Raw genomic sequence first — 72,089 nt, 5'->3', positions numbered from 1 at the left:
TAGCATACAATAGTTCCATTAATAGGTCCATGGCATGAGTCCATTTGAGGTTGTGCATGGCTACAAACCTAGGAAGCCTGTAGATTTCATATCTATGTTTGTGTCCCATAAGCCATTTGAGTTCGCACATGAGTTTGCATGTCATATACATGAGTTGCATAGTGAGGTCAAGAAGCGAATTAATGTTAAGTAATGAAAAATACATAGCATTTGCTGATTCCCATTGCAGGTTTCATGAATTCCAACTAGGAGATTATGTCATGGTTCGTATGAGGCTTGAACAGTTCCCACATGGGCCCATTAAAAAGTTACAAGCGCGTAGCACAGAGCCATACAAAATAATGTAGAAACTGGGTCCTAATGTGTATGTAGTAGACATTCCACATACAGTTCAATGTGGAAGATCTAGTACAATACAAGGGTCCTGTTACTTCACCTTTTGATCCATCCACAGACCCTCCCACAGACCATGACCTAGTCCCAAATTCATGGCCCTTACTTGACCAATCATCCGAGCCATTACTACCTTGACCTTCCTTGCCTGCTCGAAGCGAACAGATAGAAGACATACTGGATACATGATGGGGACATCATGCGCACGCCCCCCACCCTACGCATGTATTCAAGGAGGAGGCGGACCCTAATTTTGATTTGGATCTACGACGATATCTTTGGAGGGCCTTACAGTTAGGGGCTGCGCTATGGAGTATTGAAGTGGACCTGATCATCATATTGATTCTACCATCGGATCTCATGATCGTGGCCCACTACCTTAGATGATCTAGGATTTTGAGGTTTGATTATTCTCGTCATTAGAAACATCATAAATGGCTTTGATTACTTAGATTAGTTATTATTTTATTTACTTCAGCTTTAGGTATTAGTGCGCACACATGACGCAATGATAAAATTGTCTTTTGGGGTTTAGGGTTTTCTTATAAATAAGCAACCCCATGTAGGTATTCTCAATGAAGTTTATGAATAAAAAAATTTTACATTTTTTTTCTTCTCTATCTCTTTGGGTTAAAGAATCGAATTGGGTGCGAAACCCTCCCTTCATCGAAGGGCTAACTACCGTGGTACGAAGCCATAACTATCGCAAATCATCCCCATTTCATTACGGCCCACATCCATCATCCTCTACATCCCTTCCTCCTTCAGATTCACCCTCTTTCATATCCAAGTTCTATCTTATAACAGTACACGAACAGATTTTCAGATTCTGGCCCATCTGAGGGGCTAAAACTTCGATGGAGCACCACGCACACGCCTTGCGATTGATCGATGTAAAATTTAGCATGGAAGTAGTCTTACCTTGGCCGATCCAAGCCTAGGAGTCAATTTTCGACTTTGTAGACCCCACACACGTGCGGACGAGTGGTCACGCATGTGCGCCTAGGGCCAGCTACTGTCCACGGACGTGGTTCATTGCAGGTTCTATTTTTCCTCTATTTTCCTCCTCTTTAGACTTAAATCCAAATCCTTAACCCTAAAGAATCCTAAATCCCAATTATCCCCAAATTTGAGCCCTAGATTTTCTCCCAAATTGAAACATGGAGAATATCTTGAATTGGGGAACAATTCTTTGCAAGAATGAATGAATCTTACACTCCTTTGGGCTTGTTTGGTTTATAATTTTATTTGATCCCTCCCTAAACTTGTATAGGCTTGGACCCCTATAGATTTCCTTTTTTTAAATGTTTGATAGTATGTAGGATGTGGAATTTTGTGACTGTTTAAATTTGTATAATCATGAACTTGATTTCTTGCATTCCACATTTAATTTCATGTCCTGCATCAAATTTGGTATCAGAGCTTAGGTTTTTATAGGGGAATGCATTGCATATTTAAGGTTCAGTTTATTTATGCCCATTATGCATTAAGTCTCCTCATATAGGGCTATTTAGGACCCATAATTCATAATATTGGCTGCTGAATTTTTTGTTGTCAGAAAATCCACAAAATTCATGACCGAGTTTTCTGTTAACAAATTATTTGGGCAGTTATATTACTGGAATTTTAGTAACGTTGTGTAGTTTCCTTCATATGAAGTCCTATAAGGTCATTTAGTCCCACTTTTATTTTATTATTATTTTATTATTTTTTATACACACGCACACACACCACCACACACTCACGCCGTAGTGGGATTTCACAACCTATGGGTACTCGAACGCTTGACCAGGTGTTGAAACTCCTGGGAGCCTACCACCGGAGCAAGAGTAAGGACTCACTTAGACCCATATAGTTACATTAGAGGGTCTTTGAGTTAAGTGAGTGGTTGTATGCACACACGTACTGGTCGTGGTTTTGGTTTGCACCCTATGCTAAACGTGAAGCAATTGCAAGAGTCCATGAACAACGCAACCAGATAGTTTGAGTTTTTGGGTAGGCGCTTGTAACAACGTATTGATCAATGCTTTGATCAGTTTAATGTGCGCGTTACCCAACTAGAGACCACCCGGGCAAACCCCGTCATTGGAGAAGATGCCCAATCTCAGGCAGGTGGTCAGGAGGATGGACAAGGGAATGAGGGTGGCTAAGGAAATGATTAACGGTATGCACCCGTGCACTCACCCCGCGAGGGGCATTATGATTATTATGACTTAGATGCGCAACTCCTCAAGGGAGTTAGAGTAGAGGCTCCTACATTTAATGGTCACTTGGACCTTAAATCTTTTTTAGATTGGTTGGCGGATATGAACCACTATTGTGGGCCAAGCAAAGAGGTTTTGGGCTACTGTGGAGCGAAAGAAAGAAATGTTAAGGGAGCCCCAAATAGTCCATTGAGGAGAAATGAAAGAAATTATAAAGGAGAAGTACCTCTCTTTCTCTTATCACTTGAGGTTGGTTGAAGATTGGCGATCTCTTCGATAGGGTTCCATGAGTGTGGTTGAATATATTGAGAAGTTCGAAGAGTACTTGACTTAGTGTGAGGTTGAGGAGGATCCCATACTCACACTTGCTCGATTTAAGACGGGCCTCCGTTATGGGATTAGGAGAGAGTTGCTCGCCAAAGACATACACACTTTTGAACAAATGTATCAAGTAGTGTTGGAGGTCAAGCAATACTTCAAGGCATCTGTGGAGAGGCGGTTTGAGTCCTGTGATTCTGGCGCCAAGGCTGGCCCTTCAGGGGCTAAGCTTGACACTGGATATCAATACAAGCCTTCTAGTAGTTCTCAGTTTAGGCCCAATGATGATAAGGGTAAGGCTTTGTTGGGTCTAGCTTGCGTAGAGGCGATGTGACTAGGTGTTTTAAATGTTAGGGGTTTGGTCATCTTGCCCATTAGTGTGACACGAAAGAGGGCACCAAAATGTTCCTTATTGATGGACAAGTAGAAGTAGTGCCCCCAAGAAAGTGATGGTGAGGAGGAAGAATATGAGCCAGTAGAGATCCCTAGTGATGAGGAAGAAGGAGTGCAAGAGTCTGCGACCCTTGCAGTTGTACATTGCACCTTTGCCTAAGAAAAGAATATCAACGATTAACACCGCAACACGATCTTCTATACCTACGCAAAATGTGGTGATAAGAGTTGCAAGATGATCGTGGATAGTGGTAGTTGTACCAATGTGACATCAACTAGCACTGTGAGCCGTTCATGCTTTAAACTTGAAGCCCACCCTCAACCTTATAAAGTGTCTTGGGTTGATGAAACTTTCATTCCAGTTTCGCACCGTTGTCTTGTTCCTATTTGGTTTGAATCGTATAAAGACACACTCTAGTGTGATGTTGTTCTCATGGATGTTGGCCACATCATTTTGGGTAGGCCCTGACTCTATGACAGAGATGTCACCATATTTGGTCGTTCAAATGTGTGTACATTCTAGTTTGAGGGTAAGAAAGTTGAGCTAAATCCTATCCCTCTCAAGAACACAACTGGAAAGGAGTCCACTACAAAGACTGGTGTGAGTGGCTTGAAGGAAGTGAAGGAATCGAAGTCTAAGTCTAAATCTCTCCATATTCTAAATATCAAAGACTTTGAGCGAGAGACTGAGTTGGACTCGATGGTGTACGCACTTGTGGCTAGGGAAAGTGCAACAGATACTAGTGTAGAGTTACCCATTGAGGCCATTCTGGTAGTGGATGAATTTTGTGATGTCTTTCTTGATGATCTACCAGATGAGCTTCCTCCTATGAGGGATATACAGCACGCCGTTGATTTAGTCTTTAGGACGACTCTACCAAACCTCCCTCATTACAGAATGAACCCAAAGGAGCATGTAGAGTTGAAGAGGCAGGTTGATTAGCTCATGGAAAAGGGTTTCATTCGAGAGAGCATGAGCCCGTGTGCCGTGCCTGTGCTTCTTACACCTAAGAAGGATGATACATGGAGGATGTGCGTTGATAGTAGGGTCATTAACAAAATCATAATCAAGTATCGGTTTCCTATACTGCGTCTTAATGACATGTTGGACATGATGACCAATGCTACTATCTTCTCAAAAATTGACTTCAAAAGTGGTTATTGCCAAATCCGTATACGCCCTAGTAACAAGTGAAAGATGACCTTCAAGACGAAGGATGGGCTATACGAGTGACTAGTTATGTCCTTTGGCTAATTAATGCACCGAGCACTTTCATGCGTGTGATGACCCAAGTGTTGAGGCCCTTCATGGGGAAGTTCTTAGTCGTCTACTTTGATGATATCCTAATTTATAGCATGACTAAGGAACAACACCTCAACTATTTGAGGCAAGTTTGTGTGATTCTTAGATCTGAAAAGTTGTACACCAATCTAAAGAAGTGTGCGTTTATGTTTAACAATGTTATCTTCTTAGGCTTTGTTGTGTCATCTGAGGGAATGTCGGCGGATCCCGAAAAGGTCAATGTCATCGTCAAGTGGCCTGAACTGCACAATATTCATGAGGTGCGCAGCTTTCATGGCTCGACCACCTTCTATAAGCGGTTTATTTGAGGCTTCAGTTCCATTATGGCCCCCATCACAAATTGCATAGAAAAAGGGGAGTTTTAATGGACGAAGGTAGCCTCGAAGGCTTTCAAGGAAATAAAGGTCAAGATGGCCGAGGCTCCAGTCACGTGACTTCCGGATTTTTTGAAAGTTTTTGAAGTCGCATGCGACGCGTTAGGAATTGGCACAGGAGGAGTACTTAGTCAGGAAGGGCACCCCGTCGCCTTTTTTAATGAGAAATTGAATGAGGCGAAACAAAAATACTCCACTTATGACAAAAAATTCTATGTGGTAGTGCAGTCGTTGGGCCATTGGCATCATTATCTATTGCCGCAAGAATTCATCTTGTTCTCAGATCACGAGGCCTTGAGGTATATGAACTCTTAGAAGAAATTAAACTTTAGGCACGCCAAGTGGGTTAAGTTCAAGAGTATACTTTTATGCTTAAGCACAAGGCTAGTGTAGATAATAAGCCTTTGACGCGTTGAGTCGTCGAGTTGCGTTACTCAATTCTATGAGTGTCAAAGTCACGGAGCTCGAGCATATCAGAGAGGATTATTCTAAGTGCCCAGATTTTGGAATTGTATATGCATCGTTGTTAGGGAGTCCGTTAGGAGCTAGCAGTGAGTACTTGATATTAAACGAATATTTGTTTAGGAGTGACCGTTTGTGCATACCTCGCACATCCCTCCGCGATTTTCTTGTCTAGGAGTTACATTCAGGAGGGGTCGGGGTCGTTTTGGTCGAGACAAGACCATTGTCCTAGTGGAGGATAGATTCTATTAGTCAAGCCTCAAGCGAAACGTGACCAAAATTATAGGGCAGTGTTGTAGTTGTCAACTGGCAAAGCAGAAAAGCAGAATACGGGGCTATACATACCTTTGCCAGTTCCATTCACCCATTGGCAGGACATCAGTATAGACTTCGTGCTTGGGCTTCCCAAGACTATTCGAAAACACGATTTCATATTTGTTGTCGTGGATCGTTTTTCTAAAATGCCCCATTTCATCCCTTATTCGAAGACCTCTGATGCATCTCATGTTGCCAAGTTGTTCTTTAGTGAGGTTGTCAATCTTCATGGGTTACCTAAAACCATAGTGTCTGACTATGATGTGCAATTCATGAGTTATTTTTGGAAGATAATATGACATATGTGAGTACTAGGCTTAAATTTTCTTCTACCTACCACCCTTAGACCGATGGTCAGACTGAGGTAGTTAATAGGAGCTTAGGAAATTTGCTGAGGTGTTTAGTGGGGCAGCATACTAGGACGTGGGACAATGCACTACCTATCGTCGAGTTTGCATACAATAGTTCTGTCAATAGATCCACAGGTTTAAGTTCTTTTGAAGTCGTTACTAGTTATAAACCTAAAAAGCCCATTGATCTTGTCCGTATGTCCCTGTCCTATAGGCCCTCAGAGTCTGTAGAGTCCTTTGCAGATCGTATCATTCCTTGCATCAAGAAATCAGGCGAAAGATCAATACTAGTAATGAACATTACAAAATTTCTGCAGACCAATATAAAAGATTCAAGAAATTTAATGTAGGGGACTCTATGATGGTTCGCATCAAGCCAGAGCGGTACCCTCAGGGAGCCGTTCCAAAATTACACACGCGTCGCGCTAGACTATTCAAAATTATAAAATGAAACGGTCCCAATGTTTATGTGGTAGATCTTCCACCTTCCATGGGAATTAGTTTCACATTCAATATGGAGTATGTAGTTGCATTTGAGAGGACCACTGATATATTGTTAAGCCTTTCACCTAACCATCCTGATTCCTCAGACCTTTCCCTTGACCCATGGCCCCTTCCCGACCCATCTTCCCAGCCTCTACCCCCATACCTATCCTTCCCACACCCAGAGAGGAGATAAAAGATATTCTAGACATTCAGATAGTATTGACGTTGGATGGCGGGTTTCAAAAGTTCCTTGTCAAGTGGAAGTCACGTTCAGCTTCAGACAGTCCGTGGCTCACTGAGGAGGAGCTTCAGAGACTTAATCCAGACATCTTAGAGCGGTTCAGGAGCTTTGTTTCGCCGTTGGCGAAACCTTCGCAGCCGGGGAGAGTTGACGAGGACATCTTGTGCACACCCCCCACTCTACGCACATATTCAAGGAGTAGGCGGGCCCTAATTTCGATTTGGATCGAATACGACATCTTTGGAGGGCCTTACAGTTAGGGGCTACACTATGGAGCATTGGAGTGGACACGATCATCATATAGATTCTACTATCGGATCTCATTATCGTGACCCACTACCTTAGATGATATAGGATTTTGAGTTTTAACTATTCTCGTTATTAGAAACATCATGAACGGCTTTGATTGCTTAGGTTAATTATTATTTTATTTACTTCAGCTTTAAGTATTAGTGCGCGCACATGGCGCAATGATAAAATTATCTTTTGGGGTTTAGGATTTTCTTATAAATAAGTAACCCCATGTAGGTATTCTTAATGAAGTTTATGAATAAAAAAATTCTGCATTTTTTTCTTCTCTATCTTTTTGGGTTGAAAAATTGAATTGGGTGTGAAACACTCCCTTCCTCAAAGGGCTAACTACCCTGGTGCAAAGCCACAACTATCCCAAATCATCCCCACTTCATTACGGCCCACATCTATCATCCTCTACATCCTTTCCTCCTTCAGATTCACCCTCTTTCATATCTAAGTTCTATCTTATAATAGTACACAAATAGATTTTCAGATTCTGGCCCATCTGAGGGGCTGAAACTTCAGCGTAGCACCATGCACACGCCTTGCGATTAATCGATGCGAAATTTGGCATGGAGGTAGTCCTACCCTAGCCGATCCTAGCCTAGAGTCGATTTCTGACTTTGTGGGCCCCACACATGTGCGGACGAGTGGTCACGCACGTGCGCTCAGGGCTAGCCGCTGTCCACGCACGTGGCTCATCTCAGGTTCTATTTTTCCTCTATTTGCCTCCTCTTTAGACTTAAAATCCAGATCCTTAACCCTAAAGAATCCCAAATCCCAATTATCTCCAAATTTGAGCTCTAGATTTTTCCCTGAATTGAAACATGGTGAATCTCTTGAATTGGGGAACAATCCTTTGCAAGAATGGATGAATCTTACACTCCTTTGGGCCTTTTGGTTTATAATTTTATTTGATATAGCCCTAAACTTGTGTAGGCTTGGACCTCCATAGATTCCCCATTTTTGAATGTTTGATAGTATGTAGGATGTGAAATTTTGTGACTGTTTAAATTAGTATAAGCATGAGCTTGATTTCTTGCATTCCACATTTAATTTCATGTCCTGCATCAATACACAAGCAGTTTTCACCCAACATGAAGCATGGACCAATCTCCGACAGTACGTGGATTACAGAGGACGAGTTACAACATTTAGATCCAGAGATTTTGGAGCACTACAGGAGTTTTAGTCCGCCAGAGGTGAACTCTTCTCAGTTGAGGAGAGTTGATTAGGACATCACATCACATACACCCTTATGTACGTATCAGAGGAGGAGGCGGGCCGCACCGATTTCCCTGTGGCTAGGCGAGTACCCGTGATGTGCTGAAGATCCCATGTGCATGTGTGAGCATCTAAAGACCACACATTGGGAAGATGTACATGGGCTGCTTTATGAAGTGATCCAGACCATTGGATCGGAGGGACGCGATGATTGGGCCATTAGATTGCATGGATCACATGATCAGACTATTGATTGTTGATTTTCCACATCAGTTTCAGACTTTATCATATTTTAGAATTTAGTTGTTAATTATTTTATATTTGGACACATTATGAGTGTTTTAGTTGATTTTATTTAGACTAGGACTATTTTCGTTAAAGTTAACAAGACGAGGATTTTTGTAATTTTTGAAACTTCTTGGATCTATAAAAGAGGAGGGTGTGTGACCTCTCTCTCATTAAATTTTGTGATAAACAAAAAAAGAAAGAGAAAAGCTCTTGCTTTCTTCTCCCATCTTCATTTGATTTGGAAGGAAGATTAGTGCGAGGCTAATCTTCATCAAAGGAGGTGCGAAGTCTCCATCTATCTCCACACTATCTTTTTTTTTTTAATTCCATCAAGGTATTTTCTTTAAGTTCTTCATTCTCCCCATCATAGATATTTGTTGTAACGTCTCGAAAAAATCTGTACAAAAACCGGAGTACCACCTCAGACAGAAATCACTTAGGACCAAATCCTTTAGAAATTAGACGAAATTAACTAAGTGCTAAACAAGATTAGCTGTGAAATTAGCTTGAACCACTTTAAATACGAACTGCAAGACCCAAAACTTGTAGAATCATTAACGTTACATTGCCCTGAAATCTAGGATCAATCTCTAAAATTGGTTGCTCTCGGGAGCGCATCGAAACTCAGTATCAGACATGTACCATGCATCCAAAGTTTGATTTTCCCAAAATCTATACGATTATGACCGCCTTGCTGGACTTGACAACCATCTCGGAAATCAAGTCCTAAAGGTATCCAGAAGTGCATAACATGAGCCCGGAGCGAAGTGTGTGAGAAACGCGAATATCTTTAGGAAATGAACTGAAACTTAAGTGAATTGAGTCATTCGTTTGCAGGCCAAATCTAAGGATTCAAACCATCAGATTCTGATCCAATTATACCCTCGGATCAGGGAAAATTTTTAACATATGTCAGTGCACTTGTGACCTTGATCGAGTACCGATGACCGTTGAACTGAAACTGGTCCCTCGCGACCGATCCACTGATCCGATCGGACCGAGATCTTAACCTGACCTAGATCCAAGTCAGGGAGCTTAAGTCCGGCCACATGCAGAAAAGGGACCTCCAGAACAGCTCCATTGGACCGAAATGACCACTATTTGGTTATAACCTAAGTATATCATGGCCCTGGGGTCATTGAGTTCAGTTTTGAGCCTATATAAGGGCTTTAAACCCTCTCTCTCCCTTCACATACGAATTTGGAAAACCCTAAGAGAGAAAAGAGAAGGAAAGAGAGAGAAAGTGAGAGAGAGAGAGAGAGTTAGCGTTTGTTCCTGGGATTCAACCTCGCCACTCCACGTGCTTAACCACCGTTACCGTATCGCTATTCCAGCGATTCTGACTTCGTACTTAGGTAAGAAAACCTAACCCTAATCTGTTTTAGGGTTTCAAATAGTGTAAGTGATGAAATAACTAACCTATTTTATGCTACAGGTGGTCGTCGTGCCGTAGACAAAGACTTGGTATACAAACTGAGTTCGATACTCGTTTATTGGTGAAAGGTGCGGACTATAAATGTTTAAGTTATGGTTTTCAAGGCTTTCAATGTCAGTAATGATTTATAACTGGCTTGATTGCTATTACCTATGCTTAGATACGAGGTTTTCCGTACATATGCTTATATATAGACTATGTTGATTTATAACGCATTCCATGTGTTTGTTGAAATGTTTGAATGAGTATGAAATTTGGACTCGTGCTTACCATGATTATCTGTCGTGGATATGTGATTGTTGTACAGGTGACAACTCCTTGGTGAAAGGATTTACCCTAATACATGTTATGACCAACATACGTCATGTATGTTGTAGTGTGTAGTCTTAAGTGTTTGTAAAAATGTCTGAATGAGTAAATATTTAGTAAATTGTGTTTTATATGAGTATTGAGATAAGATTCTCAACTACCTTAGCTATGTGTACAAATCCATTCATCTAACTTAGATTATTTGATGTGATTTACGTATGAAATGTATAGGTGTTAAAACATGTTTATTTGTACTTCATAAAGATGCTCAAGTGGTTCCCTTATTTGAATTAATTGTTTATTTGCTGATATGCCTATCACATATGCTTTCCTGTTATGTTTAAGTATGTTTGGGACTATTACATAGTCCAAGCGATCGGTAAAGATTCCCAAGTTAGTGGCCGAGGTCGTTCCGCCACATCAGATGTGTTCGGGGAATTCGAGTCATATGCATATTTGTCGACAGTGGTTAGGCCACACGGAGTGCTTACGCACTCTATGTCGACCAAGTCAACGAACGCTCGTATTAACCGAGCTTGTCAAGTAACCCGATTGACCCATTATATGTTCACCTTGTATGGACGCTACTGCTTGAATCTAAGGTATCAACTTACCACTGAAAATCCCGTTTAACCTTGGTACCTCGATCCGCTAAGACTCATGAGCCGGACATGGTGGTGTATGGGACACCATGGTCGAGCTGTCAGCCTACGCTGGGGTGACGAGCCTCCCTGTAGTGACCAATGAGCAACCCAAACTCATGAGCCGAATATGGTGGTGTATGAGACACTTTATTCGAGCTGTCGGCTTACGATCAGGTGACGAGCCCGTAGTGACCTCGAGTATACATTAGGACTACGTTAAGGTGACGAGCCTTTCTGTAGTTATCTCGAGTATAAACCAGGCCTGCGCTGAGGTGACGAGCCGCTCCGTAGCGACTTAGAAACTTCCTATCGTATGTGACTATTAGAATTGACGACCTTAAATGGATCAATGTTTGGATATATGATATAAAGGGAGGTGCCTTAGCTTCCCAATCCTGCTGTATGAATATGCCTAATTAAGAACTTGGCTAATCACACACATGCACCGCATTGCATGTGCCTTTGGCATTGGAGTTGAGCATAGCAGGAGTGTTGCATGCCGCGATCGTGAGATGTTGTCGCAAGAGGGAGTGCAGGCGAGGGCATACATCATTAACACATATCATCCTTGCATTAACCAGAGTACTTAAGAATGCTTGTTGTATTGCTTTACCATTACTGCTTGACTGAATTGATAACATGTTAACCTTTGCTTTATAGTTCCACTGAGTTGATCACTTACTCCCACATTTTGGGATGGTGTTTGAACACCAACTAGACTGTGTTGTAGATGCAGATGATGGCGATGCTTTCGAGACAGAGCCGGACTTTTACGATGATGATGGGGAGTTCTCCTATATGCAGCTATCAGGCGGGTCTATGTAGACCGTGTTCTGATTGATGGGGTTGTAGGGATGCTGTCTAGATGCTATTACGCTTGTCATTTTACATTTTAGGGTACCCATGTATATTCACTTTGTCGATTTTGGGAGTATACATGTATATATTTAACCTGGTAATATGTTCACACTTTGGAGACTTACAATAGTTTATACATTTTATATAATTATCACAGTCTTCCGCTTGTATAATTTAACTGTCTCTGAAGTATGATATGCTGTTTGGTATAATCCCACTAATGTTTAAGGCACTAATACAGACAACATTTAATCATCATTTTCTATGTTGCATAAGTGATGTGTTGGAACTCGGGAGTTGGGCTCCTGCTCGACCTCCGATTTTTAGGGCGTTACATTTGTCTTCTCTAAAACCTAACATTCTCATGCCTATCCACAATCCAAACCCTAACCAGCCTAAACCCATCCTCCCACGCCATACGTGTGACCTTACGACCACAAGTGTGAATCCCACCTGCCTCTTTTGGTTTCCCACCATCATTATATCAAAACCCATTTCTTCCATCTCCGAAACCCTAACCCTAAACCTAAAATCCCTAACTTTCTTAGATTTTTCCTAATTTCTAAAAAACCACAATTCCATAATTCTCAATTTCTATGATTCCTAATTCTTCAAATTTCAGATTTTTCCATTCCTAACCCTAATAATAAAACCTACAAATCTATCCCTTGAGTATGGAACGTGCCTATGTTAAATTGGAAGTTCTATCCTTCCATCGAGCCTACTTTTAATTAATTTATGTGATTTCTTATAATGCGGGCATGTGATTTAGGTTAAATCAGATTTTATTTCTTATTATTTACTCTTAATTACTTGGTGGATTAACATCTTTTGTTAATCAAAGTACTTTATGGACTTTTTCATAATCTCCATATTGCATGTTAGCATTAAATCATGTGTCTTGCATCAAATTAGTATCAGAGCGGGAGGTCTCGTGTTTGAGACTCCTCACTGGGGGTGATTAATGTAGGGGCATTTTCACACTGGGCTCAAGTGCCTCAAGCACCTGTTGGATAAAATGATGACACGGATCAATATGTTTAGTACGTGAGTGATAAATAGAGTTCTTCACCAAATTATCATGCTTTCGCTGTCACAATTAACTGACATGACCTCTTTTTGAAGCTCCAATTGATTTATCAACCAAACTATTTCTTTGAATGCTTCCGTCACTGCCATATACTCAGCTTTGGTTGTAGAAAGAGTCATCATAGACTAAAACTTCGTCATCCAATTGATCGCTCCACTCGCTAACACAAACGGGTAATCGAAAGTCAACCTTCTATTATCTACACTGCCTGCGTAATCTGAATCCATATAGCTTACTGACTTGTCCCTTGATTTTTCAAATGCCAAGACGTAGTTCTGCATACCACAAATATATCGAAGTAGTTATTTCATTACCTCCTAGTGTTGCCTATCGGGGTTAGAAATGTATCTATTAATAACATCCACAGCATGTGAAATATTTGGTATTGTATAGACCATGACATACATTAAGCTGCCAAATGCGCTCGAATAAGATATGTAAGACCCGTATCCTAGCCTATACTGTTTCGATGACTCCCGCGATCCTTACCGTCAAATTCCAGCAACCTGCGACGTATAATCGATGTTTGCGCATGACCCTAAGTCGTATCCCGTAGATTTGAGTCGGCTTAATCCGAGACTTGTATCATTACGACCGCACCGTCGCCGCGTCTTGCGCACTGATGCGATACCCTGGTCGGAAGATGTGAGCCGGCGTTTATTTCGAAGAAACGCCGCGCTTTTGCGATCCCAAGAGAATCTCTACAACATGTCCCATCAATCAATCACTCTATCAATCAATCACATCACATCATGTCAAGTACAAGAGCACCCATGTTTTCTTTCTCCACAAGTTAAGCAATTACCAAAGTCAACCAATCCATCACCTCACCCATCACTCACATCCATCACCCATCTCCCATCACTTCTGTCCTTACAACTCTCTCTCTCCCTCGTTTCCCAAGCAACAAATCCCAAGCAAAAGAGCCTCACACGTCCAAGCTCTTCCATGAGAGAAAGTGAGTTGTGTGGCCCACTTCTCCATCCCGAAATCCCTCATCCTAGCCATTCATTTCCCATCTTCTACCGTTAAAGTGAGGCACAAGGAGACCGGCTTTCCAACGGACCAAGAAGATCGATGGTGGGTGATTTTCGTTTGAGTAGATCTTGACTTTTGGATCATAGTGGGTGCTTCTACTGGCTAGTTTTCATATTTTTATGATGGGCCAAGTGAGGCCTACCGATCGATGGTATGGATCTCACTTTGGACCCTAAGATGTGGCCGATGGCCCACCTTGATTATCAATATCATTCCATGATGGGGCCATTCTCCATGGACCCCATCATGATGTTTACTTTCTATTTTGAAAAGGGATCATCTAAACCCTCTATTTCGGTGGAGAAAGGATCTCCACCGTTGATTTTGATCGGCGGGTCCATATGAGATGGGACCCACTTGATGTACATTTTAAATCATGCAAGGGAGGGCCCATAGTGTCGGGGTCCCTCCATCACTCGATCTCTTTCTTTCTCTCTCTCTCTCTCTTTCCTTTTCTTTGTGATGATCTAGTTGTGTGGCCCACTTGGATGGACCCCACTTTATATATGTGTCTTGCCCAAGCCATCCAGACATTTGGTGGCCCACCTGAACAGGGCCCACCTCATATGCATGTGTTATGACGCTGGACGCTGGACGTGAAAAGAAAACAAAAATATTAGCTTTTTCAAAGCTTATTGGGTGGGCTGCTTATGTAGGCCCCACCTTGATGTAAGTATTCAATCCACTCCGTCCATTCCCTTCCATGGCTCATTTTAGGCGTTGAACCGAAAAATGATGTTAATCCAATTTTTTCTGGTGGGCCATAGCATAGAAGATATTGATTTTACCGTTAAAAATCGAGTAGGACCCACCTTGAGCTAAATCATACTGGATATTGGACTCCTTTGGACGGTATTGGGCCATGGAATCCATTGGCTGGGGTGGATTAACTTGAACTGGACCCCACATATGAAAAACCCCTGAAAAACTGATTTTTCAAAAAAAAAAAAAAAAACATACAACAGCAGCATTGCTGCTGCTGCTGTCAGACGTGCAGACAGCGCCTACGCCAGGCGGGCGGCCGTGTAGGCAGGACCCACGACTCCCTCCGTGGGCCCCACCATGACATATATTGTCATCTAACCCGTTCATATGGTGGGCCCACTTCTAGAAGTGGGCCCACCCCAAAAATCAACCGAATACACTGCTCAGGTGGTCCACATCAAAGGAAACAGTGGGTTTGAACGTATACCTTTGAAACACTTTTCTGGGCCACAAAAGTTTTGGATCAAGATGAAATTTGCTTTTCCCTCTCAGCCAGGTACGTGTGACCTTATCAACGGATTGGATGACATATAGACATGAGGGTGGGCCCCACATGGGACCCACAGTGATGTATGTGTTTGTCTACCACCGTCAGCGGACGATGGAGCCCACTATGATGTATGTGTTTTCTTCATACAGTCCAGGCGGACGGTGGAAACGCCCCCAACACGTGTGTGCTCTATTCATGCCGTCCATCTATATGGGGTCCACCATGATGCATGTGTTTCATCCAAGCCTCCTAACCATTTGGGAAGCTCATTTTTGGGCATGAGCTGAAAGAATGAGGCAGATTTAGGATCAAGTGGACCACATTGCAAATAGTAGTGGAGATTGAGTCCCTGCCATTGAAATCCTTTGTTGTCACAAAAGTTTGGATTAATAGGAAATGTGTTTTCCTCTTAATCTAGGTTTGTGTGACCTTATGACCAGATTGGATAGAAAATAAATGTTAGGGTGGGCTTTGGGAACCTTAATGGTGGAAAATTCACTATCTCCACTTATATTTGTGATGTATCTCCTGCCCATTTGGTATGCATGGGGCCTAATTGGTGTGGTCCATTTAAGATATATAAAGCCCATGTGATGTGGCCCATTGTGATGTATTAGGGCCCATGGGTTGAGGCCCATTGTGATGTATTTGGGGCCTATGGGTTGAGACCCATTGTAATGAATTCAAGGCTCGTTATTGAGGCCCACCTTGATGTGTATCAGGCCCGTTATTAAGGCCCACCGTGATGTGTATGAGGCCCGTTGTTGAGGCCCACCTTGACATATATAAGGACCATATGATGAGACTCATTTGATGTATTTGAGGCCCATGGGTCGAGGCCCATTGGGATGTATACAAGGTCTATTGCATTATGTGATTCCACCATGGGTTATGTAATGACATTTATGGCGGGCCATGCCTTGGGAGCAATGTTGGTTTGACGTCCATATTGTAAGATTAATGTTGATTAAATGTCCGCATTATAACTCTCCCTAGCGCCCATTGATAGGCCCATACTTGTTATGTGTTGCCGTCTAGGCCCATTTGCATTGTAAGGATAGTTCATTACCTTACAAAATGCATAATATAACTCCATGATTCATGCCCATACGCATCATATGTATGCCTGATATGAGGAATGTTTGATCATAACATACGCCATTGGGCGGACTATTTACGGGACTCCTTATGAGACGGAGTGCCCACATTATCGCACCGTACGCGCAGGATTGCTGCATGACTGGATAGTATGACTCATGCATCTCGCATACACGTGACATGATCATTGTACGCCCTAGTGACATCAGGGTCATAGCCTCCACAAGCATATCGTGCATAGCCAGATGGGACACCGAAAATCTATTCTACATGGGGTGTTATAGATATCCCTTGGTGAAAGTCCCTAAACCCTCTTGGTTCCAAATGTTGCTCTAACATCTAGACCAAGTGGATGCATGAGCACATGAGGGCCGTATACTGATAGGCCGCGTCTCCCATTGTGTCGTGATCGGTTGGAAGGGGGTACGGCCTTACTTGCCCGAGAGGAGGGGGCAATACTAGGTTGAGTCTGATCAGCTCGAGGAATGGGTCCGCTATCGACGAGCTGAGCCCGATATTGGCAGGCGGATAGTGAGGTCTCTTCCACTCACCTTGTTGTGCGCGATGGGGTGGCAACCTGGTTTGGAGTGTAATAGACCCCGATGATTTCTCCAGAGAGCAACTGTACTGATATGTGGACTTATTGAGCAGGAATTGCATATTCATTCATTTACTATCCACTCGGGCTGGTGATACATAACTATTTGTCATGTGTACCTTCGCATGGCCAGGATCTCGGTTGGGCGCGTGACTAACTTGAGATAAGGAGTTTACCACATGGTGTCTGACTATCCAAATTTAGGTATGAGACTGGTTTGGATAGAAGTCCCTTGTGATGGACCCCATAGCTTGTGATACTACGTACTATCATCTCGACTTCACATTCCAGCATGGTCATTTCATTCGCACCGCATATTACATTGCATCCGCAGTACTTAGTATTTTGGGTTACCATGTTTTTGCACTTATATGACCTAGATGAGATTGATGGTATTCGTGGCTCGTCAGGATTTGCATATTGCATTGTATCCTCAACATCTGTTATTGTCTTTTTATGTTTCATATCGCATGGCCTTGGTATGGCCGATAGTATTCATGCCTTGCATCACACAACTTTGGTACAGCTGATAGCATTCATGGACTTACCCCATATTTCCGCATTACTTTGATATTGTATGATTCATGATCTTGTCAGTATTTCCACTTACTCCGATGATGTATGATTTATGGGCTTTATGGTATACTTGACACTTACCTGGGGCATACACTTTCACCACCCTCTAAGCTTTTGTAAGCTTATGCATGATAGATGCGTGCAGGTGGCGTTAGGTTGCAGCAACATTGAGCTTGAGTGTGCAGCGGTCTTCGGGAGCTTGATTTTCGATTGATGTATTTTCCCTTCAGCATTGTACTCAAATGATTATATTAGTGGATATGTGATGATAATGTTGTCTTTGTAAATTTGATAATCTTGTGGTTATGCTTATTATGAGTTAAGTGTATGTTGAAAAATCCTCCTTGTAGGATCCCAGGATCGAAATCTGGCGTATGAACGCTAGGAGGCGAGAATGGGGTACTACGGATGCTGTCGGCACCGAATTCGGTGATCGAGAATTTTGTGAGCCCGATTTTCGAGTTTGGGGCGTGACATAAGTTGGTATCAGAGCATAACTTGGGAATACCTGAAGATAACATCACATATCTACTGATAGTTACCCTTCACCTTTTGATTGTTGAAAACTTAGAATTATTAGATCCCCGAGTTCGAATAACTTAGAGATTTTCTGATGTAGCTCCCTATTGTTGAGATTGTGAGGCTGCATAGTTTCGATCGCTTCTGATCTAGGATCCGTGGTTCAGTGGGATCATCATAGTGTTGATGAGGCATTTTGGGAGCAGGAGGCTGAGGTTCGCAGGCGTTGTCCTCATCTCTTAAGTGTTTGATTGTGTTGGCATGTTGTGTTCGGATAGGATTTCCCTCCCTTGGTTGAGCTCTGTAGTAGTTGTGTCATGTTTCAAATTTCAAGGACGAAATTTTTATTAGGTGGGGAGAGCTGTAAGACCCGTATCCTATCCTATACTGTTTCGATGACTCCCGCGATCCTTCCCGTCAAATTCGAGCAACCTGCGACGTATAATCGATGTTTGCGCACGACCCTAAGTCGTATCCCGTAGATTTGAGTCGGCTTAATCCGAGACTTATATCATTGCGACCGCACCGTCACCGCGTCTTGCGCACCGATGCGATACCCTGGTCGGAAGATGTGAGCCGGCGTTTATTTCGAAGAAACGCCGCGCTTTTGCGATCCCAAGAGAATCTTTACAACATGTCCCATCAATCAATCACTCCATCAATCAATCACATCACATCATGTCAAGTACAAGAGCACCCATGCTTTCTTTCTCCACAAGTTAAGCAACCACCAAAGTCAACCAATCCATCACCTCACCCATCACTCACATCCATCACCCATCTCCCATCACTTCTCTCCCAACAACTCTCTCTCTCCCTCATTTCCCAAGCAACAAATCCCAAGCAAAAGAGCCTCACATGTCCAAGCTCTTCCATGAGAGAAAGTGAGTTGTGTGGCCCACTTCTTCATCCCGAAATCCCTTATCCTAGCCATTCATTTCCCATCTTTCACCATTAAAGTGAAGCACAAGGAGACTGGCTTTCCAACGGACCAAGAAGATCGACGGTGGGTGATTTTCTTTTGAGTAGATCTTGACTTTTGGATCATAGTGGGTGCTTCTATAGGCTAGTTTTCATATTTTTATGATGGGCCAAGTGTGGCCTACCGATCGATGGTATGGATCTCACTTTGGACCTTAAGATGTGGCCGATGGCCCACCTTGATTATCAATATCATTCCATGATGGGGCCATTCTCCATGGACCCCATCATGATGTTTACTTTCTATTTTGAAAAGGGAACATCTAGACCCTCTATTTTGATGGAGAAAGGATCTCCACTGTTGATTTTGATCGACGGGCCCATATGAGATGGGACCCACTTGATGTACATTTTAAATCATGCAAGGGAGGGCCCATAGTGCTGGGGTCCCTCCATCACTCGATCTCTTTCTCTCTCTCTCTCTCTCTCTCTCTCTCTCTCTTTCCTTTTCTTTGTGATGATCTAGTTGTGTGGCCCACTTGGATGGACCCCACTTTATATATGTGTCTTGCCCAAGCCATCCAGACATTTGGTGGCCCACCTGAACAGGGCCCACCTCATATGCATGCGTTATGCATAAACCGTCCAGCGTCCCTTGGACGCTGGACGTGAAAAGAAAACAAAAATATTAGCTTTTTCAAAGCTTATTGGGTGGGCTGCTTGTGTAGGCCCCACCTTGATGTAAGTATTCAATCCACTCCGTCCATTCCCTTCCATGGCTCATTTTAGGCGTTGAATCGAAAAATGATGTTAATTCAATTTTTCTGATGGGCCATAGCATAGAAGATATTGATTTTACCATTAAAAATCGAGTAGGACCCACCTTAAGCTAAATCATACTGGATATTGTACTCCTTTGGACAGTATGTGGGGAACACTGGCAGACTTTGCCTTGTCCATCCCATACTTCATCAATACCTTCTTAAAGTATGTTACTTGAGATAACCATAGCCTGCTCTTTTTCTTGTCTCCGTGTTTGTCAATGCCGAGAACCTTCTTTGTATCCACCTGATCTTTCATTTCAAATGCCCTTGATAGCTGAGTCTTCAGTATGTCAATTTTAGACAATATAATTGGTGATAATCATATCATTTATATATAATACTAAGATAATGAACTTTCCATTACTCAGTGTCCCGTAATAGACACAATGATCATACTCACTCTTGGTAAACCTCTGACTCACTATGAAAGAATCAAATTTCTTGTACAACTACTTAGCCAACTGTTTCAGGACGTACAACTACTTCTTCAATTGACTTTTCGTGCTCCTTGCATTCATGCTTGCGGAACAAGGATCATTTGTCGAATTTGACGTCATGACTAAGGATGATTTTCCGTGTGACCCGGTCATATAGCTTGTACCCTTTCACACAATTTCTATAGCTGACAAAGACGTACTTTTTAGCCCTTTCGTCCAGCTTATCTCTCGACTGATTGTACACGAGAGTAACTATCACAACCAAATACTCGCAGCCTCGAGTAGTCTACTTGCTGACCACTCTACACTTCCTTTGGAATTTTACAATTAATAGCCATAGAAGGGGACCGTTTACCAAGTAACAAGCCATGTTAACGGCCTCCCTCCACATGTGCTTGCCCAATTCAGCATTGCTCATAATGCATTCGGCCCTTCTAAGAGAGTCCGATTCATCTGCTCGGCCACACCATTCTGCTTAGGTGTGTGGTGCTCTATGTTGTGCCTCACGGTCCCTTCATCTTTACAAATCTGATTGAATTTCCCACCATTATTTGTCCTCAACACTTTCACTTGTCACCCTAACTATTTTTCCACAATTGCCTTCCACTGCTTGAAGTTAGTGAAAACATCATATTTACTTTTCATAAAATAAATCCACACCTTTTTGGAGTAGTTGTCAATGAACGTAACAAACTATGACGATTCTCCACAAAAAACTACGTGTGACGGCCCCCATACATCGGAATGCACATAATATAGAATCTCTTTACAAATATGTTTCCCAGATTTAAAGACAATCTTGATTGTTTACAATATATATAATGCTCGCATATACTAAAATCAATGCTTTTAAAAACTGAAATTAAACAACGGTCAGAAAGTATTTTCATGCCCCGCTCGCTCATATGGCCTAGGCGCACATGCCACATATGGGCATACGTAGAATCCGCTATAGCTGCTGCAGCTTTACCATTGAAGTGCTTTCGATCAACTTGTAAAGGTTACCATTCCTCCATGCCTTCATGACTACGAGTGCTCCCTTTAAAACTTTAAGGATACGATCGAACTCGGTGAATTTACACCCAAGTGCCTCAAGTACTCCCAAAGATATCACTCTTCAACTTAGGAACGTGTCTTACATCTGTTAAGATACACTCCATGCTATCAATCATCTTAATGCTCATTGATTTAACACCAACCACGTTACATGCATTGTCATTGCCCATAAATGGCTAGCCACTATCGCACTCACTGTAGTTGGTGAACTAACTCCTATGAGGGGTTATGTGATACGAAGCCCCCATATCCAAAATCCATTCATTGCTAAAATATCTGGATTTTGATGCGATCAACACGTCACTACCACTCGTCTTTTCACTGGATTACGCAGTGTTGGCCTCTCTAGAAGAACTTTCTAATTTCTTCTTTTTCGACTTAGGATTCTACAATCCTTTTTCATGTGCCTTGTAATGCCATAGTTCCAGCACTTTAGCTTGCATTTTCCCTTGCCCTTGGATCTGGATCTCCACTATCCTGCTCAGAATTCCTCTCCTTCGTAACCAGCGCATATGTAGAAGCACCCACGTTACTACTTTTCTTTCTAATCGCTTTTGATTGAAGTGCTGAGATAACAGTTTCAACGCTAGTGGTCGTCCTATTGGTGTACAAAGAGTCTTTAAACGACTCATACGATTCTATAAGAAAATTCAACAAAATACATGCTCAACATTCATCTTTCATTGGCTCGTTCATATCCAGCAATTTACAAATAAGCTTATTCAAGTTACTGATGTAGGCCTCAACATCAGCCCATTCCGTCATATTCAGATTGAATAACTGTAGCTTTAGATGTAAGCAATTCTCAAGAGATTTCTTCGCATAGATGTTTTCTAGTTTCGCCCATGTATCAACTGCATTCTTCTCTCTCATAATATTGTACATGACCTTATCCGTTACGCACAACTGAGCTAACTCGGTTCTTGTACAGCTCTAGGTTTGAGTTACGTTTTATATTGTATTTAAATATAACTATTTTAAATATCTATTTAAGTTTTGATATTTTCATTTTACAATAATTAAATATTGAATCGAGTTGGATCTAGCTTTGAGTCATCGGGTTGAGTTTTTGGATTTTTGAAGTATGGCCGCATGCAGAAAGATTCTGAGGTCCATTATCAATTTCATGGTTACCATGATAGGTCAAACAACAATGAGAAAAATCGGGCATTAGAGTGTGACCAGGGCTTCTAAATGGAAGCATTAAACAATGCTAGACTGATATGTCCACTGACGCCCAGGTCCACTGATCCAAACCGGCCTAAGTAGGATGACCCATGCACCAAAATGGGAAATTTCGAGCTTTTGGATCTTTAGAAGTTTTGTTGTAATTGAATATGCACCGTTGCTCTATTTTCTTTATTAGATATCTTTTTGCTGGTTAAAAATTGAAGGATTAGAAATTTTTCCATTAAAGAGATTTTTAGTGCAAGGGCCATCTGGAGTGGGACCCATCATTTTGACCGGCCGTCTGGATCACTAAACTATAAGGTAGTATCAGAGAGGTATGTTTCTATAATCATTACCTATTTCATCCTGATTAGTCAGTTTTTACTTGCCCAATTTTTAGACTGATCAACCAAAAAGAGGGGGCAATTTGTCCATATCACCAGTGGTTGAAATTGGGGTGTGATCGTTTTATGACATGGTGGTTGATCTAATTCAAATTAATCCATTGAATGTGATTATTTTTGGTTTATGTGATGAATGATGTGATTGGATGTTGATTAATTAAAATGCTTGCACACAACTAGTTGGACCATTCAAATTGATCCAATTAACTATGCATTAAATAATAAAAATTTATCTTTTTATCCACATGTAATGCACCACATGTGAGGATACGTGATATCGAATTTTAAATAAGTATAATGATAGTTACATGTTATTTTATATCTTGTGTATCAAATAAGGTCCACTAATAAAATTTTATGTACTAAAAATTGATAAATGGTACTCATCATTGGATCCACATATGAAAGTTGAATTTGGACTATTCAAATGAATTTCTAACAACTCACTTTGCTTCTAAATGAATATTATACTATTAATCACAAATAAAAATAAAAAAAATAAAATTACATGGGACACTACCTACTGAACGAATTGAATTTCTTAGATGCATGGCGCATCAATTCAATACATCATACGTGTACAATTTGTCAAGTCATCTCACTTTCTTTAGAAACAATCATTCTCTTTCTTTCTCCTTATTTAATGCACTTATCTCTTCTTTAATTCTTTCCCCCATGATTACATTCCATTGATAGACTTGGTATTTCTTTCACACAAATTTCCTATGCTAGAAAGCTAAGTTGGGCCTGCCATATGTTTATGAAATATCCATTTTGTCTATACTTTTGGATCCAAAACTCATGTGGGCCATACAAGAGTAAAAAGTCATGAAATAATTTTCTACTGTTGAAACCTTTTTAGGGATCAATTTAATATTTATATGCCATCCATACCGCTTATCAGGTCATTAACATTACGATAAACTGAAAACAAAAAATAAAATAAAAATCTTAGCTTGATACAAAACTTAGGTGGGCATGCCAATGTTTCAACAGTGGTCGTATAATCCACACTTTTTACTCTAGAAAGGTCTACTTGAGTGTTGAATTAGACTCATTTTTAGGCTGATGTTATAAAATGTGCTGTAAAAAAGGAGGGACGGATTGAATTTGTCACAAACGAAATGGTAGGCCCCACCCTCTTTACAATGCCGGAACTTCCTACCCGCATGGATTAGGTGCAACCTTGTCTAAGCACAATAGGGTACAGCCGTGGGGCTCACTTTCATGTATGTATTCTATATCCATCCCACCCAACCATATTTTAAGTTCATTTTAAGACGCTATTCAAAAAATTAAATAGACATAAATCTCAGGTAGACCACACCATAGGAAACAATAGTGATTGGCCATTATAAACGTTTTGTAAGCCACAAAAGTTTTGGATCAACTTAAAATTTGTTTTTTATTTTTTTTAATTTCCCATAATCCAGGTTTTCATAACTTTATTAACACTAAAGTGGGCCTTAGGAAGTTTTTAATGACAAATGTTTAATATCAGTTATTTCCAATCGTGTGGTCGTCTTGAGATTTTCATCTTCTCCCTTTTTCAAATCATGCTCTAACATGACCTGAAGATAAGGACTAATGGCATGGATATACAATAGATATACTAAGGTGACCCCACAGTGAAGGACGCACCATATTGAGTGAGGACCATGCCACACCTATTTTCCCTTGGGGCCTGTTTGGCCGGGCAGATCCCATGGTATTAGGAGGGATGGGATCAATTTTAAGGTAATGATGGTGATGTCAGTGGATTGTCTTAAGATCCATGGGATTGCTTATATCCCGGGACAAGACAAGTTCACTGGGTCTGTTTGGCACGCCGTGCATATCCCGGATTTTACCTTCCAATCCATCCAACCAAGGGGTAGGATCAATTTTCAGGTAATGATGGTGATGTCAGTGGATTGTCTTAAGATCCATGGGATTGCTCATATCCCGGGACAAGTTCACCGGATCTGTTTGGCTCGTCATGCCTATCCTAGGATATTGCCAATCCCATCCCTCCTAATACCGTGGGATCTGCCTGGCCAAACAGGCTCTTAGTGTTTTTAGTTTTTTGGCAAATGGCCCTATCATTAGAATGAACGGCGGGGGAGAGGGGCCCTTTTCGGGAGATTGATGCTAACATTGGTTTTTTTTTATTCTAAGGTCTACCGTGAGATGTGTATATAAGATCTCCTCCTACCATCATATGTGTAATCTCATTCTAGTTAAAGAGCCAAAATATCATGCTAATATGTGATCCAAGTAGGCCACACAAATGGAATAGTTGTGGCAAAGACATCCACCCTTGATTTTTTACGGGGCCCACATTTATCATTATGTGAAATCCACTCTAACTGTTAGAGGCCACACTAAAGACCATGTGTGGTACCAAAATATCCGGCCTATATGTGATTCAAATAGGCCTGATCAAAGGAATCATTTTAAATGGTGAGATTTCTTTTTACACTCTTTTCAATTATGTGGTCCACTGGAATCATGGATGGGACTGATTTGTAGACCAAGGTCTAACATGAGGTGACGCACGGGGGAAATTTCACGTTAAGAGTGTCCCATACCTTTTGATCTTTTTTAATAAGAACATTTTAAAAACCATAGTGAAATAATGTCTCTCTCTCTCTCTCTCTCTGAATTAATTAGGCATTAATTAATCAAATTAGTTGGATGGTCCAACTAGTTGTGTGTGAGCGTTACTCTTTTTTATTTCAAAATTTTTAAATTTGAGTAATTATGAGGTCTTAAAAAATATAAAGTCTATATGCTCTTTATGCACTAGGCATGCATCACCATTTGTGTACATTTGTCGATGTGGGGTGCAATTTATGGAGCCCATTGGATTGGATGTCCACACCTGTGGGGCTCACCCATGCAAGGTGGGTGGTGGCACCACATGTCCAGCCCATGTGGTCATGTGGAGCCTTTATCTCGTTTTTCCTTTAATTGTGCAGTAACAAGCTTGGCCACTCAACACGAGTCAATGAGATGGTGGTATAATGAATACTACATTGGATGGATGCCCAATTGTTGTTTTCTCTGCGTACATTGCATGATTTGGGTGGTGATAATGCCAAGAACTTTGTCCAGCTAGATATCACTCATTTTAGGTCAGATTGACCTCAAATTTAATGTGGAAGCTTTATTCAATGTGATTCATCATGTGAATGGTTTCGATCTGATGTGCGATCATCACATTTGTCCATGATTGAATATGAAATGTCGGATCCATTTTGCTTGGATCTCATTCTTAGGATCGAATTGGGTTGAAAGCTTGACAAGTAGCTCAATGGTGATGTGATTAATACATCCAATGGTTCAGATTGAGCAATGGGAGGCTCAATCATGGGTTTTTGACATGTCATCCCTTAATCATGCATATGTCGATGTTCCCACTGTCCTTAAGAGCCTGCATGTTTAATCACATGCATGCTATTTAAGTTGTATCCATGGATTCACAAACATTGGGGTTCCTTCGTTCTATGCATGGATATACAACACAATGCATGAGGGGGGGGGGGGGGGCGGTGGTAACATAGTCTAGACAGATGCCTTGCAATTTGTACATAAGGTTATAGTACATGCTATATAAAATGCAATTGTGGTATGAAAGTGATTCTCTCACTGTGGGTGTTGTATTGATACAACACCCACAGTGATGGTAGCCATTGACACGGAAATAAAATTTATGTATTCTGACCATGCTTGGACACTTGTTGATATACCTAAAACCAATCAATGGTAGATAGATCTACAAGAGAAAGCACAATGTGAAAATAAAGGTGGATACTTATATGGCTAGGCTTGTTACAAAAGGATATGCCCAAAAAAAAAGGAATAGACTACCAAGAACTATTCACACCTATGGCCATGATGAAGTCTATCCACATCTTACTAGCCATTACTACCAATATAGATAATGAGATATGGCAGATGGACGTGAAAACTATAATCCTCAATGATTTCCTAAAGGAAGAGATTTATACGGAGTAACCAAGGATATCGCCAACCTGGACAAGAGTGAAAGGTGCGTAAGCTCTATAGATCAATATATGGCCTCTATTAAGCAAGTTTAACTTGGGATCATAGGTTCAATGACACAGTGTTGTAATAACCTGGATTAATTTTGATTTCTAATCTGCCAAATTGTGATCGTTGATTGATGTACCAAATCTCTATCCAACGATGATTCTTGATTTGCATGTTAAACTTGTCCAATTATAACCATTAAAAAGAACATATTATCTACTCACAAATATTAACAGTTGGATCATGCACAAGGACCACTCAAAGTTGTCCAGTGATCATGTGAACGATTTATGTAAAACCTTCTATTGAACTATGTGTACAACCAATCCATATCCAACTATCCATTCATCCAATCATCTAAACCATTTATGCATTTATCTAACCATCCATCTAATTCATCCATTCACTTAATAGTGCATCCATCCATCCACCCATGTATACACCTCATGCATGCATACACCATATGTATGCGCGCACACACACATTACATGGTGCACGCATGGCTCAAACATGCACCGCACACGTGTAGTGCATGTGCATGCACTGCTTCTAAAAGGCGAGAGATAGGGATCCGATTTCTCTAAAGAGAGGGGGTGCATGTTCATAAAGAGGGCAACAAGAGACATACATAAGGCGGTGGATCATCCTTATATGTAGGAAGGTCACGAAGAGAGAGAGAGAGAGAGAGAGAGAGAGAGAGAGAGAGATTTTAAAAAGAGAGTTTTCTTTAACTGAGTACATTCACACAAGCTTTTATATTTTTATTTAATTATCATACTCCTTATAGTACATTTTAGAGTTGAATTTTTATTAAATCTTTCTTGAGTAATTTTTTAACTTAAATTTAAGAAAAATCAAGATTCTAGGATTTATTATGTGAAATTAAGAATTGCAATTCTAAAAATCAATTTTCTACAATTCAAAGAATTACTGTATAATTTTCTGAAATTATAGAACCTCTGTATAATTTTTTTAGAATTTAGCACCAAATGTTTAGAAATTCCAGGGCCCTTTTGCATAACAGGGTTTTTGCAGTATTTTGTAAATTTTGTGAATTCTAGAGTTTTACATGTGTTTTTTTTAGATTTACATATTTGATTCATTATGTTGCATATTTACTGTCTACATGGAACTTTAATCATGTGCAGATTGTTTATGATGATTATAAAGTTTTAAACTTTTAGTTTGATGATTTATGTACATTATATGTATTATGGATTTGATCGAAGAAGTGCAATTATGTGATGTTTTGAAAATATTTGATCCATGTATTCTTGAAATCAAGCATCATTGGAATTATATTCGAAATATCAAAAAATAAGTAGGGCGATCAAGTCCCCTAGGTTGAAAGTTCCTAAAGCATAAATAGGTGAGCGATCAAGACCTTTGGGTTGAGATTCCCGTAAGCTCAATTGGTACCTTTTGGAACATCTACTATGAATCTAGGTGAGTAAGCATATTTAGATTGTAAAAGACTATTGCCAAGTAAGGTAGTAATCTGACTAGCTAATGTACAAATGAGTCCTTCATTGCAAGGTTAGGTGGTGAACATTTCAGAATTGCAAAAGACAACAATGTGGATGCATATTTTGTTTGGTGAGAGTGTTGGCCAACTAGTATAAACTTGCCCTAGTGTTTAAAAGTTTGAACCACATTGATTATTGTGCACTATTGTATATCTTGTTATCATTTACACTTTATTCCATACACATTAGTATTGATATCTTGTTTATTTAGTCTTTACTTTTCAAGATTGCATATTGTTTTACTTTTGAATAAATACGTTTTATCCACATTAATCATCTTTATTTTTTAAAACTTATGGCGAGATTTATACTCATTAGGCTTTGCAGCTTACCCTTTTGAGATTTTAAATTTCAAGAATATGATCGCCAGAAGGTGCAAGAAGAGGGAATGAATAGTTATTTTATTTATATTTAGATCTTTATAAAGTTTCTTTTACGCTTTCTAAATTCGTTATAATAAATATTTAGTAAGAGGTTAAATTATGTTGGTGATTTGATGTGTTAAGACATAAATATGGTGATGATTTTTATAGTTGGGATGTAAATGTTTTATTTAATTGATATGTATTTGTGTAGTTTTGAGATGATTATATTTTATGAAGGGGAATCATTTGATGATGTAAGTATAAATTATGGAATATAAACATACAACATATAGGTCATGCCCTTAGGTAATGTTGCATCCCGAACTTAGCAAATGGGCTCTTCAACTTTCCAAACTCCGAATTCGGTGCCGAAAATGTTTTTTTTTTTTTTTTTTTTTTTTTTTTTTTTTTTAAATTTTCTTTCTTTTGAATGGTATGTAAGCATAACATGACGCAATATAAATATAAAACATCTGTAGAGTCTTTTTTACTTCTAACGACAAATGTTTTCTACACGTCATCTGTAGAATCTTTCACTAAATATATTATTCTTCTTATATTCCCAATAAATTACAAAAAATATTTGACTCTCTTATAATGTCAACAAAAGAAACTGCACCCACTTGTCTTTACTAACAACCTCTCCTTAAAACTTTTAAGAGAATATAATGAGATGAATTGTTTTGAAAACTCTAGGTATTTATATCAAGTGGTATAACACTGCTAGTTAGAGTATAGCATAAGTAATCATATCTCATGATAAATAAGTAGTATTTATAACTAACAGATTAGTAAGGATAACCATATATAACACATGCCACTGCATAGAAGCGGATGGAATGCAAAGATGCTTGTAAATGCGTATATGTACACGGCGCACTGCCTCTTTGAAATACTCTAAATAAATCAATGACAACCCCACATTCCTCTTGATAAGGTCGGGGGGTGGGCACAATTCACCGTTCCCCTACGGTAGGTTCACCATACTCTCTTCCCTACTCCTAGCACATATGCACATAAAGATAGAAGGCTTCGCAATTGCCAATTGAGATAATTGTTGGATGTCGTACCCTAGGGACCCAATAGCCTTCATAAGGTACGAAATTGAGACTTCTTCATGTAAGAACTCTATTTAGTGGCCCTCACTGATCAACGGTCTGGATTGTAATACAGTTGGACTGGATGATTGAGTAGACCAGTGGGCACCACTTCATGTGATGCACTGCGCAGTCTATCTGCGCAGCTCTGCGTACTAGGGCTAGAATGCTATAGCTGTCTTACGTAGACAGCAATTTGAGTTGCACTAAGATGCTACAATGTGGAGCGTGGGAGAGAGAGTTGTGATGGGTTTCAAACTCTCTCTCCACAGATTCTATAAAAGAGAGCTGGGTCCCCGATCCTACACCACACAGAAATTCGAGTCCCATCTTTTGAATTGTAGAAAGGGTATGAAGGAGAGGAAGATCCTAAGCTCTACAGGTATTCTGGTATTCTTATCCGGCTTCCATGGTGGCGTCTCAGCTAGGTAAGCTATCTAACCCCTGATCGCCATGTCCCATGCATAGACAGATCCGTGGCCTATTCTACATATAGATTAGATTCCACATTTGGTATCAGAGCAATCTGTGCATAGGTATGGATGATCGCATCCAGCTATTCAGATCAAATCAGGGATTTTGAATTCCTGAAATAGATCTGCATCAGGGATTTTCGAATTCTTGAAACAGTTGTAGTTAGGGATTATTTTAATCCTAAATATTAATTAGGGATTTGAATTCGATAAACCCTAAATACAGTCATACCGATTAGAGATTTCGGATTCAGAATCCCTAAATCGCCTACAAAGGATTTCAGATCTGAAACCCTAAATCCAGAAAATTAGGGATTTTCGAATCTGAATCCCCAAATTCGTTAATTAGGGGAATTCCAGATTAGCCTCGAATCCAGACAACGAATTAGGGATTTCGATCCCTAATTCAAAGTATTAGGCATGCATATTTCGAAACCCTAAAATCAGGAAAATAAGGATTGTGATTCCCAAATTGGAATTAGGTATTTCGTACCTTACCTTCATCATCGGTAATAATGGACATGGATTCACTGTCCATCTTCGACAGCATCCTCAGCCACTCGCCTACCGCGCTTCTCCTCCGTTGCAGCCATGGATTCTGACCATACTTCCATGGATGTCCAGGGTTTCTGAATCGTGTAGGAGGTCGCGGCGGCGATCTTCCTTCTTGGCAGCGGTGGCTCCTGTCGTAGAAGGGGCAGCTTCATACCAGTTGCTTTCAGACGCCGCTTGCACTAAGTCGAAAACGACCTGTTTTTCTTTTTGCTGCAAGTATGAGGTCGAGATTGACCTTATATGGAATCGGGTCTTTGGACCCGATTACACATATTTGGGTCCGACTCCTATACCTGCAAATGGGATGTATTCCCATTCTCTCATGGGCTTATCACTGGTAATGGGCCCAATATAATGTTTTGATGGTGGGCCCTGAGTTTAATCTGGTCCATTAAAATTCCTAAATATTGACCATCAAATATCATTTCACGTTCATAATCTGGACTGACTTATGGACATATTATATGTCTAATTCGCTTGGTAGATGATATACGTGAACTTTCATCTAACAATTATTAAGCGTTTAAACTAATCTATCCATCTTGTGGACACCTATGCATGGACCTAACCATCCAATTGTAAAGTTCCATACTATTTGTCTATCATGTGGATATTAGGAACTGGATTAGTCATGCTCATTGAACACTTTCAGATCGTATAGAGTACTGGTGCGGCCCTATTATTGGCCCATCACCCATCTTTGAGTGTTGATATGGACGTTGGAATATAAGGTGTGAAACCTATTTATATATTTCACTTTAATGAATTCCAAAAGGTCAGTATCAACTAACTTATGGACTGCATCGGACTAATTAAGAAATAATCCATAGAGAGGCAGGATTATAATAGCAATCCTAAAGTCTGTATTTGTAGTTTTGGATTCGGTCGTGTTAGCCACTATAGTGACCTCAATCGATGAAAATTTTACAAATATAGACTTATAACATTAGGATAAAGATGATTGCATACAGTTGCATTTGCATTTTCATGCGTATGGTAACGAAAACGCAGACGATTACCATATGGCGGACACGTGAACGGGTGAAGTAAATGGTGCTAGTAATGTAAGGCTGAAAGACTCATCTCACCCACAGGTGTTGAGTGTCTCAGATTTACATGATTGACATCACTTAGCTTCATGTTCAGGAGGATCACTAATATGTTGTCATTACCGCCCACAGGAGGAATGATGATGATGTAACAGATTCTCACCAGGATGAGATGGTTGGGCCTATCATCATCCTCGATGATTCAGTTGATGCCTCCCTTAGCAACTGAATTGATTAATTTTGCCTGATATTTGTTTACATTCACTAAATTGCTTTGTGAAATTCTGAACTCATGTGAGTATAAATGCATCTCTTGTATTTCAGTTTCAATTCCAACTAACCAGAATCAAGTCCTTGCCCTTAATGGATCTAATTATGCTCAATGGAAGAACGCCATTGAAGTTGTACTTGGCTGTCTTCAATTAGATCTTGCCCTAATAACACCAGAACCGCCAAAGCCATCTGATAATGCCACTGAAGCTGAATATAATCGATGGGTTGCATGGTTTAGATCAAATGATACATGCCTGAAAGTCATTAAGTATTCAATTTCTGAATCGATGAAGGATGCCATGCCTGAAACAGATAAGGCTAAAGTTTTCCTGATTGAAATGGGAAAACGATTCAAGAAATTTGATAAATCTGAAGTGGGCATTCTTTTGAATAAATTGACTTGCTCGTCCTACGATGGAAAATGCAACATCCGTAAATACATTGTAGAGCAGATCGAAGTTGTTTCTAAGATCCGTGCTCTAGGGCTTGTACTCACTGATGATCAACTGGTTCATTTGATCATGAACAACCTACCTCCACAATTCGGCACGTTCCTGGTAAACTATAATACTCTGAAGGACATGTGGACATTGGATGAACTCATCACTCAGTGTGTCCAAGAAGAAGACAGGATCAGACAGATGATAAAAGTTCAAAATGTTAATATGGTGACTTGAAGACAAGGGCATGGGCAAGGGAATAAAGGTAAAAGGAAGAGGAAATAAGGTTCTAATAATGGGTTCTCTGGTCCTCGATCTGGAAACCATGAGAATCAATTTGGAAATGGATCTAAACGCAAACGGGTTAAAGGCAAATCGTGCTTCTTTTACAAAAAGACGGGTCATCTAAAGAAAGACTGCGAAGGTTTTAAAGATTGACTCATAAAGAAAAGTAATCATTCTGTTCTTGTCTATTTTGAATCTAATTTGACTGATGTGTCAACAGATTCCTGGTGGATAGATTCAGGAACTATTATTCACATATGCACTTCTATACAGGAATTACTACAGGCCAGGCCACCAACTGATGCAGAGCGCTCAGTATACATAGGCAATGGTGTCAAAGTTGACGTGGAGGCAATAAGAGTCTATAGGTTTAAGTTGAAGTCTGGTCAATTTTTGAATTTAGCAAATACATTCTGTGTGCCGTCTATAAGGCGTAATTTAGTTTCAATTTCCTGTTTGGATAAGTTGAGATATTCGTTCCACTTTGGAAATAAAAATTTTAGTATTTACTTTAAGTCGATTAAAGTTGGAACCGACTCTTTAGTAAACAACTTATATCATTTAGACTTGATTGCCTCTCACGTCTATAATATTAATACCTTGCATGGAAATATAGTGGGATCCAAGCGAAGACTAGACTATGAGAATTCCTCCATGTTGTGGCACAGGCGGCTATGCCATATATCTCGTGAGAGATTAGACAGACTTGTACGAGAAGAAATTTTACATTGATTGTATAAAGTATGCATTGATTGTATAAAAGGAAAACAGACTAGAACGAGAAAGAAAGGTGTAACCAGGAGTGTAGATCTATTAGAGGTTATATATACAGATATCTGTGGACCATTCCCTACAGCCTCATGGAGTGGCCACAAATATTTTATTACCTTTATAGATGACTACTCTCGCTTTGGGTACCTATACCTTATCAGTGAGAAATCAGATGCCCTGGATGCTTTTAAAATCTTTAAGGCTGAGGTTGAAAATCAACTCGATAAGAGAATTAAAGTTGTCAGATCTGACCGTGGTGGTGAATACTATGGCAGATATGACGAATCAGGACGCAATCCAGGGCCATTCGCTAAATACCTGCAGGATTGTGGCATTGTTGCTCAGTACACTATGCCTGGTACTCCAAAGCAGAATGGAGTTGCTGAGAGATGTAATCGCACCCTTATGGATATGGTGCGAAGTATGGTCAACAATTCAACATTGCCAGAATCTCCGTGGGGTGATGCGATCAAAACCGCAGTTCATATATTAAACAGGGTTCTCAGCAAAGCAGTAAGCAAAGCTCCTTTTGAGTTGTGGAATGGGAGAAAACCAAGTCTCTGATATCTACATGTCTGAGGTTGTTCTGCTGAGGCCAAAATTTATAACCCGCATGAAAAGAAGCTTGATTCTAGAACCATAAGTTGTTTCTTCATTGGATACCCAGAAAGATCAAAAGGTTATCGATTCTACTGTCCTTCTCACTCCATCAGGATTGTTGAAACTGGGAATGCCAGATTCATTGAGGACACTGAAAACAGTGGGAGCACGAACATAAGAAATTTTATATTTGAGGAACAAATGACTGTGACTCCTGTCATAGTCAATCCAGATCATGTGGACATTAATGATGCAGTCGATTTTGCAGTCACTACAGAGCACCACGTAAAACCTCATATATAAACCACTGATGAGGAAAATTAAGATCAGACCCAACAAGCTGAACCATTAAGAAGATCTGAAAGAGAGAGAAGGCCTGTAAATTGAGACGATTACATCGTATACTTACAGGAACACGACTTTAACATAGGGGTGGAAAAGGATCTTGAATCCTTTAAACAAGTTAAACAAAGTGCTGATCCTTCTCATTGGTTTAATGCCATGAAAGATGAGTTGAAATCCATGCAGGACAATAAAGTATGAGATCTTGTAGAGTTACCCACTGGAATAAGGCCGATTGGTTGTAAATGGATATTTAAAACCAAACGGGACTCCAAAGGTAATGTCGAATGATATAAAGCTAGACTTGTTGCCAAGGTTTTAACCAATGTGAGGGCATTGACTTTAAGGAGACTTTCTCACTAGTATCAAAGAAAGACTCATTCAGGATCATAATGGCTCTTGTAGCTCATATGGATTTAGAGTTACATTAGATGGATGTAAAGACTGCATTTCTCAATGGAGATCTGAATGAGAATGTGTACATGTAGCAGCCCGAAGGTTTTGTAGCTACTGGCTCAGAACATTTGGTTTGCAAACTTAAGAAGTCCATCTATGGGTTGAAATAGGCATCGCGACAGTGGTACCTTAAGTTTCATGAAGTAATTTCTTCATATGGCTTTGTAGAAAACACTACAGATGAATGTATTTACATTAAAACTAGTGGGAGTAAGTTCGTTATGATGATTTTGTATGTTGATGACATTCTGTTAGCAAGCAGTGATACCAAGATGTTGAGCGACACCAAGAAATTCTTATCTCCAAAGTTTGAAATGAAAGACCTTGGTGAAGCTTCTTATGTCATCGGCATTGAGATTCGTCGTGACAGAACACTTGGACTGTTCAGCTTGTCACAGAGGGCCTATATTACTAGGGTACTCGAAAGGTATGGCATGCAAAATTGTGCTTCAGAAAAGTCGCCCATTGTGAAGGGCGACATATTTGGTTTATTTCAGTGTCCAAAGAATGATTTAGAAAAGAATCGAATGAAAGAATTTCCGCATGCACCAGTAGTAGGGAGCATCATGTATGCTCAAGTCTGTACGTGATCGGACATTGCCTTTGTCACTGGAATGTTGAAAAGATATCTATCTAATCCAGGAATGCAACATTGGATAGCTGCAAAGAAAGTATTACGGTATCTTCAGAGAACGAAAGACTTCGGACTCACATACAGAAGGTCTGATCAGTTGGAGTTGATCGGATATTCAGATGCAGACTTCACAGGCTGCGTTGATACTAAGAAGTCTACTTCAGGATACATCTTCATGATGGTGGGAGGAGCTGTATCGTGGAAAAGCGTGAAATAATCTACCATAGCCTCATCCACTATGGAAGCTGAATTTATTGCCTGCCATGAGGCATCTAATCAGGCACTATGGTTACAGAGTTTCTTCTCAGGTTTGTGGGTACTGGAGCATATCCCGAAACCATTGAGAATATTTTGTGATAATTCGGCTGCTATTTCCTTCTCTAGTAACAACAAGCATTTGTCAAGGTCAAGGCATATCGACATCAAGTATCTTGTTGTAAAGGAAATGGTTCAGAATCATCAAGTGTCCGTGGAATTCATCGGCACTAAGTAGATGATTGCAGATCCGCTCACTAAAGGGCTCCCTATCACGCCATTTAAGGAGCATGTAAAATCCATTGGAGTCATTAATCCCACAGATGTTTTCAGTTAGTGGGAGTTCAGCGTACTTTGATTTTCACAGACACTTAGAGATCTCATTTTATATAGTTTGTTTGGATGATTTTGATATAAAGATTTATTTCTACTTCTCTATATATATGCGTAAATTTTGAGTAAGTAGAACTACAGTCGTGTTTCGTTGGAGACATTAAAAGCTTCAGGACCTCTTAAGGATAGACCCATATTGTCACACTAAAATGTGTAATCCTTATACCATATTTCCTAGTTCGTGATCTATGTCGTTAAGATTGAAAGTATTTGTGATCGCGCTTAGACTCGCTTCGCCTAAATTAAATGTTGTGATGACTACCGCGTTTCGATACTAACTGTTTTGATGAACCAGATTGAATAGCATTACTCATACTGTCCAACTGTTTTTTATTAGTTAACCATTTAGATATTTTCTTAAAAGATCAAATAATTCTATATGACTATCACTAACGTTGCTCAATGAGGCCCAAGTGGGAGAATGTAAGAACTCTATTTAGTGGCCCTCACTGATCAACGGTCTGGATTGTAATACAGTTGGACTGGATGATTGAGTAGACCAGTGGGCCCCACTTCATGTGATGCGCTGCGCAGTCTATCTGCGCAGCTCTACGTACTAGGGCTAGAATGCTATAGTTGTTTTACGCAGACAGCAATTTGAGTTGCACTAGGATGCTACAATGTGGAGCGTGGGAGAGAGAGTTGTGATGGGTTTCAAACTCTCTCTCCACAGATTCTATAAAAGAGAGCTGGGTCCCTGATCCTACACCACAGCAGAAATTCGAGTCCCATCTTTTGAATTGTAGAAAGGGTGTGAAGGAGAGGAAGATCCTAAGCTCTACAGGTATTCTGGTATTCTTATCCGGCTTCCATGGCGGCATCTCAGCTAGGTAAGCTATCCGACCCCTGATCGCCATGTCCCATGCACAGACAGATCCGTGGCCTATTCCGCATATAAATTAGATTCCACACTTCATAGAGAAGAAGATTACTCTTGCATCCCTCAAGGTATTTATATGGTTCCCAATCTAAATTGGACCATTCAACAAGTTTGGTTAGACCAACACGAGGGTCGTCACTAAATATCTACACTATTCTTGAGTCTCGTTACCATATTGAGGGAATACAATGGGCTGCCTGGCAATACCTTAGGTCCCGTCACCTCATTGCGTAGATGGGCCGCTCGGCAATACACATCACAAAACCTCAGGTCTCGTCACCTAATCCCGTATATGGGCCACTCTGCAACAATATAATGCAACACATGATCTACTCAGCCACACGAGGGCTTAATATTATATCACATACTTTACTTGACTGATACGAGGGCCTAATATCATATTACATATTTCACTTGACTAACACAAGGACCCAATATTGTATCACATATTTCACTTAGCCAACATAAGGGCCTAATATCTTATCATATATTTTACCTGACCAATATGAGGGCCTAATATCATATCATATGTTTCATTTAGATAACACGATGGCCTAATATCATATCACATATTTCGCTTGGTCAACATGATGGTCTAATATCATATTATATGTTTTCACTTGGCTAACACAAGAGTCTAATATCATATAACATATTTTGCCTGACTGACCTAATGTTATATCACATATTTCACTTGACTGACCTAATGTCATATCACATATTTTATTTGGCCAACACAAGGGCCTAATATCTTATCACATATTTCACTTAGCCAACACAAGGACCTAAGTTCGATCTTTCTCATATCGAGTGTATGCATGTGGATGCTATGCTATATTGATGCTAAACAAATATAATATACTATTTATATGTATATCTGACTATCATTGAATCATCTACATACGACATTCAAGTGGCAATGTGCCAAAGTCATTGGATTTCATTTTGCACCACTGAAGCAACCAGAGGGATTTGAAGAAAAGGTTTAGAAAATAAAGTTTACAGGTTGATAAAGTCATTGTACAGCCTTAAATAGTTGCCTAGATAATGGTACAAGAAGTTTGGTATTTTTATGGTGAGTCAGTAGTTTATTATGAGTGAATATGATCATTATGTCTACTATAAGACACTGAGTAATGACAGATTCATTCTATTGGTATTATATGTTGGTAACAAGTTTATTCAGTCAAAGCATGTTTGAGATCAATATATTAAAGATTCAGTTACGAGGGATATTTAAAATGAAAGATCCGAGGGCTGCAAAGAAAATTTTCAACATATACATACATAGAGACAAAAATATGAGTATATTACAGTTATCTTAGGCAGAGTACCTTAAGAAGGTATTGGTGAAGTTTGGGATGAACAAGGCTAAGCCAGTTAGCACACCTTATGCTACTCACTTCAAGCTTTCTTCAAAGAAATATCTCATTATAGATGAAGAAAAGCATGTTATCTCTCATATGCTATCTTCGAGTATAATTGATAGTTTGATGTATACCATGGTCTTTACGAGATCGGATTTTTCACATGCAGTTAGTGTTGTGACCAGATATATGTTAAACCCTGACAAGCAATATTGGGAGGCAGTGAAATAACTATTTTGTTATCTAAAAGGTACAACAGACTACGTCTTAACATTTAAGAAATCAAAGGAAAAACTTATAGACTATGTTGATTCAAATTACGCAGGGAATGTGAACACCAAAAGGTTAACTTCTAGTTAGTTGTTTGTATTAACGGGTAGAACATTTAGTTGGATGTCGAAGCTTCAGTTTGTGATTACTCTTTTTACAATAGAAGCTGAATATATGGCAGTAATAGAGGCATTCAAGGAAAGTGTTTAGTTATGTAGAATGATGAGTGAACTTGGGCTTTAGCAGGAGGCCGTGTTAGTTAATTGTGATAGTGAAAGCGTGATCAATTTGACAAATAATTCAGTTTGTCATTCTAGAACTAAACATATTGATGTTCGTCACTATTTTATCTGATAGGTTCTTGAGGAAGATAGTGTCACTTTAGAGAAGATCCACATGAGCATGAATCCAATGGATATGCTAACAACAGTGTTTCTCACAGAGAAGTTCCAATTCTATTCGACTTCTTTAAGTCTAGTGAAAGATTGATGAAGACGGAGTGTACACGAGAACCGATGACGATGGTGAAGCTATAATGAAGGCGATTAGAGATGAAGCTTAGAGCTGTGGTTCGTGATAGTTGAAGACATGGTGGAGATTGTTATCAATGTCTTAAAATTTTCTGTAACTAGGTCTACTAATGGCATTGATAGACCATCTGATCCCATCGAGATCCATTTGATCCCATCGTAAAAGTCCTGATTTATTCTAATTACTCGTTGGATAAATTTTGGGTCCAAATCAATCTGATCGAAGGTGGCTTCGTCTCATCAACAGAGGCGTGCGATTTTACAAAAATGCAAGAATTGTTTCTTACTTCAGGTGAGACACTATATTTGTGTGTAATTGCGGGATTAAGATAATTTCAAGCTATTTAAAGAGAGCTAAATGTTTTTGGGGGCTTAGGGAAGGTGAAAACAAGGATTTTTAGATTATTGTAAGTGATTCATCTCTTATACTTTTACTTTTATAGTGATTCGTTGTCGCTTTGTGATGTAGGGATGAATGTGATGAGGTCAATCACCATCTTCTTCGAGGATAAATACTTCGAATCCACGAAACTTCTTTGGACTCTTCACAGAGACTTCTCAAATTCACGAGGAAAAAGAAAGAAAATAGAAACAGTATTCATGAAAATTCATAAATTGATTGATGATTGAAAGAAGCGAGTCTATGACCCTTTAAATAGGGCTACCAAGCTTTGGAAGAAGTTACAGAATTAAACTACAACTAAAACTCTCTAAAATTCATTACTTACTATAAATAGTAAATTTACTTTTTATAGTAAGTGTCTTATATAGCTTAACCACGTTATTCTCCTAATTATTCTAAGCACTTTTCATGTTGGACACAACTCCTAAAGTCCAATGGATGAAGAGCTACAATCAAACCAAAACTTATTAAAAATAGTAAAAACGGAAATAAACATGGAATTCGACTATTGATTTGATGGAATCTCGCAAATTCGGCATGGGCAACCCAGATATGCCAGGTTGGTTGTCTAAAGTAGCTCATCTTGCCCCAAAATCATATAAGGTACGTCGAGTAACTCATTCCAGTTTATGAGATATGTCTGTTTTAAGTTTCTTATGGTCTTGATGACTTTTGCCTCCAATCGGGTCTTCTCTGATCTATCTTGGACATGAAAGTGTCCGCAACCTGCTCTACATTAGTCTCCTCCACTTCAAAAGAACTCTTCCTCGAGTTCTCATGTTGCTTTGGTTCTTGATACTTGGTCAGGTGCGCTGTAACGATACTCAGATCAAAAGTTATGATTAATTTACAGTCCACCTTCTTTTGGTCCAACCACGCTAGGAATGTATTTGTGCTACGTCCTACATCAGACCCCTCCACTTGAAAAAAATTCATTCTCGTACTTGGTTCATGATTCTGAGATAACTTATGATGCCGATGTTTATCAGCCATTTTCTTGTACTTGGCATTAAGCTCTTGAGCTGACATAATACATATACTAATTCTTTTCTTGACTTAACTAGTATTGATTAATTCCTTCATTTCTGCCTTCAAGATCTCACATTTTTTCTAATAATGTAGACAATTAGGCAGACTTATCCTTGTGACAGGATCAATGCGGTTTTGTATATCTCGTTTGGGTGGCAATTTATTAGGGAGTTCATCGAGCACACCTTGAACTCCTGCAACATTAGTTTTAAATCCCCTAGGATGTTTACAAGCTCTATATATTCTTTCTTTTCAACTAATGCATATATATCTCATGTTTCCTCAGATTGTTTAACGAAAGTCTGTTCAGTTGTGAGAGACTATCCTTCCACTTTGAAGTCTTGGATTAGTTCTCCCTTCCCATAGGGGCGAGGATAATCTTTTTATCATCTTTAATAAATATAAATACGTTATCCTGATCCCTATATATAACATTAATATTATTTTACCAGGGTTGACCGAGTAACATGTGACAAGCTTCCATGTTGACCACATTACATATTACTTCATTCTTATAATATTTACTAATGGAAAAGGATATACGACATCGTTCAGTTATCTCTATTTTGTTGACCTCCTTGATCTATCCAATCGTGTATGGAGATGGGTGCCTTTATGTTTTCAGTTATAGCTTTTCCACCATTGTTTTCAACAGGAGATTCTCACTGCTCCTAACATCAATGATCATATTATAGACTTTTTAGTTTACAGTGCACCTTGTTCAAAAGATGTTGTGTCGTTGTAAATTTATCTCTACCTTTGGCATGTATAACGGCTTCCTCATGATCAAAGTGGTGACGTTCGATTCAGTTTCTGACAGGTTGTTTTGTGTTGCCAATTGCTGAAATTCTTCAGTGTAATCTTTGACGGTTCGATTCCCTTATCGATAATTTTGGTATTGTTAGAATAATACTTTCCTATAATCACTAGGGATGAATCATGATCGAAGAAGGCGTTTCATCCGTGGCCATAATGAGATGGGTGCCTTATTTTGTCGGGCACATGAGAGTTGTAATTATTCCCACCATGCGAAGCACCATATTTTAATTTAAACGTTACTAATTTAACCTTTTTATGCTCTGGCACGTCCATGTTATCAAAATATCTTTCTACTTTGGCTAGCCAATTGAGGAAATCTTCCTGTTAAAACTAGGAAGTTCAGCCTTACCTCGATAGTCTCTTTCAGCACGATCTAGACGATCACCCCAATGGATTGGTTGTTGGGTAAAGCCTTTATCAAGGTTTTCGTCACTAGAGCTCGAATTATCTGGTGTAACCCTACCATTCATCACTGGTAGTGCTAAATGGAAATTAAAGTTATGCCGTAAAGCAACTACGGGCGGTTGAGCATCACCTTGGGCTCAGGGCAGAATCAGTGCATCTATAAGATGGTTGAGGGTTGTATGCAGCCCTTATATAGTCAACTGACTTTTTCGGTGGAAAGCTTCCATTCTTTCTGAAAGATAATGAATCCCTATATCACCGTCTAAAGGATTTTGATTCATACCTTTGTTGTTTGCCATCAGCCTGAGGGGAGTCCTCGTTTGATACCAATTGACGCAGGGATGAACGTGATGAGGTCAATCACCATCTTCCTTAAGGATAAATACTTCGAATCCAGGAAGCTTATCTAGACTCCTCACAGAGACTTCTTAAATCCACAAGAAATAGAAAGGGTATTCATGAAAATTCGTAAATTGATTGATAATTGAAATAAATGAGTTTACAACCCTTTAAATAAGGATACTAAGCCTTGGAAGAAGTTACAAAATTAAACCATAACCCGGGTAGGACCCGACTCGATCCAGCTAATCTAACTCGTCCAACTTAACCTGAATCGAATGCCAGGGTCAGGTTCGGATTGAGTAGACCCACCTTGATCTGAATCCCAACTGAGTCAAGTTCGAGTTACGTAGTAATCCGACCCGACCCGACCCGATCCGAAATTCGATCCGGTCGGATCCGATTCGATCCGAAAGCCGACTCGGACCGGAATCGGGTATTATATATACAAAACAAAACAATACCCATTCATTTCTCTACCCTAACCTTAGCAGCCGGCCATCGTACCCAACCTGATCTCGACGTCCCCTCCTCCTCCTCCTCTCTCTCTCTCCTCCACTTGTCCGGCTTCAAGCTCCTCCTCCTCCTCCTCCTCCTCCTCCCCTCTCTCTCTCTCTCTCTCTCTCTCTCTCTCTCTCTCTCCTCCACTCGTCTGCACAGCAACACCCGTCCGACTTCGAGCTCCTCCTCCTCATCCTCTCTCTCTCCTCCAATCGTCCGCATAACGACACCAGTCTGGCCACCCGGCTCATTATCGAGCTCGAATTTTCAGGTATTTATTTATTTATTATTATCCTTAATTTCTTCTTCTTTTTTCATTTTTTTAAAATTTTTTTTCATATCTTTTAAATTTTTTTTTTTAAAAATATTTAAAACAAGAAAAGACCTGATCCAAATCGTACCCAACTCGAACCGACTTAGTTTCTCTGACTGAGTCAGACTCGGTTCGGGTTAGTCCAACCAAGAATCTGTTCGGATCGAGTTAGGCCTGCTAGACTCGGTCCCAAGTCGGATCAAGTTCGGGTCAGGGTGTTTGCAAAATCGAATTGACTCGAGTTGGACTTGGTTTGACTCGACTCAATGCCCACCTCTACTAAAATCACCTAAAATTCGTAACTTACTATAAATAGTAAATTTACTTTTTATAGTGTCTTATGTGGCTTAAACACATTATTCTCCTAATTATTCTAAAGTGTTGGATACAACTCCTAAAGCCCAATAGATGAAGAGTTACAATCAAACCAAAAATTACTAAAAATAGTAAAAACGAAAATAAACATGGAATTCAATCTTCAATCTGATGGAATCTCGCAAATTCGGCATGGGCAACCTAGCGTAACTAGGTTGGTTGGCTAAAGTAGCTCATCCTACCCCAAAATCATATAAGGCACGTCCAGTAACTCATTTTGGTTTGCGAGATATGCCTGTTTTAATGTTTTGACAATCTTGATGACTTGTGCCTCTAATCGGGTCTTCTCTAATCCATCTTGGACATGAAAGTGTCCACAACCCGCTCTACATCACTTTGTGCCATGGTTTTTTTCCGCAATAGTTTTTCACGTAAAATCATGTGTGCTTTCTAATTTTCTAATTACTTAGTTTATGTTTGTGAGATCCAATTCAAAATTTGCTTCCAAGGATTCCCTATGCATCTGAGATAGATGGATCGGAAAGAGCATGCTTGGTTTGGAAGATCTGCATCGAGGAGTTCAAGTTCATCACACGTTTTTTGGTCAGATAAATTCTAGCCATGAACGTGAATTTTTCCGTTTAAAAAAAAAGAAAAAAAGAAGAGATTATCAAACAGGGATCTATTAGGTTTAATCACGAACATGATCTTTTTTAAAATTCTAATTCCACCACGTTTCAAAAATAATCCAAAACCACCTATTAGTGGGTGCAAGAAGTGGGCCCATATTAAAAAATCTAAGTAAAAAAGGAAAATCCTTCATGTCCATGAGTATTACACAAGTCAGGTGGGACCCACCCACATTGGGTCCAAAATGAGGGGCCACTGTGGCCATATCCAGCACCTAGCCATGAATTAGAGGATCTTAACCTTCCAAATGGCAGTACTCAAACCATTTCCTAATTGTGCACTTACAATCATAAAAATCCTCCAACTGATGGCTGGACCACCCAACTAGTGTGACATTTTATTATAGCCCCCCATGGTAAGGCCCACTATAATAAAGGTTTGGATCTCATCCACGTTGGCCTAATCAAAGAAGCCCACTTCCAACCCTACCCATGTTCCAGCAACCACTACATATCTTTCTCTATCCTTAAGAGGGGGTAAAGGGTCATGTATTTATGTAGCTACAAAACTAGCCATGTTTGCAGTATATGGTTGTGTGGTCCATATTATCATAGACAAAAGTCCTATTAAGGATGGGATTGTTAATATCATTCCCTTTCCCATAGGAATCACAGGCCAAAAGATCTCAGCATGAGAGTACCATTAGCCGAGATACTTTCATCATCTCCTTTCCCTCACTCACCTTAGTAGGGAATCCAAGCTGACCAATCAGAAGTCAGGAAACTTCATCACCAAAACATCCAAAATCTGATAAAATGCCAAGATAGCACAACTTCAAAAGCTAGCCCCCCATCATAAATCCCACCTGGTCCCTCTCTTGGCCACGTGTTCTCCATTTCCACCACCAGCACAAGACCATTTAGATATTAATCACACTCGCACTTACCTACCTACTCGCACACTAGAACCTACCATGAGTGCAAATAAGGTGCATATGTATGAAATCTGATCCGCTCATTAGGTTGCTGCACACAAGTAATGATAGAAATATACAAATCAGAATATAAATCTAATAGATAATTCGGAGATTTAAAGAAAAGTGATCAATGGTCCATGATAATTCTCTTAAAAATAGTGATTTTTAAATATCCAATCGGGGTTCTTTTTTAAGTAACTTATAAAAACAACAAGGACTACCTGATAAGCGGTTCTGATCCTTAACACGTGCCTTCTCTTCACACATGTGGCGCAAGTAAAGATGAGCGAGTAGTATATCGTTGTCCAGAAAAACCGATGGCCTAAAATCCTCTGTCCTCTCCCTCCACACAATAGTGACACAGTGTCTACAGGACAATCCCACCCCTTCAAATTCCCCCAGCAGAGAAGAGAAGGAAAGAAGGAAGAGGGGGGGAAAAAAACAAAACCAAAGAGAAAAACCAGTCTTCCTTCTCTCTTAGGAATTTCAGCAGTCATATTACAATGGCGTCTCTCATGTCTTCTCCTTTCACCATACCAGCTGCGAAAACAGAACACTTCTCCTCCCTCACTCAAAAACATTCCTTCCTCCACTCCTCTCTATCCAAGAAGCAAAGACCCACCAGACCCAACTTCAGAGTAAGATGTACTGCAATTGGCAATGGTCTATTCACCCAAACGACGCCCGAGGTCCGTCGTATCCTCCCTGACAAGAACCGCAACCTACCAACAGTCAAGATCGTCTATGTAGTCCTGGAAGCCCAATACCAATCATCCCTCTCAGCTGCGGTCAGGACCCTCAATGCCGAAAACCGCAACGCCTCCTTCGAAGTCGTGGGCTACTTAGTTGAAGAACTCCGTGACGAATCGACTTACCAGACATTCTGTAAGGACCTTGAGGATGCCAACATTTTCATTGGGTCATTGATATTCGTCGAGGAGCTTGCGTTGAAGGTGAAGGATGCAGTCGAGAAGGAGCGAGACAGGATGGATGCCGTCCTCGTCTTCCCTTCGATGCCTGAAGTAATGCGGCTGAACAAGCTTGGTTCTTTCAGCATGTCGCAGCTTGGGCAGTCAAAGAGCCCATTTTTTCAGCTCTTCAAGAGGAAAAAACAGTCGGCCGGGTTCGCTGAGAGCATGTTGAAGCTCGTGAGGACGCTGCCGAAGGTTCTTAAGTACTTGCCAAGCGACAAGGCTCAAGATGCGCGGCTATACATCCTCAGCCTTCAATTTTGGCTAGGTGGGTCGCCTGAAAATCTGCGGAATTTCGTGAAAATGATTGCTGGTTCTTATGTCCCAGCACTGAAAGGGATGAAAATCGAGTATTCGGATCCAGTTCTGTTCTTGGATAGTGGAATTTGGCATCCTTTGGCACCGTGTATGTATGAGGATGTGAAGGAGTATTTGAATTGGTATGGAACTCGGAGAGATGCTAATGAGAAGCTGAAAGGGCCTAATTCACCTGTAATTGGCCTGGTTTTACAGCGGAGCCACATCGTGACAGGTGACGACAGCCATTACGTGGCTGTGATTATGGAATTGGAAGCGAGAGGGGCGAAGGTGATCCCAATCTTCGCCGGTGGGCTGGATTTCTCAGGGCCCGTTGAGAGGTACTTGGTTGATCCGATTACCCGGAAGCCGTTTATTCATGCAGTGGTGTCGCTGACTGGGTTTGCGCTTGTCGGTGGGCCAGCGAGGCAGGATCATCCAAGGGCCATTGAGGCATTGAAGAAGCTTGATGTGCCTTATATTGTAGCATTACCGCTGGTGTTCCAGACGACGGAGGAGTGGCTGATAAGTAGCTTGGGGTTACACCCAATTCAGGTGGCGCTGCAGGTTGCGCTTCCGGAGCTCGATGGTGGGATGGAGCCTATTGTATTCTCTGGTCGGGATGGACGAACAGGCAAGTAAAGCTGATCTGATTTGCTTCCTCTGTTTATTAGATTGCTCTGTTTTGGTCCTTATTTCTACATGGTTTCTTTTGATGGATAATCTGATTTAGATTTATGGTTTCACTAGGGTTGTTTTGTTTATGGAATTATTGGTATTATGTTTCTTGAAATAGCTTTGGTAGTTCTGTTCATCTATTCTTAAAATGCTCTGTTTTCCTCTATATCTTTGGTTGCTCTGTTTTTGCTTGTTTTTATGCCTCCATTCTACATGGTTTGTTTTGAATTTTTAAATGGATAGACTGAATTGATTTCTGGGTTATTGCCGGGAGTGCTTTGTCTATTGGATTATGGGTGTTTCGTTTCTAGAAATTTCTTGGGTAGTTTTGTTTATCTGTTCTCGAAATGCTCTGTTTTCCTCTGGTTTTTAATCCATCTGTTTGGTTTTGATATGTTGTTTCATGATTTGAAATGGGTTTGAAAGGGAATGGAGCTGGCTTGAATGCTTCTATTTTTGTCTGGTGTTTGAACTTTTTGCAAAGGCAGAGAGTCTAAAACAGGTGGATGGTTTTTTCTGTAACAAAATGCAGGGAAATCACATGCACTTCATAAGAGAGTGGAGCAGCTGTGCACCAGAGCAATCAGATGGGCGGAGTTAAAGAGGAAGTCTAAGGTATTTTTTTTGTCTGCTTTTGCCACTCGTTTTTATACTACTGGTTTTGCAACTGCGGTTTCAATTCAAGCATTTTATCAATATTTTATCGATGAGAAAAGCTTTTATACTCTGGTAGATTATGGTGATGATATGCAGGCACTACGAAATTTCATGTCGACGCCTATGTAACTCATGTTTACTGTCCATATGGTGGGGTTTACTTTAGATAGTTTGTAAACAAAAATGTATATTGAAATGATTCGTTAACCGTCCATTAGTTAATATATAACAGATAGTTAACATGAAAATAATAAACAGTTTGGAGTTGATAAAAAAAAAGAAAGAAGAAATAAATCATAAATCAAAGATATAAACCTTCCAAGTAATGTAATTTTAGTTATGCGCTCTCTGATTTGAACGGTTCAATTTGAGTTAGATATCTACCATGGGTACAAATACAAGTGCCTGCGTATTGTCCCTCACATCCTGCTGAGTTATTAGTATCTGTGTCTATATGTAAATATATTTATATTATTATTATTATAGAAATGCGTATGACTTGAGGTGAGTAATGCCGGTACCTGTGGTGGTGCCGGGCTGCTGCAGGGATCATGTCCTCAGTCCATCCGATTCACCGGTCCATCATTTTGGTAGAAACTAAAATCAGGCTCCTAAACTTAGGTGGGCCAAAATGCAAGAACAACGTAAAATCATGCCTAAGACCTATAAAGTTATGTGTGGTCCATCTGGCTTTTAGAATAGCAAGATTTTTGTTGGGTCCCTTCATTCTAGTGGGGCACGTTGGATGAATGGATTGGACAGCATATACATGGCATGGTAGGTACCACAAACAGTGGGAAAGGTTTCATTGGTTGTGCATTTGCTCCCAACCGATCCTTGGGCTGCAAATGGGCTGGACTGGGCAGGTCTAAGTCTTTCCTGTCTTCAGCCGAACCGGATATGACCTAGGTCTAAATCCAAGTGGCCACCATGTAACCTGTCGCAAAAAAAGGAGGTTCGGGCTCACCCCAATACAACTGGCTAATCACATTTTGATGGGCTAAGGCCGAACCCATCTCATATTTAGCCACAACTTAGCCCAGACCTAATCCAAACATATCATGTACTAATAAGTAATAATATGCTATTGATGGTGATAAAATGTTAGACCGTGTTTGGTAGACTGGACGCCTAAAAGTAGGATCATCTCATTTTAGTTAATTATAATTATGTATTAGAGATCCTGATCATTGTTTATTCATTCAGATAATCCTTATTAAAAAAGAAATATAATCTCTAACATAGCATTACAATTAACTAAAATATGGTGAACTCATTTTTAGGTGTCCACCAAACAGGTCCTTTAATAATTAAAAATTTTCAGGCTCCGTAGCATGCTAGGTACTAGTAGGGCCTGATTAGAGACTCAGGCAGAAAATTTAGGCCCAAACCTGTTTGATGGATTTAAACCCTAGTTTGATCCAAGAGGGTTGGAAGCTAGCCTAGCCCACTAGTCACTCAACCAATTACATTATTATAACTGTGGGACTGAAAAGTAGGAGAGAGAAAAAGGAATGAGAGTTGCACAGCAGGCGGGAAGATCAAACCTTAATAGATGTATGGAGTAAATGTTACACCGCCATTCTAGTAAACCTCATGAAACCTTTATTTGACAACTTCTTAATGCTATATCTCCAATCAGCGACACCTGGGGAAGAAACCTTAGGGTAAAGTAAGGGCTTGCTCGGAACCGGGTATTTGATATACATTGGATTTATGTGAATTTGAATTGATGCGAATAAGAGTCATATGTTATAGGCGTGTTTACCATCACAGCGCACTAACTTTACTGATTCACACTAATTACGACCAAATACAGGCTCTCTACCTTAATTGCTTAAATGAATTGAAATGACAAAAATACCCCTATTTGAAGGGCAACTATCCTATTTTCCTTTTAAAATGGCCCGTTCCAGTGACTAATTATTGGATAAAATTGGCTAAATGCTCCAAATATGGTAGGACCAATTTTCTATGGTCTTGATCACTAAACCATGGGCCCCACCTGTACAAACTTCAGGACTAAGGATGCATGATATGCAGGTACTTGGGCCGAGGATCACACAAGTCATCAGCACTTTCAAAGCTCATGTTTTTACTAAATCACAATAAACAAAACTAGGACTGGGCACTTTTGGCGCTGATGTGAGCTGCGTCCCACTGAGAAAAACTCTCCCTGTCAAGAGATTTATACTCTGGCAGAGGTTGATGCTCCATGCGCGGGCACAAAGATACTGTTTATGTGGTGAGCATATGCGTCAAATTGAACCGTCAAAATAGTGGGGTCCACTGTAGATGGGGCATAAACCACAAATGCTAATGATTACACGATCCTGATGTCTAATTTACAGTTGCTTGTTGGTATGGCCTGTTGATTATTTTCCATCTTGACTGTCCAATAGCTACCTCTAATCAGACAGTTACAATCATATATTTTTAGTGGGCCTTTGGCTTATGGCCCACCTATAGTGGACCCCATGTTTTGTACGGTTTTATTTGATGAGAATGTACGCGTGTGTACAATTTCTATTTGCATGTGTATAGGGCATCAGATTGCCACATCATGATTTTTTTTTGGTGGGATTATGCGTCACAAAAGGACATTATTGAGACTTAAATAAGGTTTTCTACGATACATTGTGTTTGCCATTTTCTGCATCATTTCATCGTTCAATTTTGGTCCACAGGGTACAATGGCAATGGCCAAGGCTAGGCCACTTAGGCCCATAGCCTGGCCAGGAAAGAATTGGTATATAGAGTGACTTTAACCCTCCACTACTTCCTCATATGTGTGGGGCAGGGAGTATAACTAGGGGTGCACATCAAACCAGTAGGACCGTGTAACTGGACTGGAACCGTTGGATCGGCCCGGTTTAGTCCGATTCTAGGGTGCTAACGGTCTGGTTCCGGTTCTAAAATTCTAAAAACCATTGGATACGGATCGGTTCAGGTTTAGGGCCCAGTAGAACCGAACCAAACCGTAAACCAAACCGTTGATCCGAACTGTGACCCGAACTTATTGTTCTTAATAATAATAAACAGACTCTACAATCCTACCTGAACAAATTCAAATTCCTAAGTAGATTCCTTTATTAGTCAAAATGCATTGACTAAAGATTAAAGTTAATAGTCAGTTCATATTAGAGGGCTAAAATACCTTTCATACAGAACCCTATGGGGCTGTGCTGCTTGACAGTTATAGAAACTCCTCACCAGAGGCCTATGGATATATATAGAAGCCTCTTTTTTATTTTCACTTTTATTAAGTATAAACATTTTTTTTTTTCATTTAAAAGGAAAAAAATAAAACAAATACAGAAGTACATGGAACAAAGAACCCCGCCATGGGACCTTAACAGTGACAATACAGAGGAGCCCTGCCATGGGACCTTAGCAGTGACAATATAGAGCAGCAAAAATACAAAAAACAGCAGGACCAAGCACCCATGCAGCAAGCGACATCAAATTGACTGAACTTTTGCCTTCAATCAATAGAGACGCCTTACAAGACACAAAACAAATCAGCTACTTTCCACATATTCAAGCCTTACTTAGCCCAAGAAACAGCATTACGTGGGATATACGTGACCATGGAACCGATCCGGAACCAAACCGTTTTTCACGGTCGGGATCCAGTTCGGTTCTTGGTTCTAGGGTACTAACGGTCCGGCTCCGGTTCCCAAAATCATAGAAATGTTAGGAACAATTCGCTTCCGATTTCACCACAGAACTGGACCGAACCGACCCGTGTGCACCCCTAATTATAACCTTCCCTTTTAATACCATGTCAAACAACAACTTTCTTTAAAAGCTTGAGTTGTCTAGGCATATAGTATCAATGTATATAGAGGGACTAAATGTACACGGGTTGAACTGAGTCGAGCTTAAGCCTAGACTCAATCCTCAAGCCTGATTGGGCAGCTCGGGTCAGCTCAGTCAGTAGCTCAGGCTAACTTGAGCCAAGTTCGAGCCGAGCTTGAACTTAATCTTTCAAGCTCAGTTCGAGTTCGAGCTTGAGCTTACAAGCTGAGTTTGAGTTTATATTTATGATTTTTATTAGATATAAAATATAATATAATTTATTTAAATATATAAATATATTTATAATTTTTATTAGATATAAAATATAATATAATTTATTTAAATATATAAATATATATAAAATATTTATACTAAGTGAGCCCGATCAGAGTTGAATCGATTTGAACCGAATCAAGTTTGAGTCAAGTTTCGAGCTGAGTTGAGTCAAGTTCAGTCTAGCTCGGACTCGGCTCTGAACTTTTTTTGATTTCAACAAGTCAGCTCGGCTCGAATCAAATTTCGAGTCAAGTGAAGTGAGTTAACAGAGCTAATTCAGTTTGACATTAACACTCGTACATCTTCTAGCTATTGTGGTCAGGTGGGTCTGATCCATACCATCCCTTATTGATAAATGCCAAAGTACAGTCACCTCCCATGTGGAAAAGAGGAGCACATGAAAGATCGTAGCCGTTCATCAGTTGGTCACCATTGTCTAGATATCATCTCATAAAAATCAGATTGGCCTGTTATTCAGGACATGGCTTCTAACCAGTGAAGATAGATTGATGAGCGGCTCCAATCTCGCACAGGCATTACTCGTTCCAAGTGTGGGGTTCGATTACCAATTTCAAGTCTTCCCTTTGATGCAATACAACACAAGGTTTGCAAATTGGTTTCGGTGGACCTTTCATTGAGTGGGCCTATGGGCCTAAAAAGGTCGCCCATCAGACAATTGTACTGATCTAGTTGGTGACCAATGGGAAAAGGTCCCATTGATCAGATGGCTCGGATTGTTTAACCCATTGCCATTTCACTATCGGCCCACCAGATGAACGGTCTGGATCACTAAAAGACGCTCCCAGAAACTTAATTGATGCTGAACAAACTCAACATTCCTTTAAGCTTGTTTACTGATGAGACTGTTTTCCAAATGAATGCAGGAAGAGAAGAAGGTGGCAATCACAGTATTCAGCTTCCCACCAGATAAAGGAAACGTCGGAACAGCTGCCTATCTCAATGTCTTCGCCTCCATCTTCTCCGTCGTGAAGGAACTCCAACGGGATGGATACAACGTTGACGGCCTCCCGGAAACATCCGAGGCCTTGATTGAAGATGTAATCCATGACAAGGAGGCCAAATTCAGCAGCCCCAACCTCAACATTGCCTACAAGATGAATGTCCGTGAATACCAGAAACTCACGTCCTATGCCTCAGCTCTCGAAGAGAGCTGGGGAAAGCCACCAGGCAATCTGAATTCGGATGGTGAGAACCTACTCGTCTATGGCAAGCAGTATGGCAATGTATTCATCGGAGTTCAACCAACATTTGGATATGAAGGTGACCCGATGCGTCTTCTCTTCTCAAAGTCGGCGAGCCCCCACCACGGCTTCGCAGCCTACTACTCATTTGTAGAGAAGATCTTCAAGGCCGACGCCGTGCTGCATTTTGGGACTCATGGCTCATTGGAATTCATGCCAGGGAAGCAAGTAGGCATGAGTGATGTTTGCTACCCAGATAGCTTGATTGGAAACATCCCAAACATCTACTACTACGCCGCCAATAACCCGTCTGAGGCGACGATTGCTAAGCGTCGGAGCTATGCCAACACAATCAGCTATCTGACCCCGCCGGCAGAGAATGCTGGCCTCTACAAAGGCCTAAAGCAACTCGCTGAGCTGATCTCCTCCTACCAATCACTCAAGGACACCGGCCGTGGACCGCAGATTGTGAACTCGATCATCAGCACTGCAAAGCAATGCAACCTTGATAAAGATGTCAGCCTACCTGAAGAAGGAGTTGAGCTGACAGGGGCAGAGCGGGATCTCGTCGTCGGGAAGGTCTACTCCAAGATCATGGAGATCGAGTCCCGTCTATTGCCATGTGGGCTACATGTGATAGGTGAGCCACCGTCGGCAATGGAGGCAGTCGCGACATTGGTGAACATCGCCGCTCTCGATCGCCCGGAAGACGGTATATACTCATTGCCGGGGATCTTGGCCGAGACGGTAGGCCGGGAAATTGAAAATATCTACAGAGGGAACGATAATGGTGTACTGCAAGATGTGGAGCTGCTCCGGCAGATAACCGAAGCATCGCGCGGTGCCATCTCGGCCTTTGTCGACCGGACTACTAACAAGAAGGGTCAGGTGGTTGATGTAGCTGAGAAGCTGGGGTCCATACTCGGGTTCGGTGTCAATGAGCCATGGGTGCAGTATCTATCCAACACTCGATTCTATAGAGCTGATCGTGAAAAGCTTCGCACCTTGTTTGAATTCTTGGGAGAGTGTTTGAAATTGGTGGTGGCTGATAACGAGCTTGGGAGCTTGAAACAAGCTCTTCAGGGTAGTTATGTGTTGCCAGGGCCTGGTGGGGATCCGATCAGGAATCCTAAGGTGTTGCCTACTGGAAAGAATATTCATGCACTTGACCCACAGGCGATCCCGACCGTTGCTGCAATGCAGAGTGCTAAGGTGGTGGTGGATCGGTTGCTTGAACGACAGAAGGCTGATAATGGTGGAGAGTATCCAGAGACGGTTGCGCTTGTTTTATGGGGTACTGATAATATCAAGACTTATGGAGAGTCGTTGGCTCAGGTGATGTGGATGATTGGTGTGCTGCCTGTCGCTGACACGTTCGGTCGTGTGAATCGTGTGGAGGCTGTCAGCCTTGAGGAGCTTGGACGGCCTAGGATCGATGTTGTCGTGAACTGCTCTGGTGTTTTCAGGGACCTCTTCATCAACCAGGTACGGTTGTGTGAACTACATTAGTATAGTTCGAAAACTCATTAACTCGATTTAAGAACTCAGCCGAGTCAACTCGACTCAGTGAGATTTTTTAGCTTGGTAGCTGGGAAACTCAGTACCTTTGATTAGCTGGTACCCACAGGCACCCCTCCCTGCCTTTGATGGCACTAGGCGCAAAATCACATCAGCCCATCAATCACAGCCATCACATTAGTGTCCTTGAAACAGATTGTCAGTAGTCCATGTTCAACAGGGATAACTGAATGGCTAGGATTCTTCCATCGGGCTGCTTTTTTATACAGTCGCACATCCACAATCAAAGGTGACAGTATATCAATCAGAACGTTAGGATCGTCTGATTGGTGTGATTTTTGAACCATGAGGCATCTACCATATGACCTACAAAATGGACGGTCCCGATCCACTGATTTTTCACCCACATATCAGTTCTTGGATTATTTCCTGCATTCCCTTGACATTTCTATCCAAAAACCTACAGATGAATCTCCTCGACCGGGCGGTGAAGATGGTGGCCGAGCTCGACGAGCCCGAGGACCAAAACTACGTAAAAAAGCATGCTCTCCAGCAGGCCGAATCCTTGGGTGTGACTGTCCGCGAGGCCGCCACCCGTATCTTCTCCAATGCCTCAGGTTCCTACTCCTCCAATGTCAACCTCGCCGTCGAGAACTCCTCATGGAACGACGAGAAGCAGCTCCAAGACATGTACCTCAGCCGCAAGTCCTTCGCGTTTGATTCCGACGCTCCTGGTGCAGGCATGACCGAAAAACGCAAGGTGTTCGAGCTCGCACTCAGCACCGCCGATGCCACATTCCAAAACCTCGATTCCTCTGAAATCTCCCTCACTGACGTTAGTCACTACTTCGACTCGGACCCCACCAACCTAGTTCAAACACTTAGGAAAGATGGCAAGAAGCCGAGCGCCTACATAGCTGACACAACCACAGCCAATGCCCAGGTACGTACATTGTCCGAGACAGTCCGGCTCGATGCACGGACCAAGTTGCTCAACCCCAAGTGGTATGAAGGGATGATTTCGAGCGGCTATGAGGGTGTTCGTGAGATCGAGAAGCGGCTCACGAACACCGTCGGATGGAGTGCGACATCAGGTCAGGTGGACAATTGGGTGTATGAAGAGGCTAACACCACATTCATTCAAGACGAGGAGATGCTTAAGAAGCTGATGAGTACTAATCCTAACTCGTTTAGGAAGCTTGTGCAGACATTCCTAGAAGCTAATGGACGTGGCTATTGGGAGACTTCAGAGGATAACTTGGAAAAGCTGAGGCAGTTGTATTCGGAGGTGGAAGATAAGATTGAAGGGATTGAAAGGTAGAGATTTGAAGTGTTCAAAGGAGTCTTTTAATCTTTGTTTCATTGATTGCAGAATTTTGGGTCTTTGTTGTTACTCTCTTGGGGAGAATTGTAAGTGACTTTGGGAGTGAATGTATGTAGAACATGGAAGTCTTTCAACCTTGATTGTAATGTGATTCTTTTCTGCGGTCAGTTTGATGTATAGATTGCAATCTGGTGGGTCTAGCTTGTTTTGGGTTGAGCTTTGAGTGGCCTGATTTTATTCAGGTGTGAAAAGGCTGACCCATCTGTTTTAGGAGTTTTTTTTTACATGGTTTTGCTGTGATTCTTTCCATGGTCGCTGTCATGGGTTGCAATTTGCCAGGTCTAGCTGCAGTTGGGTTGAACTTTGGACGGCCCATTTTTAATCAGGGCCAGCCCGTCCTATAAATTCATAAGTGGTCCTATTCCTGGGCTTGGCCAGGACTTCAAAAAAAAAGTTTAGCTATAGGACCCGACCTAATGATTAATTAGGCCTCAAGATCAGGCCCAGGCCTGACCCATGGTTCTATATATCAAACCAGGATCTGGATACTGATGGATTGGGTTGGACTTTCACTTGTGTCTAAAGCTGTACATTAGTTGAACCGATTCGAGCTTGGCCCAGCTCAGCCAGCAGGTTACCTCAGCTTGGTTCGGCTTGGTCTTCAAGCCTGACTGGCCAGCTTAGCTGGGCTTATTTAGTAGCCCAGGTTCACTTGAAACGAGCTGAGTTCAAGTTTAAATTTTAACATTTTTAACATATATATATATATATATAAAGCGAACTTGATCTGAGTCAAATCGATTTGAACAAAGTCAAGCTCGAGTCAAGTTTTGAGCTGAGTCGAGTTGAGCTCAGTTTAGCTTAGACTTGGCTCGAACTCAGTTTGGAGCCGAGTCGAGCTTTTGAGTCGAGTTGAGTGAGTTAGCCGAGCTAACTGGGTTCGTGAAACACTCTACCTGGATCGAGAGAGTCATATCCTAAATGGGCCTGATTGTTAAAATTTTTTTTTTTTTAAAAAGGTACAGATGATGTTGGCGTGGAGAGAAAAGGCCAGGTTATGTTTCGATGGGGGAAAAACTAAAATGTGGATTCCTGAAGAAATGGAAAATTGCAGATTCCATCGGTATTTCTATCTTTTGATTGGGCATGCAATTTTCTATTGAAATAAGGCTTATTTTTTGGTGCTATGGTTTGGATCGTTGTAAAGAAGAGAATTACTTGTGGTATAAAAAATCAGTATTATGCAAGACTAATATATAATGTTATAGCAGTAGCAGCATATAATTATAACCAGTTGTTGTTGCTTCACATTTTACAATACTTGTTCCATCATACACCGAGCAGCTGTTGCTGCACCATGGTCTATTATAGTCGCTGCTATGGCATTATTCATGGCAGCTCCATTCACACAGTTGATACCTGTGTAAAACAATCAGCCACAATCATTGTTGCTGCCTCTAATCATCAGTTAGCTACCCATATAACATTAGCAGCGATATTGACTCTTAATCAAATACTGATGGTTACATCTGCACGCGTAGTAATTGCTCAACCTATAATTTGGTCGAGCTGCAGTCAGGGCTGCCAAAGGGTTGGGCTCCGGTCGGGTCCTATAGTACCCGTTCCTGAGCTTATCTGTTTCGGGTCTTGTTGATCCAGGTCTAGTTCTTGGATACCCAGATCCGGATCTAGTGCGGATTGTGCACCCCATTGGATACCCATTGGGTTTAAAAAATAAAAAATAAAAAACAAACCAGGTTTCAAGTTAGGTTTGAGAAAATAAGAGCATTTACATGATTGGGCCCTCTAACGGATGGATTAGATAGCGCATTCATGGGCCAGTTCACCACCTGTATGGTGTGTAAATGGGTTTTCTTACTAAAATCATGAGAAATTTACCATCGTAGACAAAACCTTTTATCAAGCTATTTTTATGAAGCAATACAAACTTAAGTGACCAACTTAGACTAGCACGTGCGGCCAACGAATTTGAACACGAAAATACCCCTGCTTTTTAAGTAAGCTGGTCTATAGCTACGGATTTGGCGGCCCTCTATAGCTACAAATTATAACCGTAGCCATAGGCACAGTAGCCGATCTGACAGTTGACCCCGACATTGGGACAGGACATTGAAATGGGGTTGACCGGGTCAGTGGGATAGTGACTCGGAGTCGACCGGTCAATGGGATGTGGCTTTTTGGGCCATGCTCCATCCACATTAAGTTGATTCAAGTAGCATTTTTCTATTGCAATATGAAAAGTGATAGTTGTGATTTGAATAACATTTTTCTAATGCAAGATGAAAACAACATGAATTTGCGAATCTTTTCTTTCAAAATCATGCATCATGATGCATTCTTCTTGCATTTGGGTATCAAATACAATGGGACAAATTTTACATGCATCATTTACTGTCACGCCCCAAACTCGAAAAATGGGCTCACAAAATTTTCGATCGCCGAATCCGGTGCCGACAGCCTCCGTAGAACCCCATTCTCGGCTCCCGACACCCATTTACCAGGTTTCGATCCTGAGATCCTACAAGGAGGATTTCTAATATCAATTTAATTCATAATGAGCATAACCATAAGCATAACCCACAAACAATAACCACAAGAACACCATCACAAAATCCACTATGATAAAAAACTTTTGAATACAATGCGTATGAAAGGGAAATACAATATAACGAAAGCAACAAAAGCTCCAGAAGCTCGGCTACACACTCAAACTGCGGCGAGGCTACTGCTGCGTCCTGGTGACACCTGCACGCATCAATCGTGCATAAACTTATAAAAAGCTTAGAGGGTGGTGTAAGTGTGTGGGCAATATGAGCATGCTCAGAATATAAGGTCAGAGTAATGCGGAATCATGCTGATGAGTACATGAATGCAATCAGCCGTACCAAGGCTATGCGGAGCATAATATAAATGCTATCGGCCATATCAAGGCCATGCGATGCATAATGCAAGTCAAGCATACCAATTCCATCCACATATCAATGCAGCTCCTCTCTAGAGCATCAAATCAGTACGGTTCTCAGTCTGGATAATCACCGGGGTTTAGTTGTAACACCCTGAAAATCGGGGGTCGCGCATCCGCTCAACTCCCGAGTTTCCGGGAGTCACTATTATCAGGTTTCCATTAATGTGCATTATATCTGTTTGAGTAGCGCAGCCGGAAACTCCCTGAACATGAAGCATGAACACGCATTGCAGCTGAAATGAAAGAGGGCGGTCATAAATATATATGCATACACGAGTCCAAAACAATAAAATGGGTCGCACGAGGCGTGGCCCAAACCAACTACAAAAAAAATACTAGGGTCTAAAAGAATGAGGCCAAGCCCAACGCCCGGCCATCCCGATCCCGCCAATCAAGCCGGCGGAGAACCCTCCATCAGCTGGAAGTACGATAACTCGTCCTCCTCGTCCAAGCTCGTCTCGCCAGGCTCCTCCAGTACCGGGTCACCTGCATCTATAAGAGAGTCTGGTTGGTGTTTTAAAACACCGTCCCAGAGTGGGAGTGAGTGATCAACTCAGTGGGTGCTATTAATCTCAAGTTATCATATGCAACAATTTTAATACGGTTTTAATGAAAAGCATATAGTCACCAACATCTAAGTAGTCTTATTAATGCGCATGTATGCAGCATGATATGATGCATGCCCTCACAACAACGCTCCCTCATGCGACGACATCTAACGATCGCCAATGCCAACACTCCCTCAGTGTGACCTTGACTGCCGAGTCGCTACCCTACCTAGTGCGATGCGATGCGATCATGTTAGCCAAGTTCTTTAGTTAGTTCCTTTCATCCAGCAGGTTTGAGAATCTGTCACACCTCACATTTCACATGCCCTGAACTGGTTGCGAGGCCAAGGCCCCCCAATACGTGAGGCCGAGACCCCGCGGTCCTTGACCCCGTCGAGTTTCCCCCATCCCCGACTTCAAGCACATGGGGGTGCTGAACATGGGGTCGCTCGCGGTCAGTACGGGGAGGCGCGTCACCCCAGCGTAGGCCAACAGCTCGAACACAGTGTCCCATTCCACCATGCCCGGCTCACGAGGCTGTGGACCATTTCTAGGTGGATTGTTGATGGGCTACATCGGTTGCAGGGTGTCACAGGTTCCATACAGATGTGTGCAAACAGGGTTAACAATCATGGTTGGTCAACGGTAGGCCAAACCGCACAAGTCCAAGCGAATACATGGCGGTGCAACATCGGGTGCAAGCAACCCATGTAGTCCAACTACTGTCGCCCTCCCACACTCGCCCAAATCCGCGGGTTTAACCTCAAGGCGGTCCTACCAACGGGACCACCTCGACTCTCCATGCTTTCTTGACCAATCCCTAGGGTTTGGATGGTGGTCCACAACAAGTCAACGGATAGGGTTATCAACTGGCGAAATCATCATCACAATCTCATACATCCATATACAATTCAAATTTATTTACTAAGCAGAACATCATGATTTATGAGTAATGGTGCATGTATAGTGTGTGTGTTAGTGAGGAAGTTGCTCACTTCCCACCACTCATGGGAAAATAAATTTGCATAGGAAACAATTAAGGCATGCATGCTATGGGGCAACATCATAAGTGCAAATCCAACAAAACATCAACAAGTAATCAACAAATTTACACCGAGTCATGCAAGAAGCAAGTACAAACATTATGTGAGGGAATCAATTAAAACATATAATTCCATAGCACTCCAATAAGCATGAAATCCTAAGTTTTTCTCTATATTCTCTAAACACACCACCAAGCAATCAAAATCATTAATCTCATATTGAAATTGGTGCAAGACCACCTAGGAGTAATAGTCCGCACCTATGGTTCGTTGGAGAATTAGAAACGCCCTAGGAAAGAGGGCTTTCGGGTAGATCGGACGGAATCCCTAAGCCAAGTTATTGCATGTTAGAATTTCAAGCCAAACTCACCTTGCTACATGGATTTCAAGAATGAGGGGTGAAAACCTTACCTAGGCAACCCGCGGACCGTTGTTGAAGCTAAGGAGAGGGGTTTCTCCTTGCAAGAGAGGCAACGAGATGGAAGGGTTGGCTTTTCTTGGGACCCCACCTTGATCTAGGGTCCCACAAATCTCTTTCTTCCCTCTTTCTCCCCTTTACTCTCCTTCTCTCTTGGTGGTTGTAGCAAATGGGAGAGGGGTTCATGAGGGATAGGGTTTATTCCCTAGACTTGGCCCTCATGGCCTTAAATTCCCTCAATTTCCCAAATTAGCCACCTAGGGGGCATTTTTGGGGTTGGTGTGCCCCTAATGCTCCTTTGGTCACCAAATTTGGTGGGGAGGTGCCTCATGGTCCGATTAGGGCCCGTGTAAAATTTGGGAGTAAACGGGTAGACGAAGGTGGGGTTTGAGCCCAAGGTCCTGGTCTTTAAACGGCCCTGTGGGGTCCATTCTAGTGATTTGAGTAATTCTGGTGGTCCTCAGGCTATGAAATTTCTAGGATGGGCGCTTCATGGCCCGATGAAGGGCCACGCAAAACTTGGGGACGATCGGACCAGGGTTTTGATCGCACGGGTCCGATTTGCGATCGACGGTGACCGGCCCACGATCGGGTCCTGGAGTTGGTGGACGTGCGTAGGAAAATCCACTAGACCTCCGCCATAAATATGGAAGAGTTCCAATGGTTGGATAGCCCGGAATCTCGATTCCATTCGCAAGCGCCAGATTCTGGTCCTGGCGAGGGTGGGGTGCACTAAGCCAGTGCCAGATCCCACTTCTGAGTGCCTGCTGGGCCCGCGGTCCGCGATGGTCCACAAGCCCAGTGAGTCCTATAATCCCCTGAATTTCTAGATTTTTCTGACCTTCCGGCGTCGCGGTACAGCCCGCACGGGCCGTAGCTCAGTGTAAATGGCTATCCGGCTTGGCGGCCCGCACTTGGTCTTGCCATGGCCTGTCCGGCATATTCGAATGGGCTAATCCTAGACTAATTTGCTCATGGCACCCCCACCACGAATGTTTCTAAACGATTGGACGCCCCAGGACACTGTATCGACTGGTCGGGTTGTTACAATCTACCCCCCTTACTAATAAATTTCGTCCTCAAAATTTGTACCTGATCATATTGCTGAAGCAGGGTTGGGTAATGCTTCCGTCTCCCATGTGGCCTCTTCTTCATCGTGATGGGTCCATAGTACCTTGACCAACGGAATGACTTTGTTGCGTAGGACTTGCTCCTTCCTATCAAGTATACGAGTGGGTCGAAGAATGTATGTGGCATTTTCCTTAAGTTCCACATGTTCCCACTTGATGATGTGCGAAGGATCTTGGACGTATTTCTTCAACATGGATACATGGAAAACGTTATGCACCTCGGCTAGAGGAGTGGGTAGGGCCAAGCGATAAGCAACAGCGCCCACACGGTCTAAAATCTGGAATGGCCCAATAAATCATGGCGCAAGCTTCCCCTTCTTGCCAAAGCGTAGAACACCCTTCATTTGGAAAATCTTGAGAAATACGTGGTCCCTCGCTTCAAATTCCAAGTCCCTTCGCCTTGTGTCGGCATAGCTTTTCTGCCTGCTTTGAGCCGTCAAGAGGCGGCGCCGAATAATTCCAATCTTTTCAGTCGTGATCCGCACCAGGTCCGGTCCGAGCAAACCCTTCTCTCCAATTTCCTCCCAACAATATGGGGCTCGGCATGGACGCCCATACAAGGCCTCGTATGGTGCCATTCCGATGCTAGCTTGGAAGCTATTGTTGTAGGCGAACTCGGCATATGGGAGGCAATCGTCCCAACTCTCCTGGAAGTCCAGAACACAAGCGCGCAACATGTCTTCCAAAATCTGGTTTACCCGCTCGGTTTGTCCATCTGTTTGCGGGTGGAAGGCGGTGCTAAACTTCAGTTTCACTCCCATAGCTTCTTGAATGCGAGTCCAAAAGATTGACGTGAAGCGAGCATCCCGGTCCGACACAATCTCCAATGGGACGCCATGGAGCCGCACTATCTCCTTGATATATAGCTTAGCCAAGTCGTCGGCGGAACTAGAAGTCTTAATCGACAAGAAGTGGGCTGATTTGGTTAGTCTGTCCACAATCACCCATATCGAGTCGTGCCCCTTCCTTGTCTTGGGTAACCCAGCAATGAAATCCATAGATACGAAGTCCCACTTCCATTCCGCTATAGGCATGGGTTGCAACAGGCCCGGTGGTCGGCGGTGTTCGGCCTTAACTTGTTGATAGGTGAGGCATCGGGATACATATTCCGATATTTCCCTTTTCATGTTGTCCCACCAATACGTTCGCCTTAGGTCCCGGTACATCTTTGTACTACCAGGATGCATCGCCAACTTGGAATTATGGGCGGCGTTTAGAACTTCTTCTCGTAGTCCCTGGAGGTTTGGAACACAAAGGCGGCCTCGGTACTGCAATCCCCCGTCGGTGTCGAATCTCCATTCGGACTTCTCATCATTCCTTACCCCTTCCTTCATCTTCCTCAATAGCTCATCGCTCTCTTAGACTTCAATGATTTTACTGTCAATCATTGGCTGGGCTTGAACGTGGGCTATGAACTCATATCGTTCCTCCACCGTTAGCTTCATGTCAAAGTCCCGAACGAACTCCACCATGTCCCACTCTCTCACCATTAGCGGGGCCGCAAATTCAATTGTCTTCTTGCGACTCAAGGCGTCTGCCACTAGGTTGGCCTTTCCAGGACGATACGAGACATCAAACTTGAAGTCTTTCAACGTCTCCATCCAGCGACGCTGTCTCATATTCAGGTCCTTTTGGGTGAAGATGTATTTGAGGCTCTTGTGATCAGTAAAGAGTTCAAACTCCTCACCATAGAGATAGTGCCTCCATATCTTCAAAGCGAAAACCACCGCCGCAAGTTCGAGGTCATGCGTGGGGTAGTTCTCCTCATGCTTTCTTAACTGTCGAGACGCATACGCAATTGCCCTGTCCTTTTGCATGAGTACACAACCCAATCCTACTTGAGAGGCGTCAGTATAGACGGTGTACTTGACCCCCTGCTCGGGTAGCATGAGCACAGGCGCCGACGTCAGCTTGTCCTTCAACTCTTGGAAAGCCGCCTCTGCCTTTTCATTCCAGGCTAATTTGAGGTCCTTCTGGGTTAGCTGTGAAAGCGGCCGGGCTATCTTCGAGAAATCCCTAATGAATCTGCGGTAATAGCCTGCTAGCCCAAGGAAGCTTCGCACTTCCGTAACCGATTTCGGTTGCTTCCAACCTTGTACCGCCGCCACCTTGGCGAGATCCACAGATATCCCTTCCTTGGACACAACATGACCTAGAAATTTGACCTCCTCCTTCCAAAAGGCGCACTTCCTAAATTGCACAAACAATCGATTCTTTTCCAAAGTTTCGAAGACAGCTCTTAAGTGCTTCCCATGCTCTTCGTGGCTCTTTGAATAAATCAATATGTCGTCGATAAACACGATGACGAATCGGTATAAGAACGGCCTAAGGATTCGGTTCATTAGGTCCATGAAGACCGCGGGGGCATTGGTGAGCCCGAACGGCATAACTAGAAACTCGTAATGGCCAAAACAGGTCCTGAAGGCCGTTTTCTGAATATCTTCATCTCTAACTCGCAGCTGATGGTACCCCGATTTTAGATCTATCTTTGAGAAGTATTGAGCACCCCTCAACTGGTCGAACAAATCGTCGATTCTGGGCAACGGGTATTTGTTCCGAACCGTCATTTGGTTCAGCCTTCGGTAATCCACACATAGTCGTAAAGAGCCGTCCTTCTTCTTTACGAATAGGACTGGGGCTCCCCATGGCGACACGCTGGGCCGGATGAAACCTGACTCTAGCAAATCATCGATTTGAGTCCGTAATTCCTCCATTTCACATGGGGGCATGCGGTAAGTAGGCAGAGAGATGGGCTTGGCTCCAGGAACCAGATCAATCGTGAAGTCTATCTCACGTCGAGGCGGTAGTCCAGGTATGTTTTTGAATACGTCCCAAAAGTCTTTGACCACGGGTGTCCGTTATCGAGGGTCCAGAATATCCGTCCTCCAATGATGCATAACACGAGATCCTTCGTTCGTAGCTGACCTGGACCGGGAACGTGAGGGGAGTGCCGTCGTCTTCATGTATCTTCACTGTCTTTGCATCACAATCAATCTCCGCCCTCACTATCGTCAACCAGTCCATGCCCAGGATGACGTCGTAATGGAAGATTTTGGTCACTATCAAATCCACGTTTGCCACCTTGCATCCCAGGTCGATGGGACAATCATAACATATCTTAGTCGCCTCTGAAAATGTGCCAGCGGCAGCGATGATCTTTACCCCCACGAAGGGCCTGGGGCGTAGCCCCAAATGCTTGACGGCGGCATGAGATATGAGAAAAGCAGTAGATCTGGTGTCCACCAAAAGGAATATAGGAGTACCTTGTATGTGGGCCGTCACCTCAAAGGCCGTAGGAGTGGGGATGGCCGCATCTTGGCCCTCAACTGCTAGGGCATGCACCCGAGCCTGTTGTGGAAAATTTGGCCGTTGCACGGGCCGTTGAGGCGGCCTACCCTGAGGTGGTGGTGGGCGTCGAAACTACTGGTTAGGCCCCATTGCCCGTAGGGGCGAAATCTGCAATGCCGGCTGCGGGGGCCTAATATTGCGCTGAGGCGGGGTGAATCCGAGGTCCCTCATCCTTGTAAAACAATAGGGCTTAGAGTGTCCCGCTCTCCTGCAATAGGTGCAAACCTGGGCCTGTCGCGTAGAAGGGGCTGGCGTGGCAGCTAGTCGGGAAGGTGAGTTGGGGTGCGCCCTTTTTCCTGTATAAGAGGAGGACGGTCCCTCCACCCTGTTTCGAAGCCCTATCTGTGAATGGTTCCGGGTGACCCGCTCCTCATCCTGCTCCGCCCTGATGGACATCTCGACGAGCTCGGCGTATGTCCTGATGTTGACGCAACATATCTTGGAGCGAATACCGCTTCGCAGCCCAGCCGTGAATCGTCTCATCTTTACCGCTTCATTGGCAATCATCTCGGAAGCATAACGGGAGAGTTCGGTAAAGCAGTTTTCATATTGGGCCACGCTCATCCCCCCTTGTTGGAGACGGAGAAATTCATTCTCTCTCTCGTGCTAGTACGATTGAGGACTGTACTTCTCCTTAAAGCGAGCTTCGAATGTTTTCCATGTCCATACATGGTCCTCGGGAATGGATCGGAAGACGCTCTCCCACCACAAATCCGCCTCTTTCTCAAAAAGATACGAGACAAGCTCTACATTCTCTGCCTCAGAACAATGGAGAGGCCGTAGTAACTTGGTGACTCGGTTGAGCCAATACTCTGCTTCCTCGGGGCGGTGGGTGCCTGCGAATGTAGGCGGTCTATACCGCTGGAACCGCTCAAACAGGCTGCTCACGTTGCTTGCAGATGCGTTTGGATCGAGTTGCGCCGGTTGCGGCACTCCCATGCTCTGGGCCATGGCCCCCATCATAGTGGCCATCATCTGCTGCTGTTGTTGCATATTTGCAACCATCATCTGTTGCTGCTGTTGCATGAGAAGCAACATCTGGTCTACCCGATCCATGACTGGTGGCGGAGGTGGTACAGATGCCGCGGCCTGCGGTGGCGGAGCACTAGGGGCCGCCTCTTGGGTAGTGCTACCCGTGTTCTGAGATCCGTTCCCGCCTAGGGGGCCTTGCGGATCGTCAGGGAGGAAGTCCCTTTCGATCAACCCTCCATGAGGAAGACGGACGTATCGACCCTCCGGTCGAGGAGGCATTTCCTGTAAAACATCCTTAGACAGATTAGGGGCTGAAACATTTCTCAATCCGGATTATGCGTACAGATGCAAGGTCCATATATGATCCATTTGTGTATAAAGGCAAATTCGTACAAACATTTCCATAGCAACAAGAAAAATTTCTGAGATAACCCATACTTCACATTGATTTCAAAAATACCATTGATATGGCCAATTACATGTCGCAGCACGGATTACAAGCATTACTATCATGACAACGAAAAGAAATACAACTAAGTCAAGCTAGGGTACTAACTAACTCCTAGTACATGAAATCCGACCTAATAAGCTTAACATAACTACTAGATATTAGTTCGGCTCTAGAGCTACTCGTCTGAGTCGGGTGATAGCGGGGGCGCTTCTTCCCCCTTGCTGCAGCAGATCAGGGCCTTTATAGCCCGATACATCTTCTTATTCCACTTCTCCTGCTTTACTTGGTTTGCCTCAATCCTCGCTTGGTTCTCCTCGATCCTAGCCATCCTAGCATCGAGAGAGTCCAAACGTCCTAACATATCTGGAGCGATAGGTGGCTCCATTCCAATTCCTTCAATCTCCTCAGCTTCTTGCGCCATCCCAGCCCCCTCAGGCCCTTCGGGTGCTTCGGTTTCATCCTCGTCCTCTGCCTCCTCCTCGCCCTCACTTCCTTCCTCTTCATCCCCATCACTATCGGCCTCGTCTTCGACCGGGTCTCCATATCGGTCGACGTGGGCCTGTCGCTGTTTGGGGCCTGCCCTCAGGCTATTTAGCATCTCGTCTCCCAGTAGTTGCATTGGCACCGGGTTTCCGTCGGACTCGCGTATCCCGTATTCCTCGGCCAGCCGACAGACCAGGCGGCCAAACGGAAGGCATGCACTCTTCCTCGTTGCTCGGGCGGCCCGCACAATCTGATAAAGCACCACACTAGGAAGGCATACATCCGCCCCACGTCCCACCTGATATAAGAATTCCACCATGTAGCGGGAACACTCGGTGCGGTTGATCAGTCTCGGGTACACGTTGTAGGTGCAGATGCGATGGAGTACCCGATACTCTGGGGTCAAGTTGGCCGCGCTCAGACCTTGCCCTCGCTCTCCCCGCTTCCACTGGGCCACTTGGCCGCATAGAAAACGAGTCCGCACATCGCGGGCTTGGCTCGTATCTAAGCTTCCCTCATCAATCTGTAGCTCACCCTGAGACACTCCTAGCACATCAGCGATATCTGCCACCCCGATCGGAATTCTCTCGTTTCCCACTATCAGGTCGAATCCTAGGGGCTTAAATCGAGGGTTTCTAATCCGCACATAAAAAGCCCTCGCTTGTCTTACATTCGCTTGATGATTCCCATAGAACATTGGGCTCCAATCCTTCTCCATCAGTCGGCCGAGTATGGCGAACTCGTCGAACAGGTGTTCTTCCACGGAGACCTCGAAGGCGACATTGCGTGCACGAAAATTTCCTACATCCTCCACGGGTGGTAGGGTCGCTCGATTCGCGGGAGCCCTCCGAGGGTCATTTTTGCGCTTGGATCGGACTTCCGCGACTGCCTTCCCCTTTGGATCAGTCTTCTGCTTACTCCGCCTTTCTCGGCTTGGCCCCGGCTCGGCGGTTGCCAGTCTTTTCTTCCCCATGAGTAAAAGGACCACCGGAATGGTGAAGAAGGAGACGACGGTTGCGAGGAAAGTCATTCCTTGGCTAAGGAATGTAGGTTTGTCCAAATAAGTGGATGGTTGAAGGAGGCCTAGGGAAAACCTTAGGGATGGGTCTAGGAAGGGTTTTGAGATGAGGGAGAGGAAGATGGATAGAAGAGGAATGGGGTTTGGGAAAAATGAGTGGAGGGTGGATGTAGAAGGGTGGGCCTTTAGAAGATGATTAATGTTGGGTTTTAATGGAGATGAAGAAAGAAATTAGAGAAGGAGGGTTTAGGGGGAAATGGGGTGAGATGGGTTCTAAATGGGCATTGAAGGAAGGAGTTCATGAAGAAGATGATGGGTTTTTTTTTTTGAATGTGGGTCTTGTATATGGGTGAAGGGAGATGTGAAGAAGGGAAGGATGGGTGGAGAAAAATTCGGATGGGAGAGAGAGGGAGGAGGGAAATGAGGTGGGAAGTAGTGGAAATAGGGGAAATGGAGTTTAAAACACCCCAAATAGTTAGCCAAGTGGGTCCCACACGTGCGTGCATGGTGGAGGAGAGGGAAAACTCATCCTTGAATTCGGGCGCCGGCGGCGCCGGGCGGGCGCTGCGGCGCCGGAGCTCTGAGCCACACCTTGCGATGGCCGTTTCTCCCAAATTGTGGTGAGTTACTCGGCGCGCCATATATGAAATTGGGGTAGAAGACGCCGACCTACGGAATGGGCTTAGTGGCGCAGTGAGATTCTTCCCGGTTTGGATCCAAAATCTGATTCCTCTACCTCCTCTCCAGTTCCGGTAGTCTCGCGTTCGCCCAATCCTAATTTCCCCCGGGTGAGCCGGAGTTAGTACGTTGGGCCCAATGTTATCCCTTCGGACCTGGACGAGGGCTTATACCACCCAAATCGTTCAGCCCACGGTTTGTCTTTATCCCTCCAACTTGACTAGTGGCACTTCGTTGCACTAATTTGGGGTCGCCAGGTTAGTTCCCTATTCCTCATCCGGAAGTGGGGAGGTTCCTAAGGTTTCGTAGTTCCTACTACACAGCCTTTCAAGTCAGCGAATACTTTAGCGGGTTCATATTCCATGGCCCAATAAATTCCAAACCACGCTCTGATACCAACTTGTAACACCCTGAAAATCGGGGGTCGCACATCCGCTCAACTCCCGAGTTTCCGGGAGTTACTGTTATCAGGTTTCCATTAATGTGCATTATATCTGTTTGAGTAGCGCAGCCGGAAACTCCCTGAACATGAAGCATGAACACGCATTGCAGCTGAAATGAAAGAGGGCGGTCATAAATATATATGCATACACGAGTCCAAAACAATAAAATGGGTCGCACGAGGCGTGGCCCAAACCAACTATAAAAAATTACTAGGGTCCAAAAGAATGAGGCCAAGCCCAACGCCCGGCCATCCCAATCCCGCCAATCAAGCCGGTGGAGAACCCTCCATCAGCTGGAAGTACGATAGCTCGTCCTCCTCGTCCAAGCTCGTCTCACCAGGCTCCTCCAGTCCCGGGTCATCTGCATCTATGAAAGGGTCTGGTTGGTGTTTTAAAACACCGTCCCAGAGTGGGAGTGAGTGATCAACTCAGTGGGTGCTATTAATCTCAAGTTATCATATGCAACAATTTTAATACGGTTTTAATGAAAAGCATATAGTCACCAACATCTAAGTAGTCTTATTAATGCGCATGTATGCAGCATGATATGATGCATGCCCTCACAACAACGCTCCCTCATGCGACGACATCTAACGATCGCCAATGCCAACACTCCCTCAGTGCGACCTCGACTGCCGAGTCGCTACCCTACCTAGTGCGATGCGATGCGATCATGTTAGCCGAGTTCTTTAGTTAGTTCCTTTCATCCAGCAGGTTTGAGAATCTGTCACACCTCACATTTCACATGCCCTGAACTGGTTGCGAGGCCAAGGCCCCCCAATACGTGAGGCCGAGACCCCGCGGTCCTTGACCCCGTCAGGTTTCCTCCATCCCCGACTTCAAGCACATGGGGGTGCTGAACATGGGGTCGCTCGCGGTCACTACGGGGAGGCGCGTCACCCCAGCGTAGGCCGACAGCTCGAACACAGTGTCCCATTCCACCATGCCCGGCTCACGAGGCTGTGGACCATTTCTAGGTGGATTATTGATGGGCTACATCGGTTGCAGGGTGTCACAGGTTCCATACAGATGTGTGCAAACAGGGTTAACAATCATGGTTGGTCAACGGTAGGCTAAACCGCACGAGTCCAGGCGAATACATGGCGGTGCGACATCGGGTGCAAGCAACCCATGTAGTCCAACTACTGTCGCCCTCCCGCACTCGCCCAAATCCACGGGTTTTACCTCAAGGCGGTCCTACCAACGGGACCACCTCGACTCTCCATGCTTTCTTGACCAATCCCTAGGGTTTGGATGGTGGTCCACAACAAGTCAACGGATAGGGTTATCAACTGGCGAAATCATCATCACAATCTCATACATCCATATACAATTCATATTGATTTACTAAGCAGAACATCATGATTTATGAGTAATGGTGCATGTATAGTGTGTGTGTTAGTGAGGAAGTTGCTCACTTCCCACCACTCATGGGAAAACAAATTTGCATAGGAAACAATTAAGGCATGCATGCTATGGGGCAACATCATAAGTGCAAATCCAACAAAACATCAACAAGTAATCAACAAATTTACACCGAGTCATGCAAGAAGCAAGTACAAACATTATGTGAGGGAATCAATTAAAACATATAATTCCATAGCACTCCAATAAGCATGAAATCCTAAGTTTTTCTCTATATTCTCTAAACCCACCAAGCAATCAAAATCATTAATCCCATATTGAAATTGGTGCAAGACCACCTAGGAGTAATAGTCCGCACCTATGGTTCGTTGGAGAATCGGAAACGCCCTAGGAAAGAGGGCTTTCGGGTAGATCGGACGGAATCCCTGAGCCAAGTTATTGCATGTTAGAATTTCAAGCCAAACTCACCTTGCTACATGGATTTCAAGAATGAGGGGTGAAAACCTTACCTAGGCAACCCGCGGACCGTTGTTGAAGCTAAGGAGAGGGGTTTCTCCTTGCAAGAGAGGCAACGAGATGGAAGGGTTGGCTTTTCTTGGGACCCCACCTTGATCTAGGGTCCCACAAATCTCTTTCTTCCCTCTTTCTCCCCTTTACTCTCCTTCTCTCATGGTGGTTGTAGCAAATGGGAGAGGGGTTCATGAGGGATAGGGTTTATTCCCTAGACTTGGCCCTCATGGCCTTAAGTTCCCTCAATTTCCCAAATTAGCCACCTAGGGGGCATTTTTGGGGTTGGTGTGGCCCTAATGCTCCTTTGGTCACCAATTTTGGTGGGGAGGTGCCTCATGGTCCGATTAGGGCCCGTGTAAAATTTGGGAGTAAATGGGTAGACGAAGGTGGGGTTTGAGCCCAAGGTCCTGGTCTTTAAACGGCCCTGTGGGGTCCATTCTAGTGATTTGAGTAATTCTGGTGGTCCTCGGGCTATGAAATTTCTAGGATAGGCGCTTCATGGCCCGATGAAGGGCCACCCAAAACTTGGGGACGATCGGACCAGGGTTTTGATCGCACGGGTCCGATTTGCGATCGACGGTGACCGGCCCATGATCGGGTCCTGGAGTTGGTGGACGTGCGTAGGAAAATCCACTAGACCTCCGCCATAAATATGGAAGAGTTCCAATGGTTGGATAGCCCAAAATCTCGATTCCATTCGCAAGCGCCAGATTCTGGTCCTGGCGAGGGTGGGGTGCACTAAGCCAGTGCCAGATCCCACTTCTGAGTG

General features: G+C 42.6%; 1 protein-coding gene across 1 annotated transcript; it reads left to right on the top strand.

Moving 5' to 3' along the window:
• The first annotated feature begins 45,596 nt into the window (after positions 1-45,596).
• Positions 45,597-56,100, top strand: LOC131225916 (magnesium-chelatase subunit ChlH, chloroplastic). The gene is made up of 4 exons (XM_058221529.1): positions 45,597-47,105; positions 47,682-47,764; positions 52,768-54,570; positions 55,070-56,100. The coding sequence occupies exons 1-4, from the start codon at positions 45,707-45,709 to the stop codon at positions 55,922-55,924; spliced, it is 4,140 nt and encodes a 1,379-aa protein (XP_058077512.1). The 5' UTR covers positions 45,597-45,706; the 3' UTR covers positions 55,925-56,100.
• Positions 56,101-72,089: the final 15,989 nt, after the last annotated feature.

Source organism: Magnolia sinica, chromosome 14 (genome assembly GCF_029962835.1).
Source record: "Magnolia sinica isolate HGM2019 chromosome 14, MsV1, whole genome shotgun sequence".
NCBI classification, from domain to species: Eukaryota; Viridiplantae; Streptophyta; class Magnoliopsida; order Magnoliales; family Magnoliaceae; genus Magnolia; species Magnolia sinica.
The sequence above is the reverse complement of the archived record's forward strand: the minus strand, read 5'-3'. Positions and strand labels throughout refer to the sequence as shown.

Excerpts from the sequence above, each read along its gene's own strand:
- LOC131225916 (XM_058221529.1), top strand. The coding sequence starts at position 45,707 with ATGGCGTCTCTCATGTCTTCTCCTTTCACCATACCAGCTGCGAAAACA. Across the intron at positions 47,106-47,681 it reads TGGTCGGGATGGACGAACAG|GGAAATCACATGCACTTCAT; the intron begins GCAAGTAAAGCT and ends AACAAAATGCAG. Across the intron at positions 47,765-52,767 it reads AGTTAAAGAGGAAGTCTAAG|GAAGAGAAGAAGGTGGCAAT; the intron begins GTATTTTTTTTG and ends AAATGAATGCAG.